Source organism: Eulemur rufifrons, chromosome 8 (assembly GCF_041146395.1).
Source record: "Eulemur rufifrons isolate Redbay chromosome 8, OSU_ERuf_1, whole genome shotgun sequence".
Classification (NCBI taxonomy): Eukaryota; Metazoa; Chordata; class Mammalia; order Primates; family Lemuridae; genus Eulemur; species Eulemur rufifrons.
Genome location: NC_090990.1, coordinates 39380732 through 39452289, shown reverse-complemented (window position 1 = coordinate 39452289; position 71558 = coordinate 39380732). Strand labels below are relative to the sequence as shown.

Below are 71558 nucleotides of genomic sequence, written 5' to 3'. Positions count from 1 at the left end.
TATGACACTGTAAGCATCACCAATACCAACAACAAAACAAATTGGATTCCACTAAAATTAAAAATGTTTGCATGCTAAAGCATACTACCCAGAAAGTGAAAAGACAACTCACAGAATAGGAAACAATATTTGCAAATCATATATCTGATAAAGGAATTGTATCCAGAATATATTAAGAACTTTTACAACTCAATAATAAAAAGACAAATAACCATATTTTAAAATGGGCTAAAAAATGTGAATCGACATTTCTCGAAAGAAGATTTACAAATGGCCAATCAACACATGAAAAGATGTTTATCATCATTAGGGATCAGGGAAAGGGAAATTAAAATCATAATGGGATACTGCTTCATTACCACTGGGATGGCTATCGTCAAAAAGTCAGATAATAAAAAGTGTTGGTGGAGATATGGAGAAATCAGAACTCTCACACACTGCTTGTGAGGATGTTGATGGTGTTGCTGCTGTGGAAAATAGTTTGGCAACTCCTTAAAAAGGTAAATATAGTTACCATGTGACCTAGACATTTTACTCCTGGGTGAAATAAAAAACACAACATAAATTAAAACATCTGTTCACACAAAATCTGTTTAAAGCAGCATTACTCATGGACGAATGGATAAACAAAGTATGGTATATCCACACAATGGAATATTATTCAGCAATAAAAAGAAATGAAATACTGACACATGCTACAGCATGGATGAACCTCGAAAACATTACGCTAGGTGAAAAAAGCCAGTCACCAAAGACCACATATCGTAAGATTCCATTTATGTGAACTGTCAGAATAGACAGATCTATGGAGACAGAAAGTAGATGACCTGTCGCCCAGGAATGGCAGCTTGAGGGAAATGGGGAGTAACTGCTAATGGATACAGGGCTTCTTTTGGGGGTGATGAAAATGTTCTAAAATTAATTGTGATGAGGTTGCACAACTCTGTGAATATACTAAAAACAATCAAATTATATACTTTAAGTGGGTGAATTGTATGGTATGTAAATTATGTCTCAATAAAGCCATTAAAAAAGAAAAGAGCCTGTGTGCTGCACTTGCTGCTTATGAACATCTTCAGGACGACAGAATCCGTGCAGTCTATTCAGTGCCTGTCTTGGCAGCAGCACCAAACGACTAATCTATTATCTTCCCCACTGGCACTGCAGTTCTCTTCGGTACGCAACCCTGTCCCTTGCTCGGTCTGTTGTCGCACCTCAGAGACAGGACACTAACAGGTTAGGCACTAATTATAGAAAAATCTCTCTCCTCAAATGAAAAAAGGAATGGCCGGGAAGAGCATGCATCCCAGGCACAGGCTGAAGCAAATCTTTCTGTGAACCAAAATCATGAAAGGAAAGGGTTTCTCTAGAGAAACCACAAAGCGACACCGTGGAAAGATGCTCTCAGAGACACAGAGGCTGATAGGAGGTGAGTTGGGGGCGTCTGTCACTGCCCTGGGAGTTTTACAAGCAAGCTTTCCCCCAGTGTCTGTTGCTCCTTCTCCCAGGGAACAGCCCGTGCAAAAGCGTGGCAGTGAAAGAGAGAGCGTGCGTGAGCAGCACACAGAGGGCCGCTCAGTCCAGCGGAGCGGGTAGGGGTGGGGAGTGAGGGCGGCCGGAGAGGTCAGAGGGCCAGGACTGCCCAGGCCTCTGAGTCTAGCAGAGAGTTCGGATGGGTTCACAGAGTGCCCTTGGGCAGGTCACCCCCATCTCTGAGCCAGTGCCACGTCTGTAACTTCCCTCCTAGGGTGGCAGTAAGAATCCCATGAGATGATACATTGTAACATGCTTACCAGGGCTCTTGGAATAGAGCAAGAGCTGGATAAATATTAGCTGTTATGATAATGATGATGTTTCTTTGGCTTCCCCAGATTGTCTGACAGGAGCAAAGTATAACTGAAATAGCAGAAAGAGGCTAGATATAAGCATTTATCTCATCTCCTTCTGGAACCTCATCAAGGTGATGGTAAAGAAATAAAAAGGGCTGGGCGCGATGACACATGCCTGTATTCCCAGCTTCCCAGCTGGTCAAGAGGTGAGAGGATCACTTGAGCCCAGGAGTTTGAGACCAGCCTGGGCAACATAGTGAGACTCTGTCTCAAAAAATAATAATAATAATTTAAAGGAGCCGTCAGAACAGGAGAAGAGCCAGTGGAAGATGGGAGCTGACGGGAGTGGAGACTGAGCTGGTGGGGCAGCAGCTCAGGCCTGCTGAGGGGGCACTGCCAGAAGCGGGCAAGGTCTCCCCCAGAGCCCAGACACACCCAGGACCGGGAGGCACCAGGTATTGAGGAAGGTGGGGGCCAGCGGTACAGTAAAAAGAGGGAGCAGCCAACAGTCAGTGTAGCAGCCCTTAGACTCCCCGGTGCCCCCAAACAACCAAGCAGCCAGTCCTCCCTCCGCCTCTGACATTCCACTCCCAGAAGACCAGCAGGCAGGGGTTATTCTCCAAGGAAACAGAACTGGAGGGGATCTTGACCCAGAAACACCAAGCAGCTGGAGCCCCCATAGGACAGGAGCTTGGAAATTCTTTTCCGCAGAAATTGGCCTCTAGAAATGGGCGTTTTGAGTCTGCCCCCAAAAGTTGACTTGCTCCCAGATCACCCCAGCAGAGCCCACAGTCAACAAGCCTCACACCCACCAATCAAGCACACAGAGCCTCCAACTGGCTTCTTAGTGCCTCATTCTGCACATGATCAGCTGCCAAGGATCACCAGGAACAAACAGAAAAAAAAAAAAAAAAAAAACCCAAAACCCTGGGGGAAACAGAGACCAGGCAGGCAGCAGAGCAAAACCGAAACAAACAAATAGGCAAAAAATGTAACTGAAATTAAATCTTTGCTGGAAAGCTTGAAAGGTAACATCAAGGAAATTTCTCAGAGAGAGACCAAAACAAACAAACAAACAAACAAACAAAAACAACACCCTCCCCCAAAACCAAACATTAAAATGAAAAAATAGGAAAAAAAAAAATGAGAAGGTTTGACTATCAATCCAGGAAGTCAATATCTGACTGATAAAAGTTCCAGGAGGAGAGAAACAAGACAAGCAAGGAAAGGAAGTTATCAAGAAGCAACATAAGAAAAATTTCCACCACAGAATGACGTGAGCCTCCAGCTAGACAGGGCTCACTAGTGCCTGGGCGACAGATGGAAAAGGACCCACACGAAGCCACGCCATTCGAAGACTTCTGAAGACCAGCGGGGAGAAGAAAGCCCCATACAAAGATACAGAACAGAATATCATCGAATTTCTCAGCGCAACACTGGGAGATAGAAACTTATAAAGCAAAAGACTTAAAAATTCTGAATGAAAACAATTTTTGACCTAGAATTCTATGCCCAACTGAATTATTAATCAAAAGTGAGTATAGAATAAAGATATTTTCAGACATGTTAGAACTACCAAAAAAGTGTTTTCTATTCTTTTTCCCCCAAAACATTATCAGAAGACAAGCTCCCCTAAATTGAGAGACTAAACCAAGAGCTCTCATGAACAAGGAGTGCAGTGCAGGACAGTGGCCAGGAGAAGTCCCACGGGACAGCTGTGCTGCAGGACCGGCGGAGCCGGGGGCAGGCCCAGGCAAGTGGCCGGGCCCTCGGAGGCACTGGACGCGTGGACAGTGCTATCTATAGACAGGTGTTGGACGTGGCTGTCAGGAGGGTTTGGGAAGAATTACCAACAGGAACACAGACAACTAGACAAATGAGAACACAGGCAGTTATTAATTCCAGAAAACAGTAAAAGCATGAGAAAAAGAAACTAATCAGATGACAGTACTTGGATTAGTAAATATTTACATAGTCATGACAACATAAATCCAGAATATCAGTTTAGTGAAAACTTATGTGCACTAACTACTGGGAGCTGGGGAAGACGGAGGTGGTGGGAGCGTCCGAGGAGAGGCAGCTTATCACTGCCCTGCCCAGGAAGCCGAGGGAGGGAAACATCTCAGGGTGAGGAGCAAGGAAGGCCGTGTAGCACGTCAGGCTGAAGCATGGACGTGAAGACAGAAGACACGGCGTAAGGATTCAAATGTAGCTGCCTCCGGAAAGCGGACCTGGGCTTGGCGATAGTTGAGATGGGCATAATTTGAGGACTATTGGTTTTCTTTCTTGGCCCATAGTACTATTATATGATTTTTTTGAAACAATGTTTTTGTTTTACTTTGGAGAAAATAAAAATTAATGATTAATAGATATAATGAATCCCTCTAGGCAGTGAAGACACTGAGGCTCAGCAAGTCTAAGGGATGTGCCCAAGACCCTAGCAAGGCCAAGTCAGGACCAGAGCCAGGCCCCCAAGCCTCCGCTGCCAGGGCACCCTTGGTGCCAGCGACTATAAGAGATAGTCACGGGAAACATGAAAACTGAGTCTCAAGAGGCAAGTCTGCTTGACCCTCCAACGCTGGAAGAACAGTTTTTTTAAAAGTTCAACTCATTTACATTATAGCTGGTGAAGGCAGTTGATTTCAGAAAAACGTACAACCATAATTTATATTTATTTGATCCAAAAGCTTTACTTTCAAAGAGAGGGAGAAATATGGGACCAGGGGAAATTCTTTTCAATGACCGTGAATTCCCAGGCCACAAAGCAGGGGAGACAATTTCCATAATATTCGACCTTACTCCGTACACGTTTCCAGGCAGCCTTTGATGCTGCAGTGTAGAAAGCAGGCCAGAGCCTCTTGCTCTAGAGCAAATCAGCTGCTCCCCACTGTCCCCCACCCACCCCACTCCACTGCCCCCTTGCCAACCTGCCTTCCAGAGGGGGCAGCTCAACACCAGGGTGCCTGGGCTCCTGCCAGCATCCAGTTCACAGAGTCCACCAGCCATGGGAGTTCTCATGTTGGTGGGAGACTTTCAAGTCAAGGGACAATTGCAGAGCAGTGTGAGAGGCGCCCGGGCTCCCCCAGCCCCAGTGTAAAGTTCAAAGGCCGTAGCGAGGCCTCCTCCCCTGGCACCACCTCTCCCCTCAGGGCCCTGCTCTTGTCCGTTCTGCCTCTTGTTTCCAGGCCTTTCTCCATGCTGCTCCCTCTGCCTGGAACACCCTTCCCTTGAGCCCTGGAGGTCACTGCCGTGATCACATTGCCCTTTGCATTTTGCTGTAGGTGAGCGTCTCCCCTCTAGCCAGTGAGTTTCTCAGAGGCTAGAAGCCCCCTGGGCACAGCAAGGGCCCCCCATGGATTGGGAGTGGGTCGATGTTTGTTGAATGAAGGAAGAAAGGGATGAACCTGTGACTTCGGGGCTTGGAGGTGGGAAATCCAGCCTTGTGCCCTGGACAAGCGGCCTTTACCCTCAGAGTGGTTTCTCATAGGGTTGTCTCGCCACCCCCTCGTTCAGAGCCACTTGGAGTGACTGCCACAAGTGCAGATTCCTGGCCTGCTCCAAGGCCATCTAACACTGGAAACTGCTGCACTGAGGCTGCATTTGGGCTCAACGCCCTTCCTCTGAGGTGACAGCCTTCTACTGGGCTGGTTTGTATCTTTGCAGCCCCTAACCCTGGTCCCATGAGGTTTCTGCCTGGGTACTCACAGCAAGTGGGGAAGAAACAGAGTCCACCCTAGCCACAGGGCCCAGAGCATAGCCTCCCCTGATGTGGGGATTTTCAGACAGGTGAGCTTGAAAGCATTCAGTTCCCTGTGCCTCAGTTTCCTCACCAGCATAGGCATGGCTTCTACCCTGACCTCCTGGATGGTTGTGAAGGTTGGGCCAGGGTACAGACGTCCTCAGCAAACTCCAAAATCCCACAGAGAAGAGGCCTCCTGCCTCCTCTCAAGGACAGGAGAGGCCCTACTCCTACTCCATGACAAACCTCAAAATTTTCACTGTGGCTAATGCCCCCTTTGAAACACAGTAACTGGAGAGTCTGCTCAGAGCAGCTGGTTGGGTTGGGTCCTGGCGCCCCCTGGTGGCCATTCCCTTGGCTGTCCCCACTGGACACTGCCAGGTAGGATACCTGAAGTGCTGGTGGCAGAGGCTCGTGGGGGCCAGACAGGTTGCAGGGGGCCGTCATGGGTGGTGGAAGGAGTCAGAGGCCTGGACCCCCACTTGGAGGCACTCTGCAACCTGGAACAAGCTCCTGACCCCAAACAAACCAAATCGTCAGGGAAGATGAGAGCTGAAGGAACCTCAGAGACCACTACTCTCTCCCCACTCATGACACAGGGGAGCCAAGGGAGGCCCAGAGACTCCAGGCAGGTGTGACAGATGCCCAAGGAGTGGACACAGGGGGTCTGGGAAGGGTGCATCACCATGGACTAGCTGGTCCTGCAGAGGGGGCTTCCAGAGCCTGCTCTCCCGGACTCTCACCCACACCTGACTTCTGCCCCCAGCCCAGGCCCCAGGGTCCTCGGTCAGCCCCCAACCCCGACTGTCTCCATTGCTCTCCCTCACTACGGTCCACCCTGCCCACTACCACCTGCCCCAGGCCCCCAAAACTGAAATGGTCACCGGGCAGGTGGAGGGCAAGTGCACGCCCCAGCGTCAGTGCTGCCTCAACCTGGAGCCCCTCTCCCGCTCGACACCCCTCCACCCTCCACCCATTCAACTCTCACAGCCGAGGACTCCCGTGGGCCAGGCCCAGTCCAGGCGCTGGCGACAGAGCCTGCTCTACCGGAGCTCACAACCACCACAAGCCTTCCCCGCCCCCTCTCTCCTCCTTCCCAGACCCTCAGCCATGGGCCTCACCCCTACCCTCTAAGATCCACCGTCTGATGGCCCACAAACCCCACACCTCCCCCGCCCCATCTCCCCCCTCCTCCACCCACAGCCTCTCTCTTCTGCTCTTTTCTCATCAAACTTACAGAAGTTCTCAGCTCATCTAAACACACACCCTACGTCTATGGACCCCTTTCCTCCCTTGCTGCCGACTCCCTATTTCTGTCAAAACTTAATTTTTAAAAGATGAGTTTATACTCACTGGTTGTCTCTTCCTTCCTGCCTCACAATCACTCCAACAGCCCTCTTGTTCTTAAATCCAGTCCATGCTTTTTAGCCCCGCTCTGCCCATTCAGTCCACTGGCCATCTACGACCCTGGAACCCAGGCCTTCCCACCTCTCCTGGTTTCTTCTCGCCCCACAGCTGCCTCCTACCCAGGCTCCTGTCCCTGTCCCCAGACAGTCCCACCTGTTGGGACTCCCTCTGAGCTCAGTCTGGGAATCTGCCCACACCCTGCCTGGCAGCTTCTCATAGATGGTTCCTCAAACTCAGCACCCCAAAACCTCTTTCCCCCACATTCCCATCTCAGCCCATCAACCACTTGGACCAGAGACCTGGGCATTGTCTTGGTTCTTAGCTGAAACTCCCCCAAGAAGGGGCCTGGACATGCTCTGAACGGCCCCTGGGTTACCAGAGCCCACTCAGCAGACAGCACATTTCATCCCCTTCTAAGCTGGCTCCTTAGGCTGGAGTTTGCTGAGTCTCCCAGGGGCTGGGGCGAGTGGGATGAAGTGGAACTCCGCCCTCCTGATTAACAGATGGGAGGTCAACCTGCCCAGCCCAAGCCCCAGTGTGACTGCTCTGTACACCAAGCCCACCCAACACCATGCCCTGGGCCTCTCGGACTCCAGGCCTTTGCATATGCTGTTCCTTCTGCCTGGAACACCCCTCTTCCCAATCCTAACACCTTCTGGTTGTTCAATACCATGTCTGGGTGTCATTTCCTTGGGGAAACCTTCCCTGATGCCCCAAGCTGATTTGGGTCAGCCCCTAAGGGTATCCCATGAACCCATGTAACCTGGCCCCTGGCCATCTCAACCCTCTCATATTAGTTCCTCAAATACGAAAGCCTCTTTCCCTCCTCACAGCCTTTACAAGTGTCACTTTTTCTGCCTGGACTCATTTTCTGTCCACCCTGTGCCCGGTTCAATTTCTATCCAGAAAACCTTCCCTTCCTCTTCAAGCTGGCCTCCTGGGTTGCCCGGGTCCCAGGCTTACTCTGCCCCAGCCCTGCCCCTTTGGGTGTTAGTCTGCACGTGTCTATCTCCTGTAAGGATGACAGCCAGTCCTTCCTAGCACTTGCTTGGCCAGGCCCTGCTCCAAGCACTTTGCATATATTCATTCTGCATTGCATGTAAAATCCCATTGTTATCCCAGTTTTGCAGACCGGGAAGTGAGGTCCTGTGTCCTCCATCCAAGGCCACAGCCAAGCACACGGTTTGTGCCGGGCAGGGCTTCCCTGACCCAGAGCTCTGCGAGAATAGATGCCTCCAAATCTGGTTTAAATGGAAAGCAGCCTGGGAGCCGCTCCCCTCCCCGCCAGCCCTGGATGAAGGCTGTGCATCCCTTTCATGCTGTTTATTCTTTTGAACAAATTGTGAGTTTTACAAGACAGTCAAGGCCAGTGGTGGCAAACACATGTTCCTGCGGCAAGAGTCATTGGACCCGCTGGGCGGAGGGGTACAAGCGCGGCCGAGTGGCCACCCAGGCCCCCTCCTGACCCTGCTCTTCTGTGTGCCGAGGGCCTCCCTGCTGCCCCGTGGACCACTGTGGCTTCTCCACAGCTTCAAGTCCCCTTCAAGTCCCTGGCCCCCACCCCCAGAGGAATGACCTGTCCTCGACTCTGCAGAGGCTGTAGCCTCACAGCAGCCTAGCGGGGGCACTGCTGTTATGTCTGCTCAGCAGAAAAGGAAACCGAGGCTTAGAGAGGGGAGGTAACGTGCCCAGATTCACAGTCGGGCAGTGGGGAAGCTGGAATTAGAACCGGTCTCCTGGCTCCAAAGCTGGTGCTTCCTGACACCATCCGAGCCTTCTAGGCCAGGAAGGCAGAAAGGTCTTTGTCCCTTGTGCCTGGCATGTGGTCCTCCATTTACACCCTCCTGAAAAAGCATGGAGCCCTTAGAGGCGGGACGTTGCGTTCCAGGCCTGGCTCTGCACGTTAGGAAGTCACTCACCTCTCCAGGCCTTGGTTTCCCCTTCTGAAGAACAAGGGGGATGGGCCCTGTGCTCTGTGGTCCCTCTTGCTTGCCAGGAAAGAGCACAGCTTACTGTGTGGCCCCAGGCACCCTCACAATGCCTCTGAATGGCGACTCTGTTCATGTTAAGATTCTTCACATCCTCTTTTCTGCCCGTTTTACAGGCAACCCTCAGAAGTGGCCAAAACAACTATCGTTGTGTTGGTCTATTAATAACATGCACTCCCAAAACAGAACTTTGCTTTTCAAAATAAAGTAACAAGTGCCCCATAAAATGTGAAACCATATAAAGACTCAAATATGAGGCAACCCCCTCTTTTCTGAAGGACGAATGTGGGGAGAACTACTTGCCTTATATCCAGGCACGTACAGGCCCTCCTCAGAGGCCTGGAGCAGCACTCTGGTTGCAGGAGGCCTCCTTTGGGGTGCAGATCTTGACACACTCTGAGGGACAGGGTGTGTTTGGGCCTCCTTGGCATGGCATTCGAGGCTTTCCGGCATCTACTCTCAAATCGCTTCTCTGACTCATCTCACCCCACCCCCTCACCCCTGGCTCAAGTCACCCCCAGTACAGCCCCTCACTGAGCCCCCAGGAAGGCTCTGGGTTCATGGGGACACTTTCCTGGGAGGGGAGGGCTGCAGAGCCATGTAACGTTGGGCTCAGCAGGTTGGTAGCCTGTTTCTCAAAGGCTTCCATCAGGAAACACAGCCACGATTCCATTAAATCAGAAACTGTGGCCACCCATTGGCCTTGGCCACTCTGAGCTCCTCGTGCTACTGAACTGATAGGCAAAGAGTTGCCACAGTGGCCTGGGTGAGTGCCCCTGATTGCCAAGCAACAGTTGGGCTCTGCTGCACTGTGCAGAAGAGGGAACTTTCCCGGACCCAGAGCATCCCCTGAGGTCAGGGAGAGGTGCTCCCAGATCCTCTAACAACAGTCAGTAGGAAACTGCAGCAAACAGCCAAGGAGGGAGGACCAAGGACTCAGGCCTGGTAGGCACGAAGAATTGGGTCACCTACCAGGCACAGAACTGCCAGCAGGCCAGGTGCTCAGAGAGGATAAGAGGAGCATGGAATGGGTGCTAGAAAAGGAAGTGATGATTATTGACCTCTTCTTCTCAATCAGCCACAGGCGTGGTGACTACAGCTACTACCTGCAGCCTATGTTTACAGATTGGTTCTTTCCCCATCTCTTGCCATCTAGCTAGTGTTCTAGTTTAGGTTCTGGGCAAGAGCATAACTGAACTGACATCACTCCACGATGATTCAACAGCTGATGGGCTTTTGGAGACGGGAGTTTCTTTCTCTGAGAGAAGGGCAAGAATAGATGTTGCGTAGCAAAGGGGTGGACTGTGACAGTTACTGTCTGTTTGCCCCTTCCCAGCCTGTTCTTTGTTCTTCTCCACCCTGTTCCTGGCTGCAGGAGGCTGAGCCAGGGCATGTGAACAGCCTCATCCAGGGCCAGTGGGGGTGGTCCCTGGCCCTCTGGTGTCCGTAGATTTGGCCCCCAAAGGGCAGACCCTCCTCCACACGCTCCAACTTGCTCTGGACTCTGGGAACACGATTTTGCCCCTTCAGCCCCAGGGGTGGTAATGGATTCCTGCTGCTGCTAGTCTCTGAGTGCCTCAGTATCTCTTGTTGGTTCCCTTAACCCTGCCCACAACTCTGAGAGTAGGCACTTCATTAAAATCTCTTGACCCTTCCAAGCTGGCTTCTGTTTCCTACCAGAACCCCCACTGCCAAGACACCTTTCAGACATGCACTTCAAGAGGCTGAGCCAATAAAGCAGACACAGTCCAGAGCCCAGGCTAGTCCTACTGCATACATGGCATGCAAAGACACAGACCTGGATCAGCAACCCCAGGGGAAGAGCGTCAATAAGAAAGAGAGTCCAGGACTCACCTTGAAGCACCAACAGCCAGAAGGCAGGCAGAGAAGAAGGAAGAGCAGCAATGGATGAAGGAGGAGGATCCAAGAGGCAGGAATCAGGCAAGAGTGCTGTCCTGGATATGTAGAGAAATATGTGCAAAATGTATTAGAAGGTCGAGGGAGCAGAAGACAGAAAATTGACCATTGCATTTGGCCACGAGGTCATCGCTGGTGATCTCAATGGATGAGTCAGATGTGATCCTTACCTGCGGAAAGCCCATAGAAGAGGCAAAGTGCAGGGACATCTTGGTGGGAGAAGTGCAAGGAATGCCTGATAGCAAAGGAGAGCAAGACTGGACTTCTGGGGAGGCTCCGAACAGGCTCCAGGGAGTGATGATGGGGCCGGACGGGCAAGGAAGGCCCAAGCAGAGGGTGCTGCAGGAGCCAGGCCTGAAGGCATTCTGGGGAATTCTAGAGCAACAGGGACAAAGTGGCATAGAAGACCCTGGAATAGTCAGCTGGACTAAGGGGTGTAAGAGGCCTTGCTGGCCAGCCAGGGGAGCTGAGACTTTGTCTCAGAGCAGTGGGGAGCCAGGGAAGGGATTTATGTCCAGGAGTGCTCAGATCTGGGTGTTAGGATGCTCATGTGGGGATGTGTGAGGAAAATATCCAGCTCATCCTAAGAGCCCAGCACTCAGCCTGACACATTATGGGCACCCAATAAATGCTACTGACTCTGCGGATGGAACATGGGCTGTTTCTGATGTTGCAAATGGCTGACATCACTCCATGACTGATGTGAATATGCTATGATAGTAACAAATTCACTCCAAATTGAAAAATAAAAAAGTCCAAGAGCCAGATGTAGAGAAACACTGACTTAATCAAAGACTGACAATTGAAACAACCAGGTATGTTTCACACATCAGAACGAGGTGTTATGATGTTTTGTTTCCCCCAGAGAAGGGAGGCTGGGGGACAATTGTTTCAGCAAATGGTTGACAATGTTGAGAGACAACGCAGTGTTGGCTGGGTAACTGGATTATAGCTGGAAATTAATCGTCCATGAATGTGGAAAAACAGCCAAGTCCACACAGAGTGTTCCATGGACCACATCTACTACCAAGAAGAAGAAAGAAAGAAAGAAATGGATTTTCTGATTCCAATTTAAAAAAAGAAAAAAGATGAAGAAAAGACACCACCCAGCAGCTAATTACTCACAGGCCGATGCCTGCACTAGCTCAAATGCAAAAGCTGACATGATAAAATGTTAGCATCTTTCGATCTGCTGTTAATAAAATGTCGCACAAAGGCACAGAGGAGTTTTACATCTGCTCACAGGATGCTGTACAGCTTAGAGAACCCTCCCCAGGCCACCTACCCAACTGCTCACTTGGCAGGGCTGGCATGGGATCCCTGGTCCTGGGCTTGCGGGGAGAAGCTGCATGGTGTGGAGGGTGAACAGTTCCAGAACAGATAAGAGGTGATGCCAGAGCCTGACTGCACAGACACCCTCTGCAGACCGGCCAAGGGTCTCAATGCAAAGCGGTCAGTGTGGTGGGCCTGCTTGAGAAGAAAAGCTCAGCAGGAGAAACCTTTAAGAAATTAAGTTAGCAGTAATAGCCAAAGATTGGAGACAACCTAAATGTTTCTTAGTAGGATTAAATAAAGTGCATCGATTAAATGAACTACCACACAGCTGCTAACAAGAATGAAGAAGCTGTGAGGATCTTCAAGCCCTAATACAGAAGTTCATATCTGGGATCCTAGAGAGAATTAAGAGCTCTGTGAACTTGGATGGGGAAAAAAAAATTCACATCTTAATTTTCATTAGCCTCTAACCATAATTCAAGGTTTCCTTCAATTATGAATGTAGGCCCCAAACCCCAGTAGTATTAGCTGTGACTTGGTCACTGAGAGAAATTGCAGATACTCTCGTATCACTTTACAATTGTTGCAGGTATCTCAAAAGATCAATGATATCACTACTTTGAAACTATTAGTAGTGATTAGACCCATGGCTAGACCTTGTTATTCAATGTATTAATCAAGAAATACATGTATTACTAAACCCCAGACGTATTTCTTTATTTTGACAAGTGTATTAAACCTAATTGGTTTCCTCTGTAACCTCATGGGTTTTATTTTATCCACTTAAAGCACTACTCTGAGAAGGGGTCATAGGCTTCATCAAACTAACAAAAGGGTCCATGCCACAAAAAAAGGCTCAGAAACCCTGAGTTGGTGTCAATGAACAGAGTAACATGCAGAACAGTGTGGATCATGTGCTACCATTTGTGTGTGTGTTTAAAACACAGATCAATGGAAACAAAATAGAGAACCCAGAAATAGGCCCACATAAATATGCTCAATTGATTTTTGACAAAGGTGAAAAAACAATTCAGTGGAGGAATATACAAAAATATGCTGTGTATAAAAATTAATTCAAATGTAAAATGTAAAACTGAATCCGAATAAATTGGGTGGATTGTATCAAGATCAATAGTCTGGTTGTGATGTTGTGGTATAGTTTTGCATAGTTTACCCTTGGGGGAAACTGGATATATGGTACAAAGGATTTCTCTGTATTATTTCTTATAACTGCATATGAATCTATGAGTATCTCAAAATTAAAGTTAAATTTTTAAAAAAGTTTATATACATATAAATCACCTCTGGAAGGAGACACTAAAAAGAGGAATGTCTCCAAGGGAAAGAAATTAGGATAAGTAATAGAGGTGGGAAAAAATACCTGCTTTTGGCTTACACTTTTAAATTATTTACCATTTTAATGCTTTGCTTATATTCACAATTAATTATTTATTTTCAAACAACAACAACTAAGCCTGGAGAAGGATGAAGAAATGGGCATGAAATGAAATTATCTTAGTAAAAATCAAAACCGTTTCCTAGGTTACACTTGAATTAAAAGCACTAATACTTAAACATTTCCCATCTACCTTGTGAAAGGATCAAGACTTAAATTTTAAAATACTGTTAATGCTCATGTTTAAAAAAAAATCAACTTCATGCTTCTTTGTTCATCATTTTCAAAATGAAATTAAAGAGTTTGGAAATTTTTAGAAAGTGATTTCATTCCTTATGTAAGCCCTAGGCTAGTTGTTCTGTGTATTCACCCTGTCCAGACCCACTGGAGCAAGTCCAGGGTGCAGGGGGACCACTTCCCCAAGACTTGCAATTCCCCCTCTCTGAGAGCAGGAAAGCATACTGTGCTTAGGAACTCAGCTCTGGACTCAGGTGGAACTTGAATTTAACCCCAACTCTGCCACTTACGAACAGTGTGACTGAGGACAAAGACCTAACCTCTGTCAGATGGTTAGGCTGACCTAACCTCTGTCAGCCATCTGTCAGATGAGGTCCCATGGTGCTGGCCTGAGGGTTCGCCATGAGGACTCAGTGAGAATATGTGGAGAGCTCTCAACACAGTGCCTGGCACGTGAGTGCACCACGATGTACAGAGGCACAGCGGGGGACCTTGGTGATTCTTAGCCTCTAACAGGGTCTCAAAGAAGACACTGCCTTCAATCATCCAATGGCACAGGTACCATATACACTGTGCACCAAGAGGTAGCATCAGAGGGGTGATGTCACATAAACACTCGTCTGAACCAATGTTACTAGGGGACGAAGGAAGGCTTGGAGAGGTTATATGGTGAACCCAAGAGCACATAACTAGGAAGAAGCAAGGAGAAAGAGCAGGGTCCTAAGACCCTTGAACTTGGCTCATTCTAGGGTCTCTGAGCAGCTCCCCAGTAAGATGGGCGTAAGCCCAGGCCCACCAAGATGGCAGCGCCCAGTAGTAGAAGGACCTGCAAGAATCCCCACGGCTGTAGGGAGAGGATCTCAACCCCTGCCCTAGGCCCCAAGGGCACATTTTGTCTCCAAGAGGGTGCTGGGCACCCCTGCCCCACTCTCCAGAAAAACTGGGAACATCAGGGCTTCTCTCCAGCATGGTCTGAGGGACCCAAATCCAGAGACGCAGCCTTATAAGATACCCCTTCCCACCTTGCTCTATTCCAGACACAATAGCAAGTATTCAGCAAATCTCAGCTCACACAATGGGGCTCAGGGTGAACCCATGCCACAGTGGGAGCTCAGACAACAGATGTTGACCACCTTCTTGCCCAGTGGGAGATTATACCTGAGACCCCGAGGGCTCTTCCCAATGACTTACCATGCCAACTTTAGCATTCTCTCAGGGGGTCTTGCATGCTACCGTTAGTGGAATGGCCAGTGGTTTGAGGAGGCAGTGTCCTTATGCTGCTCTCCCTAAGCTGTGCCAGAACTTGCCCAGAAACTAGCATGCGTTCATGTGCCCCATGTTCAAAAAAAATCTCAGGATGGTAACTCAGGGCAAAATGGATATTAAAAACCCTATAACTGGCGCCCAGGGGTGTATGCTGCCCTCTCCACACCCTTGTCCACACTTCTGCCTGGGGCTCTGCCACTTACAGTGTGGCTTTGGGCAAATCACTCTCCCTCTCTGTGCCTAGCTTCCCTTTATAAAATGGGGTTGATAATGCACCCCTTGCATGAGTTGTGGTGAGGATTAAATGAGGGAAGGCGTGCAGGGCTTGGCACACAGTACAGTTTCAGTGAAGGTTGACTCTGGTCCTCTGACCCCCTGTGTAACGTCCCAGCAGATAGAGTGAAAGTGTAAGGCAAAAGATGCCACAGCGGGTGGCCAAAGGCAGGGCAACTCAGCCCTTCACGGGGAAGTCCACAGGATACCCTGGAATTCATCCATTCATTCCGCAGCATGCACTGGATGACAACTGGGCTAACCAATGCCAAGCCCCACACTAGGAGCTGGGGGCAGAGACACACCAGGCCTTGTCACTGCATCCGGGAAGCTCAGACCTATGGGACACCTGCTCCGTGGGATCGCCTGCGCGACAGAGGGCAGCAGAGGGCCGGACAGGCCCCGCAGAGCCTTATGCAGGCTGAGGCCGAGACGCAGGTGAAGCTGGAAGGAGCCTAGGCATAGGACTCCCCATGCACAGAAGTCCCAAGGAAAGACAGTAGGGGAATACGCTGAGGGACACAGGGCTGGGGGTGGGGGTGATGTCCGAAGACAAAGTTAGGAGGGCATCTATTTCACAGAGAGGGCTGCGCAAAGACAAGCCCACCTCGTAATTTTGATTTCCCAGGAAAATTCCAAATCTCGAGAGGGCGCTTCAAGCCTGGCACTGCAGAGAGCTCTCGTTCCCCCAGGCCCGCGGGAACAGACCCGGCAACACGCCCGCGCGCTCCCCCGTGCACGCTGGTCGCTAGGCAACAGGCCCCGCCCCCGCAGCCATCCCGCTTCCGCCAGCCCCGCCCGCAGCTACTGCTGGCGCGCCCTCTACCGGCGGTGGCCGCCCCCTGCACCCAACGTCAAGGAATGCCGGCCGGTTGCCTTCCAGAACATTCTCTGGTTTATAGCCAAACCTCTGCCATTTGGGATGCAATGCTGCCAGGCCGCTGGTCTCTCCGCTTTCCATTCTTTCCTGCCTGGACCTGGCTGACCCCACACCCTCCAGGACCTGAGCAGGGCCAGCCACTGAGGGAGAGGCTGGAGAGGTAGGTAGGCAGGTCCGGTTGAACATGTTGGTCCTTACTCTAAGAGCAGTAGGGAGCCACGGAAGGCTGGTGAGCAAGGACATCAACATGAGCAGATCTGGTTTTTCAATGCTTATGCGGTTGCTGCTGGAGGACAGCCTGCAGAAGTAGGGCATTCGGGGAGTGTGGACTAGACTGACTGGAGAGACTGCAGGGAACACGTCCACCACCCACCAGGGTAAGTAAGCAGGGTAAGAGCCCACAGGAACAGGGAAGGACAGGCTGGGGGCTCTCACAATTGGGGTTCATACCAGGGGGAAGTAAGGAAGGCAGGCCTCTGACCCTGAAAACCAGTAGGCCAGGGGCAGCACTGGGGCAGGCTCCTGCCCTACAGTTGGTCTTTCCACCCCAGCGGGTGCCTCCAAGGCCCCAGGAACGATGCTGACCAACCTCCGGTGCTTCGTCAAATCACAGGACTATAGGACTGAGAAATCCTCCCTGTCCTGGAGTCCTGGGGGCACAGACTCCCACAACAGGACATTATTCTCCTCAGAAGGCCACAGTGTCCCCATCTCAAACCCCACAGCTTTACTAGATAGCCAGCTTCCTTGCATTGGTCTGGAATAGTGTGGTCACAAAGACTGTCTCATTCTTCTCTGTGTGCTGAACAGAAACAGGAAAACAGCTTTATTTGATTAATGCAGCTTGGTTGAAAAATCTTTGAAAATGTGGAGTCTAGGATAAAAGTGTGATGAAAAAGTAGTGTTGCCGATCCAGCCCTGCCTGGCCATACTGGCAGGTCAGGGTCTGGTTAGGGAAGGGTAAGGCTAAGAGGAACCAGAAGGTAGGCCTTCTCCCACCTTCCCAGGGTCCTGCAGCACTGTGGCCTCGGGTGCCAGACCAGCATTGGAGTGACTGACAGTTTCGGCCTCTAAGCCAGGTGAGTCCAAATCACTGCATCATCAGATCCAGGCTGAAGCCAATGCTGACCTGCAGGCTGCAGGCCTCAGCATGCTTGGGTTGCCCTGCTGAAAGCAACTTTGTGTCTGTAAAGCAGTAACTAAAAAATTCCCATGGCAGTGCCTGCTCCAGTGCCTTCCGACAGGGCAGGCCCAGGCCCTGGACACCCTGCCATCACATTGATGTAAGAGAACAGTTAGGGTATCACTTCTCAATGATGCCCTGCTACCTCTCCTAGGAACTAGGAGGATGCTTGGACACTCCCGCCCATAGGTAAGTCAAGAAGTAGGTCAGCTTGTTCTCCTGGGTACCAGCCCCTTACCCTGGAATCCTTGACTCCACATCCCCTCCCCTCTTGCTGCATCTGTACTGGGAGTACCCATTTCTCTTCACCTAACTCATTCTTGCCCTTTAAGATGCAGTTGAGACCCTGACTCCTGCAGGAGGCTTTCTCTGACTACCCCCACAGCCTGTCTACCTCTCTCTGTTCTAGTACCAATCCTGTGGTACTCTTTTCTGTCTCTTCTACTAGACTCATGCTTCTCATGGGCAAAGCTGGGGATTGTTAGGTTCTGAATACAGTTGAGACACAGGATGTGTTTTAAAGAAACAAATGAAACCAAGGAAAGAGGCCCAGACCCTAAAACAGCAAAATGGGATCAAGTTGTTTTTTTTTTTTTTAAAAACATGCAGAGACCCTCTGCAGAGACCATGCAAAGAGCTAGAGAAGGGAAACTAAAATAAATCTTTACATTTTATGTGTCTGCCTGAGATTTCCTTAAAAGGTCTCTACTGCTTAACATACTAATAATAATAAAGAAAATAAAGAAGTCTATTAAAGGCCAGGCATGGTGGCTCACGCCTGTAATCCTAGCACTCTGGGAGGCCGAGGTGGGTGGATTGCTCAAGGCAGGAGTTCGAGACCAGCCTGAGCAAGAGCGAGACCCCATCTCTACTAAAAATAGAAAGAAATTATCTGGCCAACTAAAAATATATATAGAAAAAATTAGCTGGGCATGGTGGCACATGCCTGTAGTCCTAGCTACTTGGGAGGCTGAGGCAGGAGGATTGCTTGAGCTCAGGAGTTTGAGGTTGCTGTGAGCTAGGCTGACGCCATGGCACTCACTCTAGCCCGGGGAACAGAGCAAGACTCTGTCTCAAAAAAAAAAAAAAAAGTCTATTAAATAGCCTGGCCCAGTCCTCTCACTTGATAAGAAAGGTAAAGGAAGGGGGAAGGTAGAATAGGGAGGGCCTTGCCTAAGCAAGTGCACAGTCAAGGCCAGCAACGGGCCACAAACCCAGACCCCCTGATACCCCTACCCAGGCTCCTGCCCAACACTGCCTTCAGTTAGAATTAAAGAGAAAATAAACCTTGCACATGCATTTCTACTGCTCATTTTATTTCAACAGTCAACCGTCCCCAGAGAAGAAACTGCTGATGTCACAGGTGATTCAGAAGCTCCATTCTATTCCCTGGAAACGGCATCAGTGCTTAGGAATAGCCTACTTTTTAAAGTTGGCAGTCGCTATAAAAACATCAAATAGTCAAACTTTAAAAGATTTTTTTAAACAGAAATGATGCCCATAATGGCTTAAACGTTATGGAGGTATATGCAGCCCCAGCGGTCAGGATGCTTGCTGGTAAAACACTCTGGAGAAGGGGCGAGGGGCAGTGGCCAGGAAGATGGTGGGAGACAGAGCAGCAAAGCAGGACACTGCAGAACCTGCTGTCAATGCCCCTGGTCTTGGCTGCTCACTCCAGCCACTTGGATGGGCTGGAAGCTTGATGTCTGTGGTGCCCCCAGCCCCCGGGGACCAGGCAAAGGCAGCAGAAGGTTGAAATAGATGGTGCCTCCTGTCCTGGAGTGGGGCCTGAGGAAATCAAAGACCACCTCTGGGGCTCAGTCCGATAAACGGCAGCGCAACCCAGGGACAGTTAAATTCATTCCTAAATGGGAGCTTCCTCCAGACCCCACTCCTCAGAGCCCTGGCCCTCCCCCATAATATCTTCCTCCACACTCCTCTAACCACACAGGACCGAGAGAGCCTTAGAAGTCACCCTCCTTCCTCCTATCTTGAACTGGGAATCTGCTGCCATCCATACCTATCAACATCCTTCCCCCTACACATCATGCATACAGACAAGAAAATCATTGTTGTCACCGCCCCCCTGACATCCCACTCTGCTGGCCTGGAGGGGGCGGGCCTGGGGCCTAGTCGGACTGCTCCTGAGATGATGGCAGCCTGGGCTCACCCAGCACCTCCGCATCCTGGTCATCTGTGAAGGACAAAGAAGGCAGCTGGATTTAGAAAGAGAGAAAGCTATCTGTTTGCAGATGCAGATTTTCTATAAGGCTGTCTCATCATTCCCAGTCCCTATGGAGAATGAATTTAATTTGCTAGGTATCAGGAGACTGGAATCCTAGCCCTGGCCACATGATACAGACTCAAGTTCCAGCTCCAGCTCTGCTCCTCACAAGCTGGGTGGCATTAACCGAGATACTCACAGCTCTGAACCTCAGCTTCTGCTTCTATAAACCAAGAAAATACCTGCCTTGCATCGGCAGCAGGGAGAGTGAATGAAGCAGTCAGTGATGGCCTACCTTCACTAATGCCTTCATTGCTTCAGGTTCTTTTTAATCATCAGAATAACCTCTGAGGTAGGGACCATTATTAGTCCACTTTTACACATGCTGCAGCTGAGGCACCAGGGAGTGATTAGCTTGCCCAGGTTACACAGCTGCTAAGTGCTAGAGCCAGGACTCACATACAGACCACCCAAGCACCAAGCCAGCGGCTTCAAGCCACACTGTACCACCTCTCCAGCTACTGAGCCTAGGCATCACACACACAGCAAGTGCAAAAGGCCTCGGTTTCCTCTTGAGTAAAATGAGAATGACATCACCTGACTCACCTAGTGCCTAAGATAGTTCTGACAGTCATTTTAAAGACCTGGTTGACTTTGCCAGCCCTTTCCAAATCACAGGAGCCTCAGGGGAAGATTGAAAGGAAAAAATGTCCTAGAGCCTTTAAAGCTGCAAGGGCCCTCAAAAGAAAACTCAAAGAGTTTTTTTTTTTTTGAGACAGAGTCTCACTCTGTTGCCCAGGCTAGAGTGCCGTGGCATCAGCCTAGCTCACAGCAACCTCAAACTCCTGAGCTCAAGCAATCCTCCTGCCTCAGCCTCCCAAGTAGCTGGGACTACAGGCATGTGCCACCATGCCCAGCTAATTTTTTCTATATATATTTTTAGTTGTCCATATAATTTCTTTCTATTTTTAGTAGAGACGGGGTCTCGCTCTTGCTCGGGCTGGTCTCGAACGCCTGAGCTCAAACAATCCACCTGTCTCGGCCTCCCAGAGTGCTAGGATTACAGGTGTGAGTCACCGCGCCCGGCCCCAAAGCGTTTTCACATCCAGAACTTCATTAGACCATCACAGTAACCCTGTAAGTGGGCCATTTTACAGTTGAAAAGACTGAGGCCGGAATGCCCAAGCTCACCCAGTGAGCAGAGCTTGTAAAGGACAAAGTCTCTATCTCCTAGTCTGGTTTTCTCTGAGTGGCCTGGGGCAGAGGAACCTCACCAGCCCCAAACTGGGTCTGGGCTACTACTCCAGGCTCAGCATCTGCTGCTTCCCTAAGCAGAGAGGCCCCACCCTAGCCAAAGAGGCCTGGCACCTCTGGTCTTTCACACAAACCATATGCATGCCATCCTCCAAACCTTTGCCCACGGTGCTGATAAGGTGAGAGAATAAGCATTAGATTGGAGTCAGACAGAGAACTCTGCTCAACTGCCAGCTCTGCTGTTGACATCTACAGGAACCTCTTGGGGCCTCAGTTTCCTCACCTGGAATCCCATTCCCACCTCCCTTAGTGCTTGCTTATGGGGACTGAGGGGCATAAAAAAGAACTTATCCCAGGGCCCAGCACATTTTAAATTCTATGTCCCTTCTCTCCAAACTCACTTCAGATTAGGTCCCCCTTCCTCCAGAAAGTCTTTCTGGCTCTCCTGGGGGCTGGAAGACTGGTACTCACTTACCAGTGTTCTCCTTGTCTGTATCAGACAGGATGGTCAATGAGAAAGATGATGGAGGTGGTGGAGGCGGAGGCGGTGGCGGCGGGAGTATATGGAGTGCAGAGAGGAAGCCTGGTGGAAGAAACTGGGGCTGCAGCGGAGGTGGCGGCGGTGGGGGTGGGGGTGGGGGTGGGAGTGGGGGCGGCGGGTAGTGGCTTGGCTGGAAGTCTCCCACTGGTTCCGATACCTGCAGTGCACATAAGGCAGAAAGGTAGAGAGGGGAGAGAGTTAGCCAGATGAGCTGATCAAATATGGCTCTCATTCCCTTGAATGGGGGACTCCTCATGGGGTAGATTCATTTCTGTGGCCCCAAACACCTGGGCAGTTGGAATGGAGCCTTCAGCAAACACCTTCCAAATGGTTGAAGCCAAGAAGGAATACAGGCACTCTCCGATAAACCTGGGGAACAGCTGAACAGCAACACTGAGCCCTTGTGTATATGCCGGCATTATGCTTAGATCCTTACAACCCTAGAGGGTGGGCACTATTACTATCCTCGCTGTAATGATGAAAACAGGTTCAGTGAGATGAAGCTACAGACCCAGGGCACCAGAGCTGCTATGTGACAAAGGTAGAACTGGATCCCAAGTCTGTGTGACTCCACCGGCCACTCAGCTGACCCCTGCTCGGCACTGCTCTGTGCTGGGGAAGGGTCTGAATGTATCCCAACCCCATACAGTCCCTTTGTCTGGCACATGTAGTGACAAACTCAAGGGTCAGGGGGCCTTTGGGAGAAGAAGTCAGCAATCTGGGTGTAGAGCAGCTGTTACTGTGGCAAGGGAAGCTGGAGGACTTCAGGCAAGTGGCCTCACTGACCAACCCTTCCGTGTTTCCGTTCCTTCTTAAGTAGATCAATGCTAACCCCGCACCACAACAGCACAAGGCCCAATGAGAGGCTCTCAAAGGGGGATGACTACACAGCTCGGAGCTTAATTGGGAAAGACAGGAATGTTACAAGAAATATTAATGAATTTCGGATGTAATTCCTATTATTTATTTCTCCATCTAGATACTTCAGAGCAGCACTTCCCAAGCTACTCCTTGGTGTCCTATAAGATACTTCTAAGTGTTCTTTTTTTTTTTTTTTTTTAAGACTAGTCAAGTGCAGTAGTGAGAAGGGGGAAAAGTAGTAGAACAAGGAGTTCAATCTGTAACTGACTGTGAACAATCAAGTGATAACTCACTACCTTCAGACGAACCCTAAGTGTTCTTAAAAGTGCTCTTTGTCAAGTGAGTTTGAGAAACTCCACATTGGAGGGTCACATATGAGCATATTAAAGGCTCTGGGTAGTCTGCAAAAATCTCCTTTGATTAATCTAGCATTTCCTAACTTTATTTGACCATAAGAAAGGGAAGAAAGCCCACTTTTAAATACCTGCTATGTGCTAGACCCTGTGCTAGGCATTTTAAGATACGTATCACACCTTATTTATCACTTATCAGCAGCCTTGTGAAATAGGTTCTCCCACCCCATTTTATAGACTAAGCACTTGAGTGAGGGCTTCAGAGGTCAGCTAACTGCCCCAGGTCACATGGCTAGGAAACAATGGAAGTAGGATTGGACCTTAGGTCTGTCCAAATCCAAGGCTGTGCTCTTCTGGGAAGAGAAGAGCAGAGGAAGCAGAGCAGCAGAAGGTGGGGCAGGGACAATAAGAGGAAGAGGTTTCTGGGGAACATCTCCAGGCCTAGGCAGGGGGCAGCAGGACAAGGATGAAAGTAATTCATAGGCTCCTGGGTTTGAAACAGCCTCACAAATAAATGCCTGATCCTCTCTCTCCAGACATGCGGGGGTAGAAGGGGGGATTATTAGTGCTTTAATTCCAAGCTGCTCAGCCAAGTCTCTCCCTGGATCACAGCTCCTGCCTGGGGCCTGTGGTGGCAGCTCAGGCCCACATAAACCAACTGAGATCACACTCTTAATAAAGGCCGTCTGGCAGGCCTGTCAATCAGAGACCTGCCATGGACGCCAGGCTCTAGGCTTCTGTGTGAGCAGACGGAGTGTGCTCCACTTGGCCAGAGCCTCTCTCTTTGTGTGGAGGCTAGAGATGCCTTGCTCTCCCTGGGCTGCCACAGGGTGGCCAAAGGCAGCACCCACAGATGTCAGGCAGGGCAGTGGTGATGGTGCATATCAGGACCTGTGTGTGTTCTGCCTCTGTGTGAGACACACATGGGCAACAGGAAATGCTTGGGTTGGAGTCAGGTGACCGAGATCCAACCAGCTGTGTAATCTGAATCTCAGTCCCTCATTCTCCAGTTCAGAGGCCTTGGACAAAATCTTTTCTGAGTCTTTTTGCTCGACTCTACAATGGGGTAATATCATATACCTTGAAGGCACCCTGAAAATTATCAAGGCCAGTGGCTTTTAAACTTTATTCCCTTGAGTCAATGGAAATCGATTTATAAGTACAACTTATGGTATCTAAAACAGACAGAAAAGATGCTGATGCTCCTGAGGCTGAGTAGGACCCAGTAGCCTATGTGCCCAACCTGCCCAGGCACAGGTGGAACTCCAACGGATGGATCCACACTGTGGTGAATGACTTTCATTATGTAAATAACAAGCTTTCATCTTTCTTCCTAATCCCATTCCATATTAAATGAAGTCTACTCTCTTCTCACCCCTCTCCACCCTCTACCTAAGGGAAATATCTCTATAGAAACCCATGGTTAGGCTTTTAGCTCTGAGGGAGGAAGTAAAGGTAATGGTGGTCCCTATTTCCATGAACCTGCTCTGCATCTGAGCCAACCTTCCCTACAGGTCCATCCTACAGGGCCAAAGTCAGGACTGGTCACCCAGCCTCTCACTGTCCTGCAGTCCTGCTGGCCCTCAGAAGTTGCCAAAAGGGAGAAGGCTTGTAACTATCCTGGTCTGGAAGGAGCTGGTAACCAAGCCACAAAACATAGCCATTCCTCCCTCATGCTCTACACAAGAGGGTGACCTGACTTTTTCCACACTTGGCACTCCAGGCTTAAAGAGAACACCAGTTAGTAACTGACCATTAATCTTACAAAAGAGTTAAATTTCATTATTTCAACAAATATTTCCTAAGGTAACAGGTGTTCAGGGGAAGGTTTCTATATTTTTCATGACTCGGCTCAAATGCCACCACCACCTCCTGAAAGCCCTCTACAATCTCAAGTGGGCTATACCTATGGGCAGGGAACCAACATCTGGTCCTGGCTCTTCCCTGAACTCTGTGGCCCTAGGATAGTCACACTCTGGTGCCCAGCAAAATAAAGGGCTCTTCAGCATCCCATGAGTAAAGGCTAGTGTTTAGCCCCAGGCTGCCAGAGCCTTTTAGTCCACAACCCCAAAGAGCACATGCCACAGTCCAGGCCGAACGGTGCAGACTTGTCTACACGTGTGCACTCCCAGCGACACACACGTTCAGGGGCTGGCACAGAGTGGGCACACCATTTGTGACAACTGGCTTCCTGGGACTGAGGATCCATTAAGACAGCAAGGGCAGCTGGGATAAGGAGGAACCTGGGAAGGACTAAGGGATGGAACTCACCAAGCCTCCTCCATGGTAGGGGCTGCAGGACACATGCCGGAAGCCCAGCTGCAGGGGGATCCCCGGGGCTGGGGGTGCATCCTGGTAGCCCAGTGGGAACGGGCGGTAGGGATGCATCGGGTACAGCTTGGGAGGGTCTCTCTCCAGGTACTCAGACCCCATCACACAATCCGAGTTGATGTTCAGTGGGGGCCCTGAAGAAGACAAGCAATGGTGGAAGTGTTAGAGCTGGGAAAAAGAGCGTCGCACAGAACTGTCAAGGGTGGCAGCATAGCAAGCACATATCCATTTACGAAGAACTCCCCCGGCCATTACGCGTTGACCTCACTGCTTTTTAATCCTTCAGCCATGTCCCACTGCTCTCAGAAAAAGTTCTCAGCACAGCCACAGCCTCCTCCTGTCCTCTGACCCAACCACCTCTGGCTTAGGGTCCAGCCCGGGCCTCTGCAGATGCTGTCTGCGGCGCTCGGAGGGCTTTCTCTCCTCTCCCCACTTGGCCTCCCGGTCCTCAGTGCTCAGCTACACCACGCCCGTCAGGCCGCAGCTAGACCATCGACGAGGGCTCCGGACACTGATGTAGGCGGTTCTTTGATCAGCCTCGTCCCGCCCACAAGGACAGGGTCCCCACGGTTCGTCCCAGTGTCTGGCACGTTGTATTGAGTAAGTGCTCAGCGACTGTTCACTTGTCCAGAGAGGGAGCAGAGAAAGGCACGCTGCGTTCTTGGAAAGCGAGCTTCCTCCCAGGGCTGCTGTTTCAGGTCTGTCCTCCCCCTCACACTCCCGGTTCCCTGGGGACCTAGATTTTCCCAGGAAGTCCAGAAGGCAGAAATGACCTCCAGAGACCCGCAGGCCCAGCCACTAAGCACACGGAAGGGAGAGCCCACCACCACGAGGGGCTGGCCCAGGGTCAGAAGGTGAGCGGCCCCCAGCCCCCCGACTCGGGCCTGTGCCCTTTCTACCACACCGCCACAGGGAAAACACCCAGAAAACGCCTCCGCACCCCAAAAAGCCATTTTTAACACCATTAACTGCCATGTGAGTTGTATTTAACTCACGCTAGTTTTGAGACCGGGGCCCCTGAAGCTTGAGTATAACTCACACGTCTCTTCACCTTGGGAGCCGCGTGAACTATTTCAAGTTGCGTATGAGTCACAAGCAGAAAACAATAAAAAATAACAAAGTTTTCGTTACATTAGAAAGGAACCTTTTGTTTTCGAAGTTTTTATCCTATTTTCGTAATAAAATTGTGGCCCCAAGGAAAATTTTTTTTCTAGTGTGGCAGTCAGCGCGTTAGTGACTTAAAATTGTACCCTAATACTGAAAGCAGCAAGACAAAGTACAATGTAATTTACGCAAAAGGTGAGGGGAGAAAAAGCAGCTGACCAACCGTTCTCTCGTGGGGAGCAGAGCAGCTGTCCGAGGCTCCTCACAGAAACGGCGAGACGGGGTGCGCAAGCCCCCTGGGCCAGCGTACCGCTGAGGGGAGGGGCCTCCAGACTGTGGCCAGGGAAGGGGAAATGCGCAGGCGCAGTCATGGTTGAGCCAACCCACCGGCAAGGAAATTCTGGAGGCGGAGCCTCCAGCCCAAGAAAAGGGCGGGAAAGAGGTGCGCAAGCGCAGTAAGACTGGTCTCCCTAGGGCCTCCTCGTGGAGGCGCCATCGCTAAGCCGACTGGGGGCCATTTTTTTCTTGCAAGCTGGAAAAGCAAAAACTGCGGCTAAATGTTGAAAGCCCTCTGTATCACCCATTCCTTTCTTTCTACCTTTCTTCCTTTTTGCAAAAAGTCACCCAAACCAAAGGTTTGTCAAGGCAGTTTCCATTACCTCTGGAAAACATTTCCCACCCAACCCTCTACCCCGGAAGCCCATGCGGGAAGGCTGGGCTGCCAGGGGGAGGGCTGCAGCCCAAAGCCTGGGAATCTTACCGAAGTCGGCGAACGGCGGGCTGGGCATAGGGCGCAGCGGCCTGCGCAGCTCCAGGCGGCCGTAGCCTCCGCTGCCTGCGGCCTCCGCCCCGAGCTGGGGCCCCACAGGGTAGGGCATCGCCAGAGCAGCTCGCTCGCTCGGCCCCGCGTGGCCACGACCCCCCAGAACTGGCTGGAAGGCGCTCGGGCCAGGGCTCGGGCCCCGCGGAGGCCTCTCGGCGTCTCCTGAAGCGGCCAGCGGAGGCAGCGGGCGGAGGCTTGCTCCTAGGCCAGCGGCCGCAGCCACAGAGGCCACCTCCAGCACCTGCGCGCCCAGGGCCACCTCCTCCTCCTCCTCCTCGGAGGCCTGCCTCTTGAGCATCTTCTGCGCAGCCATGATCTTCTGGCGCTCCGTGATCAGGTAGCACTTCTCACAGATGCACTGCTTCCAGCGGCACTTGCCCGCATGGCCCTTGACCGGCACCAGGAAGCCATGGTTCCGGCACCTCGAGCACTTGGGGGTGCGCAGCATCTTGTCGGCCAGCTTGGCAGAGTCTGCCTTCCTAACACAACCGCCACCTCTGGGAACTGCAGAGCGAGTGGAGCAGGGATGAGCGGTGTCCCACAAGTCCCTGGTGCTGGCGACTTGGATACACTTGTAACAAAGCAGCTCCCAGTGCGTCCCAGGAACTGCAGCAAGACTTTTGCATTTTCCCTCCCTTTTTTTGGGTGCAAAATTTGGAGTTTCTGTGCCTTGGGTAATTAAGTGCAAAGAATTAAATTGAATAAATTCTTCATGGGATGACATTGCATGTGTGTCATCTGGGTTATTTGAAGTATTAGGCATTTAATTTTCCAAACTCTCTATTCCCGCCACCCAGTAAGTAATGTATTTTGTAAATTCAAAAAAGGCGGAGTGATAGTCAACGGCCCACAGATTTAAAGCGCCAGAGGAATGTAGCTCTCAGTAAGCCAATTCCAGTAGAAAGGCACTGTAAGATACAAACCGTGTTTCTCCTCCCCAAAGCTGCTGCTTCTGCTGAATTTCATTTCTCTCTCCTGCGGAGAAGCAGCCAGTCACAGTGATGCTTCTAGAATATTCTCAAAAGCTCAGTGCAGCGTGCTGATTGCTCAAGGGTGTGCCTATACAGGAATTCCCGTTTCTTAAGAGTCTTGTTGGTATAGCAATGCATTTCTGGCAGATAATATATTGCTGTTGATGCCTTCCAAAGTAAAGCATATTTAAAATGTTTTAAAGTAAAATAGACTTAGGATATTCTAGCACTAGCTTGAATCATTGCTTAACTTTGCCATGAATTTAGTTATCCCTGCAAAGCAACCTAAATCTTGGGACAGCACAAAGTTCATAGTTTACCCAAGGTCATTAAATTAATTCAAATTCTTTCTTGATAGAAATTTGTGACACCTTGAGGTCTTTTTTTTTTTTTTTTTTTTTTTGAGGTCCAAAAAACACCAAAAAAATGAGCCAGTAACACCTAAGCTGAAAAGCTTATAATTGTAGGATTTCATTTTTAAGGAGGTAGTGATGATTAATACCTGGCTAGAACATGTGCATTTTTCATTGCCCTTTCTTTGAAATTATCTTTCTGGTGGTAAAATGGTAGAAGGGCCTGGTGTCCATCCTGATTTTCCTGAGTCTCTGATGCATCTGTGCTTTGCATTTTCACTGGCTGCCTCAGAATAGGAAGTGGTTGCCATCCTGAGGCTCATTAGACACTGGAAGACTTGTAGTCTTTTTCTGCTTAAAAAAATATATATTTCTCAACTTAATAAGAGGGCAAAAGTATACATTTCCTGTATTATTTGGTTCTTCAGAAATTTCACTGGTAGCTTTGCATCCATTTAAAGAGGTCTAGGTTTGTCTCTGCTTTGTTCTAACAACCTCTATGTTAAGTTTTTATTTTAAAAATATGGTTGCTTAAGGCCAGGCGCGGTGGCTCACGCCTGTAATCCTAGCACTTGGGAGGCCGAGGCAGGTGGATTGTTTGAGCTCAGGAGTTCGAGACCAGCCTGAGCAAGAGCGAGACTCCGTCTCTACTAAAAATAGAAAGAAATTACCTGGACAACTAAAAATATATAGAAAAAATGAGCCGGGCATGGTGGCGCATGCCTGTAGTCCCAGCTACTCAGGAGGCTGAGGCAGAAGGATTGCTTGAGCCCAGGAGTTTGAGGTTGCTGTGAGCTAGGCTGATGCCACAGCACTCTAGCCAGGGTGACAGAGCGAGACTCTGTCTCAAAAAAAAAAAAAAAAAAAAAATACTGCTGTCAAAAAATCTGGGGCATATAATGCATTGTTTCATGATACTCCAAACTATATGGTCATTTTCTGCATTATCAAATTTAAATTTGAACATCAGGTGACATTGGATAATAAGGCCTAAAAAAGAAAACTACTCATTTATATTTCATGCTTGACCACCCAAGCTCTCTTCATTTTCTCATTAATGATTTAAAGGAACATCCTATTCAAAGCAAGCTATTCGAGTTAACATATTTAGCCTTGTTAACTACAAAATGTTTCCACATTCACTTGATAACTTTGGGGCAAAATACACCCAAGGTGATGTGAATTTGCATAGTGCTTTGAGAACACCAATAAACAACCATGTATCTTTTTAATCAGTAGTCACATTATAAGATGTAAAAACCCCAAGGTTTATATAGTAAACAAATCTAAGAAGAAAAAGACTAGTTTATTTCTCCATTTCCCCCAAAGTCTTAATTTGTGTAGGTAAATTTCAACAGAGCTTTATTTCACTCTTGGAAATTCAGGCAAATTGATAGTTTTGTTTTATTTAGGTTGATGGCTGATTACTTCTCAGGCTGCTGCTGTTTGAAAAACATATACATTCCTTTAAATTGTTGTTTAAAAAGATGGTGACATGATATAAAAGTAGAAAACAGGAGGTCAAAAAAGGATGGGAGCAGTAAGTACACTGTGGTTGGCTTTCTTCTCCACACCTAAACTTGAGGACATTTATGTTTAAGAAAATCTGCATCATCAAAGGCAATAGTTTATAAATACCAAGTTATAGTTGCTGGGGAATCACCAGTTGGACTAATAAAACACAAAGGGGCTACTTGGTGGTCACACCTAATTCCCAACTTCAGAGATAGCCCTTTTCTCTCAGGGTCTCAAGTTTCCTAATGCCTCTTCTATTTGGTTGATATGATTGCTGTTGGTACTGTTTAATTCATATTCATTTTATGCAGTGCACAGGGGTATCATTTATAATCATTAAATATTGCATGCACTAGAATGTTTCCTTATTTGTAGCACACAAGAGTAAGGAAGGCTTTTTTGCCTATAGCTTCTTTCCCCCAATAGTTATAACCCAGATATCTGCTATCTTCCCCTCTTCAGGCTCTCTCTAATGAGCAATGAAAATTTGATTGAAGATTTCATAGAGAAGGTAGAGAGGAAGATTTACATGACACATCCTATAGCAGGCACTTTAAAATCCTGCTTTAGCATTTCTGTTCTCTTAAGATCTGTCTCTGCTGTGCCACAACCGCTGGAGATAAACTGGTCTGTTCTCTGCCCTTCCCACCCCAAAACCCAGCCTCTCCAGTTTCTCTCTCCTTTCCTGGTTTTTGTTAGTCTCTGCAAGGGCTGTGGTTATCTTATTTTCCTGTATGTCTAGCACAAAATTGACATTCAGTAAGTACTTATTGAATGTATGAATGAATCCTGCCTCCCTCTCCTGCTAATGTCAAAGCTATCTCCTCCCTAATCGGCTTCAGCAACTTTCCCCAAACATCATACAAGTGCTCAGCAAAACAGAAAGCCCATAGTGATCAGGGCCACTCTTCGGACTAGCAGAATTGGGGGATCAACTTTGGTTCCCTGAACTCACCCCTGACCCCAATGGTTTAATAATAGTAATAATAACAATAATAGCTAGCACTTACTAAGTGTTTATATGTGCCAGGAACTCTTAAGTCCTTTACATGTATTGATATATATAATTCTCACAACAACCCTCCAAGGTAAGTACTGTTACTATCACCCCCATTTTATACATGAAGAACTGAGGCCAAAGAAGTTAATAACTCCTGAAGGTTTCACAGCCATTAAGTGGTAGAGCCATGATTCAAAACCAGGAAATATATCCTTAGAGTCTATGTTCTTAACCATATATTTGCTAACCCAAATATTTCTTCTAAACCAAACAGTGCTCTCCCCGAGAAAGCTTTGGTGATGGATAGAAATGTTTATCTTAGTATATACCTCATTACAGGGGGGGACAAAAGGGGGTGAACATGGGAGTAAGCTAGGGAATGCCTAGGATGCCTGGTTAGCTGCTTTCCTTTACCTATGGCCAATATTTACTGAGTGCCATCTATGTGCTAAGCATAAGGCACATGGAAGTAAATAAAAAGACAGGATCCTTGCTTTTAAGCATATATTCTAGCTAGCAACCCAGAGAGTAAACAAACAATTCCAGTGTGATGAAAGTCAGGGAGAGACCCAGGATGTTATGGGATCCTAACCTGGCTTGAGAAACCAAGGAAGACTTCTTTTTTTTTTTTTTTTATTTAATTTTACAGAATCAAAGAGTCTAACAGTATATCTTGTTAGATACAGTATGTCCTCATAATGTATACATTATTTCTTGTACAATGATATGAAATAATATGGGAAATATTCATGATAAATTATTAAGTGAACAGTGCAAGTTAAAAACAATAGTTTCATATTTTTTTCCCCACCCCCCCTTTCCCGAGTCAGCACCTTCAAGTGTTACCACTCCCCAAACGGTGCGCAATGCACTCATTGTGTAGGCATACCCCCATCCCCTCCCCCACCCCCACCTCAGTCTGATGTCCAATTGGTGTCGTTTCCAGATTTGTATTTAGGTGATGATCAAGGAAACCAATTTTCTGGTGAGTACATGTGATGCTTGTTTTTCCATTCTTGGGATACTTCACTTAATATAATGGGTTCCAACTCTCTCCAGGAGAACCATAGAGATGTTGTATCTTCATCATTCCTTATAGCTGAGTAGTATTCCATGGTATACATATACCACAGTTTACTAATCCAATCATGTATTGATGGGCATTTGGGTTGTTTCCACATCTTTGCTATTGTGAATTGTGCTGCTATAAACATTTGGGTACACGTGCCTTTGTTACAGAATGACCTTTTTTCCTTTGGGTATATGCCCAGTAATGGGATTGCTGGGTCAAATGGCAGGTCTACTTGAATCTGTTTAAGATACCTCCATAATGCTTTCCACAGGGGTTGCACTAGTTTGCAGTCCCACCAGCAGTGTATTAGTGTTCCTGTCTCTCCACACCCACGCCAACATGTGTTGTTTTGGGTTTTTTTGATAAAGGCCATTCTCACTGGGGTTAAGTGATATCTCATTGTGGTTTTGATTTGCATTTCCCTGATGATTAGAGATGTTGAACACTTTTTCATATGTTTGTTAGCCATTTTTATATCTTCTTTTGAAAAATTTCTATTCATGTCCTTTGCCCACTTTTTGATAGGGTTGCTTGATTTTTTCTTGCTCATTTTCCTGAGTTCTAAATAGATTCTTGTTATCAGTCCTTTATCTGATGTGTAGTATGCAAAAATTTTTTCCCATCAAGGAAGACTTCTTGAGGGACTGATTGCTAAACTGATGCCCAAAGGGTGAATAGCCAGGTACAGAAGCGGGAGAGGTGTGTCCCATATGCTAATTACTTATTGCAGTGTGGGTTTGGTACAGCGAGTTTGGGAGACTGGTGAGAGACTGGAGAGGTAACAGCTAGGTTGTGGAAGGAGTCCTTGGGGGAAATTGTGTGAGTCACTATCTAAGACCAAGAAGAGGAAATGACATGGCAGAGCCAGGCCAAACTATAATCTTGGTTATTCTTTCAGAAATCAGAACAATAAGTAATTAAGACTAGCATAGGTATTGCAAGATTGAAATGGAGTACAGGCCGGGCGCCGTGGCTCACGCCTGTAATCCTAGCACTCTGGGAGGCCGAGGCGGGTGGATTGCTCAAGCTCAGGAGTTCGAGACCAGCCTGAGCAAGAGCGAGACCCCGTCTCTACTAAAAATAGAAAGAAATTATCTGGACAACTAAAATAGAGATAGAAAAAAAAATTAGCCTGGCATGGTGGCACATGCCTGTAGTCCCAGCTACCCAGGAGGCTGAGGCAGTAGGATCGCTTAAGCCCAGGAGTTTGAGGTTGCTGTGAGCTAGGCTGACGCCACAGCACTCACTCTAGCCCAGGCAACAGAGACTCTGTCTCAAAAAATAAATAAATAAATAAATAAATAAATAAAAAGAAATGGAGTACAATGGGGTTTTCTTTGGGGTGGTTGTTCCAGGTGGGGCACACATTGGCGGCTAGGCATGGACCCAAACCAGCACTGTGCTGGGCAGGGGTGTTCCTCCTAAGCCTGGAACGCTGTTGACAGATTCATCTGACTTCTCCTAGGAGTCTTAAAGAAGTGAGGTACAAAGCAGCGATGGAAGACAAAGGAGGGAGAGAAAAGAAGAGCAAGATGCAATCAAACAGACTGAAAGCTGTTACAGAGGTTGTACAGGTAAAGACTGGAATGAACAAGTCTGTGGAGCAGATGAAAAGTACACCATCTGGGCAGAGAGGGCATGCTGAAAGTGCTACTGTTAGCTGAGTTAAACCCAACAGCACTAACTTTTGTTTTGTTTTTACTTGCTAATTTGATGAAAGAAATTATTTTTACACACAGAAACTTTCATAGTATGTATATGTAGCTGATTGCATATATTTTTGATGGTACTATTAAATTTCCATAAATTTAAAGATATTTTTGTTCTGCAAAGATAAGAGACTCATAACCCTGTAAAATACATTGCTAATAGGGAATAATATAATCTTTAGTATCTCTGTCTTTTAGTACAATGTAAATTAAGTTGAACACAACAGGCATGAGTTGAATGCCTACTAAATACAGGGCACTGTTCCCTAGTAAAATCAGAGTCAAAAAGAGCAAAGGAAGAAAGAAAATTAAATTTAATCTTCCTTTTCTGTGTATGGTCCTTGTCTAGTTTCTTAGAACAGTCAATTCCATTTATCAAAAAACAAAAAACCCGGAAATTATGGTTATGAATTATGCTTCTATGAGAATGACAAGCTGATGTCAAGAATTTAACCTTTAGGCTGGGCACGGTGGCTCACGCCTATAATCCTAGCACTCTGAAAGGCTGAGGCGGGAGGATTGGTTGAGCTCAGGAGTTCAAGACCAGCAGGAGCAAGAGCAAGAGCAAGACCCCACCCTCTACTAAAAATAGAGAAATTAGCCTGGTGTCGTGGTGGGCCCCTGTAGTCCCAGCTACTTGGGAGGCTGCGGCAGGAGGATCGCTTGAGCCCAGGAGTTGGAAGTTTCAGTGAGCTACCATGATGCCACTGCATTCTGCTCAGGGTGACAGAGTGAGACTCTGTCTCAACAACAACAATAAAAAAGAATTTAACTTTCAAGGGACCCTTTTTAAAAATTTTATGTCAGAATCAGTACAAATTCAGTCCATTTTATAACTGAAAACAGATGGTAAGAAATACTACCCTAAAGACATGCAGACTGGGTGAGAACCTGATCATTAGTGATTAGTTACGTTACCTTGGCCAAGTCACTTAACTTCTTTGAGCCTCAGTTGCAGTAGTAATATTTGTATAATGTGTTGCAAGTCTCAAAGTATGCCACATTGATCTCATTTAGGGATATTAATATTTAATGAATGCTTACAGTTTTGCAGGCGTGGCCTCATTTAAACCACAGAACACCATCTATAAGGGAGGTACTTTCATTGTACCCATTTAACAAATGATAGCACCGAAGCTTAGCGTTGAGCAATGTCTTAACCAAGGAATATAGTAAATGACAGAAGACATATGAATAACCTCCAAGTCTGAACTACGCTATATTGCCATCATTTGGTAATTTCATTTACTTTAACTATAAGGTGGGATCGCTGACTCTTACAGGGTTAATGATATAATGCATTTAGAATACCCAGCATGCTGAATGATACCCGGCCCATGGTTAGCATGCATTACATGGTATCAAGAAGGAAGGTGGGGCAAAGGGAAGAGAGATGAGAAGGAAGTAGTATCTCCTACTTAACTGGGACCACCTCCAATCACAATATTTGATTCAGCTACACAGTGGCATCAGGGTCTCTAAGCATAGATTAAACTCAAGCTTTCTAGTACGGTAGTTATTACCCTGTGTGGCTATAGAAGTGTGGCCACAATTAAGATGTGCTGAAAATACAAACTACACATCAGATTTCAAAGATATAGTATAAAAAATAATCCAAAATATCTCACCAATTTTATATAGATTACATATTGAAATAGTATTTTGTATATATTCAGTTAAATATTTTTAATGTGGCTTTTTACTTTTTTAATGTGGCTACTAGAAAATTTTATATTACATATATATTCTCGTGTTATATTTCTGTTGGGCAGAACTACATGAGAGATTTGTCTGCTCAGTTCTCCTCTACTTCCAAAGACTAGGAAGCAGCAGCTCAGATTGAGGTGTTACATCATCTTCATGTGGAGTGTACCACATTCATACATCCCTTCACGTTGGTGAGATGTTAACCTTCACTAACATGAATCTCTACTCTTTGCCATGTAGGGCCTTTCTAATGGGATCAAAACAGTCTCATGCTTTAGAATTGAAAATATCTATCTATTAGAATACTGTCAATTAGAAAAGTCTAATTAAACTCTAGTTTGCATTTTAAATCTTCAAATGTATTAATGTTATTTTTATAGGAATATTTTCATTTATCTTGTTAGGTATAAATCACCAGTACAATACGTGTAAACTACAAAAGAAAGAAAGGCGTAATTATTTACTAAGGTTACAGCATATCTGTGATATATAATCCATCAGATCTGCGTAAGAGCTCGACCAGAGGGCACAGGTCAATTATGTACATGCTGCTTGATAAATGGAGTCCCTCTGACAATTAATATTATTAAGAACTCTGGAAATTTAATTTTAAAAATATTTGATTAATGCCTTTCTTCTTCCCCTGAACCTACCCCAGGTAAATAATTACTACCACTAGGAGCATGAATGTTGCTTAGCACAAATAATTCCTTAAACAAAAAAACAGCATGAAGATTTGCTATGAACCGTTTTTTCCTAAGTAGAGAGATTATTACCCCCCACAACATTTTCTTTAAACATGGTTAAACTTACTTAGTTTAATCAGTCTGAGGATTGTTGCTTTTTCCTCTTTAATTTGCCAGATAAATCAGAAATATTTATTTTAAGAGACAGTTTAGGGAACTCTGTAATTCCCAATCTGTCAGAGTTTTACAAATAAATCTCAGTTGAATGTCTATCATTGTTCCAATCTGGTCAAGAAAAAAGAATAAAAAAGTATACAATTCATCAGAATAATTAGGTGATTGGGGTTGAATAATTCTAAGAATAAACATTTGATCCCCTGGCACCTCATAAACCTCCTGGAGTGAGGAGGATTATAAATTAATGTACAAGATGTAAAATGGTCCAGATACCCTTAACATCATTGTGAGCATGTGGGACACATTTAGATAAGTTAAAACCAAGTGTGGGTTTAGAGTTTGGCCATCTTTCATCAGTGGCTTACTAAAGCTTTATTCCTTTGGTGTGAGGATGGGGGTGGTCCCGGGAGGTGAGTTGAAACAATGGAAGAATGGCAACAGTGCCCCCTGCTGCCTGCTGATGGGGATTTTTAGAGACATGGTGCCCCAGGGGATCATGAAACTCCTCTCAAATATAAGGAAGTCAGGAAAGAAAAGAACTAACATTTATTGCAAGCATGGTGCTATCATTTAATAACATGAAGTTATTATAAATTCAGGAAAGAATATGATGTATTTCATAAATAAAGAAACTGAGGTTAAGAAAATTGGATAAACTCTACAAAAAGTCATAGCCAGAAGTGGATTTGCACCCAGGTAAGCCTAGCTGCAAAGCCTGTGCTTCTTATACTGCAGCACACTGTCAATGGCTAGAGGCCATGGGCATAGCTCAGAGTCTTAAAAGTTTGGTGGCCAACTGTCTTGATTTGCGTGGGACTGAGAGGGTTTCAGGAACACTGGACTTTTAGTGCTGAAACCTTCCAGTTTAGTTCAGGGCAAACCACAATGAGTTGGTCACCATAGCTGGAATTCAATTGAATAAAGCACTAGGCTGAAAGCGTTTATTTGGAAAAGGAGGAAGGCTGCCTGGTTCTCTGTACTATTTCTTGCTGGGCCACAGGTGAACAATCTCTGTCCTAGTTATTTTATGCCTTGGCACATCCTGGGGCATTGTCAAAGAAGTTCACATCTCTTCCAGTTATGATTTCTTCAATTCCTGTCCCAAATCATCAAAGTCTGTAGGCATTTAGTTAACTGATTCATCCACTCGAGCAGAAAGGAAAGAGCAGAGACAGGCATCACAGAAACATGAGTTCTGTGAGGATCAAGGAAGGCCAGGAAAAGGGGCTGAGTGGCAGAATGGACATTCATGGACTGCTTACAGGGCACTGAGCTAGGTCCTTTATGCACATTATCTACACGTGTGCTATTAGCTCTCCTGATTGTAACCCTAAAAGATAATTATAATTAATCCAAATTACAGATTCAAAAAAGAAAAATAAGCTCAAGAAGAGGCTAAATAACTTGTCTAAGGTCACACAGCTAGAAAAAAGGTGGAGGCTGGATGCAGTGGCTTCTGAGCCTGTCTCTACTGAAAATAGAAAAAAAATAGTCGGTGTGGTAGCGCTATAATCCCAGCTATATGGGGGGCTGAGGCAGGAGGATCACTTGAGCCTAGGAGGTAAGGCACTCTACTCTAGCCCAGGCAACAGAGCAAGACTTTGTCTCGAAAAGAAGAAAAGGTGGAACTTAAAATTTGTTTCTGCTCAAAGCTCTGTGACTTTTCTCACTATATTATAGTATCTGATTGTGATATTGTGATACAATAAGAAATATATATCTGGTCTTCACAACATAAAGTCCCTAAAGCCCTTGTAATTTCCTTAGTAATAAGGGTGATAGGAACATTTTTTATTAGGATATTTGGCCTTAGTCTCCAGTTGCTGACAGGAGCTTCTAAGACCCTTGGAATCTCTCAAGTGATAATAGTGTCTTTTTGTATGCTAATGAGATGACTGGTGGCTGGGGTCCCCCAAATAATCTCAGGATGGGGGGCCAGTCACCAGGAAGACCAAGGCATCATTATAGGGTTGGAACTTTCAGCTCCCACCCCCACCTCCAGGGAGGAGGTAGGGTCTGGAGATTGAGTTAGTCACCAGTGGCCAATGACTTAATCAATCATGCCTAAGTAATGACTCTCAGAGGGCATAGAATCTCCATACCCCTTCCCCTCTTACCTTGTCCTATGCATCTCTTCCATTTGGCTGTTCCTAAGTGTACCTTTTATAATAAACCAGTAAATGTAAGTAAAGTGCTTTCCTGAGTTCTGTGAGCTATTCTAGCAAATTATTGAACTTGAGGAAGGGATTGTGGGAACCTCCAATTTATAGGCAGATCAGAAATGTGGGAGCCCTAGACTTGTGATTGGTGTTTGAATGGGGGCAATCTCGTGGGACTGAGCCCTTAACCTGTGGGGTCTGATGCTAACTCCCAAGTAGTTAGTTTGAAAATTGGATTGAATCACTGGATACTCAGATGGTGTCTGGGGAGTTGCAGAATTGGTTGGTGGTATGGAAAAAACCCACACATTCGATGTCAGAGGTGTTGTGAGTACAAACAGCTTTGTAGTGACACATAGTAGTATTTAATAAATATTGAATTCCCTTTCCCATTAAGTTCCTAACATTAAATTTATTAATTTCAATGTCCTCCATATGCTTTAAAACAAAACAATGTACCAAAAACAGTATCCTCCAAACTCGTGGGGTGAATATGGAGATTCACTATAGGGGTGAAGTCACCTGATTAAGTCTGTATGTTAAAGCTGAGAAAATAATTCAGAATAGTTCATTCTCACTGATAAGTCAATATCCCAAAATGAAGACCTCAGGAGCAAAAGTTTTTCTCTGACCTTCTCCAGCCCTCCTGTCTCTCAGTCCCATTCTCTCTCAAGGCTAGCCATAGAAACTAGAACCCCTCTTCTCCAAGGTGGGTCATGGAAACCAGACCCCTTTTCACCAAAGCCAGCCATAAAACCTAAAAATGTTACTCTTCTTTCCCTCTGTCTTTCTGTGTAAAAATTGGCCATAAAGAAATTATCTGACCTACTTGTTTGTGGGTCATCAGATCCCCATTCCAGAGAGGGTCCTGCCCCATACCCTAAAGACAATTAAGAAGCAGATATAGGGAGCTCTCTAGGACAGAGAATTATAAAGACAAAAGGTCTTTCTATCCTCCCCCCTTTCCCCCTAAAGACAGGATATAAATTCTTTACAACCTTCAGTAGAGACAGTGCCAGAGGAATCTGAGCAGACTATACTTCTTAGTTTCCCCATAAATTTACCTTCCCACATTTTCCCGCCTCTAGGAACCTGGGACAGGTTTTTCTTTGTCTTGTCACTTCTCTAAAATGTATTGTTCTTTGTTAGATATCTTATATCAGCCAAATTCCCAAGCCACTGCTTGTAGTTCCTTTTCTCCTGCATGACGTGAACTGCACATGTTAATAAACTTGCTTGTTTTTCTCTTGTTAATCTGTCTTTTGTTGCAGGAGTCTTTCCCAACTACAAACTTACGAAGGCGCAAGGAATATTATTTTTTTATCCCCTTCAATGCACACCCAGTTCAGGATACAAGTAGTGAATTGTTGATCAGAAAACCTTGAAAAAACCTGACTTCCCATCATCCACATACTGTCGTATGTGATTTTCAAATCTTAGTGAAGTTTAGTGAAGAATGCACCTATTAAAATCACAGATTCCTACCCTCAGAGATTCTCATTCAGAGGGTCTGGAGTGTGAGCTGAGATTTTTAATAAAGCACTCCAGGTGATTCTGATGCAGGTGTGGATCACACTTCTGAGAAATATTGGCCGGCCCTACAGGATAAAAGTCAAAGTCCTGAACAAGACATTAAGGTCTTCTCTAATCTGACCCAATTTTATTTTTCCAGACTCAACACTTAATTTCCACCCTGTTGAATTACTCATCTCTCCTCAATAGGTCATGCACTTAGTTTTCCCTTAACCTGAAATTATCTTTCCATTCTTCTTTACACGGCAGACCCTACTTGTGCGTCAAGACCCAGCTACACTGTCACCTCCTCTGGGAAGTCCTCTGAACCTCATCAGGCAAAATTAATTGCCCCCTCATGGTTCATCCAGAACTTCATTCAGATTCTATAACAATATTTATCACAATACTGACTTTTAAAAAATCTTCAGAAGTAAGCAAGAGTATGTCTGGTTCTTTGTTAAACCCCTAACTCAGCACAGGGCCGAGCACACAGCAGGTGAATGAATGAATGAATCATCGTATACTATTGATTTACACCTGGAGTCACTTTAGTTCTTATCTTCCAGGCCAATAAGTGCAAGCTTCCTAGAAGAGAAAGTTTCTGACTCACTTTCATATTCTCCAAAATCATGCCAGGGACTCAGTAGTCAATGAAAAAGTACCTAATGAGTGAAAATAATCAGCACCTACCCCCCAGTTTAGCGAGTACTTCCATGCTTCCCAAGCCATCACGACAACTGTTGGAGGAGACGGGAATGGAGTGTGAGTGCTGGGGAAGATGCCATCCCCTTCCGCCAGTTGAGAATGTTATGTCAGGCTGGAAGCCACAGACACGGGCCTCCAACGCCAGGTTCCTGGCTCTCTCGGCCCATTCCCGAATAGAACACTGTTGCCATGGAGATGACCATTCCCCTAACCGGGCACAGTTGGGTGAGAACTCCAGCAAGGCCTCTCAGGAAGGCAACAGTGCATGGAGACTCTTCGCCCCCTCACCCACCTCCTCATCTATTTATTCGCCTATTCCTGTGTTTACTCATGTTTGTATTTGCTGATTTACTTTTTTAGGATTTTTGTAGAGGACTAGGCAGCTACCCTGGACAAAACTCACTTGGGTACCGAAAACCCCGTGCACCGGCCAAGGTAAGACAGGGACACTGAACACCCGCGGAGGCGGGGCGAGGGTCCGGGGTCCCTGCGTTACCAGAAGCCGATTGGCTTGAGGGTCCCTGAGGGGCGGGGCGGGGGCGGCCCGCCGAAACTCTCGGCGTCCGGCGCGGGCTGCGCAGGCGCGAGCGAGCGCGCCAAAAGCCCTCAGCGGGACCGTTGGTTTGGCGGGCGTGCGGGCGAGGTTGGCGACGCCTGGCGCCTACCCCGCGGCCCCTGAGAGTACGCCGGGACTGGAAGAGGCCTTCCTGCGAGCGGTGTGTGCGGGACCGAGCGTGGCCATGTTCGACGCCCACGGTTACCGAGTCCTGCGGGCGAGAACCGCAAGCCGAGGCCGGGGTGGGCCCTGGGCGGCGGCGGCCGTGGAGGAGTACAGCTGCGAGTATGGCTCGACCAAATACCTGCTGCTGTGCGGCCTGGGCGGGATGTTGAGCTGCGGCCTGACGCACACGGCCATCGTGCCCCTGGACCTGGTCAAGTGCCGCATGCAGGTGGACCCCGGCAAGTACAGGGGCATCCTCAGCGGCTTCGGCGTGACGGTGCGCGAGGACGGGCTGCGCGGCCTGGCCCGCGGCTGGGCCCCAACCTTCTTCGGCTACTCCCTGCAGGGCCTCTTCAAGTTCGGCCTCTACGAGGTCTTCAAGATCCAATACGGGCAGCTGCTGGGCCAGGAGAAGGCCTACGTGTGGAGAACCGGCCTGTACCTGGCCGCCTCGGCCAGCGCCGAGTTCTTCGCCGACGTGGCCCTGGCGCCCATGGAGGCCGTCAAAGTCCGCGTGCAGACGCAGCCCGGCTACGCCAGCACCCTCCGGACCGCCGCACCCAGGATGTACAGCGAGGAGGGCCTGTGGGCCTTCTACAAAGGCGTGGCGCCGCTGTGGATGAGGCAGATCCCCTACACCATGATGAAGTTCGCATGCTTCGAGCGCACGGTGGAAGTGCTCTACAAGTACGCCATGCCCAAGCCGCAGAGCCAGTGCACCAAGGCCGAGCAGCTGGGCGTCACCTTCGTGGCCGGCTATATCGCTGGCGTCTTCTGCGCCATCGTGTCCCATCCTGCCGATTCTGTGGTGTCGGTGTTGAACAAGGAGAAGGGCAGCACGGCCCTGGGGGTCCTCCGAAAACTGGGGTTTACGGGCGTGTGGAAGGGCCTCTTCGCTCGCATCATCATGATCGGCACTCTGACGGCCCTGCAGTGGTTCATCTACGACTCGGTCAAGGTGTACTTCAAGCTGCCTCGCCCTCCCGTGGCTCAAGCGCCAGAATCCCTGAAGAAGCAGAAGTAGGCGTGGATTTCTGAATGACTGCAGCCACAATGAGTCTGGATTTATTTCATCAAGGGAGGAATCGCGTGCGAACAATGCTAGTGTGTAAAATGTTAACGTGTTTGGGACAGGTGACTTCCCGTGCAGTCTGAGTTCTTTGTAAACTGATTCCTTTTTTGGCAATCCAGGAGGATTGCAAACGTTTCACTAGAGGGTTTGAACCTGTTATCTTTGGGGAGTTGGCGTGGTTGCTTTAACTCAATAGCTTTTCAACAATTATAAGGAAAGAATTCTTAGCAGGAAGTAATATTAGGTAGTTTAGCGTCTCTAGATTGTATCTCCTTTGATTTGCCATTTCTGTGGCGATTATCCAAGCATGGCTATTGAATAGCCTACAAATGAGGTTTTAAGGTCAGCACAACTATAGAAATTGTGCACCTGTTGAGTAGATGGGTTTGTTGCATATTTCCTGTTCATGTCTATTACAGGCAAAAATTATTAAAAGTTAAATTGTGACATTGTCAGATAGATTAGAATGTATTTCAAAGAGACATGAGAAAATCTGCATTTTATAATTTTGCTTTGTCCCTTCTCTTTCTGATTAGAACATAGCTCTCTCTAGGAAGTGCTACAATTGGATCGGTGTGGAAAGCCAAAATGAGACGAAGGGCAGCTCTGGGAATAAATATGTAAAGGAAAACCTGTTCCCCAAAGATTTCTTTTGTATGACTCAGCTCTCAATAGCCAGACATGCAAAGAAAGACCATACCACCCTGACGTTAAAAAACAAAACAAAACACCCCAAAACCGTGCAAATTGCAACAATTTTTTGTTGAATATTTGAGAATGGTTTGGGTGACTTTGGAAGGAAAATCTCACTTTAAAGGGAATAAATACTTAATTTGGTAGGTGTTTCAGTGATCTTTACAATGGTTGAGGTTCATAAAATTTTTAGAAGTTATAAGGCACATTTTCCATTCTCTATAGCTTTTATATCTCAGATGGGGGGAAATAGTAAACTGTTTAGTGGCTAACAAGTTAAAAAACGTCTAGGTTTAAGTATGTCTGAATTGTCTTGAATGGATATAAAGAGTTTGTAGGAAAAAGTCAGAACTTGTGAATGAGATGGAAAGAAATTTATATTTAGTGCTTCTGTTTTGCTTATTATTGGGAAGGATCATTATTTGTTGTTAAGACAATTCAGCTTTCCTTAGGAAGTTAGTGTCTAAGTTTGTTGAAAAGTTCTCAGTGAAGGAGAATGGTAAATTTAATACAAGTTAATTGTGCAGATTTATTTTTGCAAAATTTTAAAACCAGTATATTTCTGTCTATTCTCTAATACAGTATGGGAAGTTTCTTTGGTCAACAATTTATTAAGTAAATTACTTTCTGTCAGTAATATAACTTAGCAAATTGCTGCAAAACTATGGATTTCAAGGTAGTAAGAAACCACTTGTTCTGGCCTGTGGTATTTCATCATTGTTCTGTTGATAACACTAGATAATTTTTGTAATATACCCGTGTATGTTTAGAGAAGTATAATTTAAGGAAAACCATATGGCATAATTCTGCCTGTCATGAATCTTGTCAAGATGGATTTACCTAGTTTAGGTCAACAGTTTTCATATTCAGTTCTATTCACCCTCTTTTTTTTTTTTTTTTTTTTTTTTTTTTGTGGCTTACAAATGTCTGTTTGAATAAATTAGAGCCTGGATAGCTGACAATAAAGAATAAAAGGTAATTTAAGTAAAGATAACATGAGTTCAGAATCATTAACAGTTTTTTCCTAGCTAATAGTCCTTTGGAATGATTTAAGTTTGTATTCAGCATTTTACCCTGCCTATGTGGGACACCAGAATATGCCGCCCCAAAATATGAAGGATTGTTGAGCTGCAGATCAGAAGAAGCAAATGCATGTAAGCTCTCTGCCCTCCATTTGCCTAAAAACAGGACGTAAATTTACAAAGACAAAAGACACCCTGCAAAGGTGAACCACTGAAGAAAACTTCAGATCCTCACTGGACTGGAGATGGTACTAGAGGAATTTATATTAACAAGCTTTAGTACCTAGCCTTCATCTGCCATTTGCCTTTCCCCAAGTTGCTTCCCCTAAAGACTCAAAGTCCTTTTCCTAAATTTTCTGTTAAGTATTCACTATTCTTTGTTGAAGATGCTATATAAGCTAGATTTCAAAGCTGCCTCTTTGAGAACCACTCATTCGGTGGGTATCTTCCACGTATGTGTGAAATATACATGTTAATAAACTTCTGTTTTTCTCTTGTTAGTCTGTCTCTTATAATAGGGGTTCGTTACAACTAAGAACCCATAGGGGCTATTCCTTCCCCTGCACCTGTAATTAGCACTCTGTGAAATTATGCATATCTATTAGAATTATCAAAGCCATAGTATACATCTGGTATTGTTAGGTATCTTTGTATTTCATTTTCACATATAATTGCAACAATTCTTGAAGTAGTCCATTTTATACATAAAACAGACTTAGAGTCTAGGTAACTTGCTTAAAGTCATATAGCTAGTAAATGATATAGTCTGAATCAAAGTCCACATTTTTTTCATTCCAGCTTAACACCTTGATATAACCAATAACTATCCTTTTCTTAAATTGTTTTTTATAGTACCTCAAAATTATGTCTAAAAATTTTTCTATTTGTGTATACTATAAAACGATCCTAGTTTTGTACCAACGGGAAGTTTGTAATGTGTCTCAATTGTGCAAAATTTATGGCACTGGCGTAGTTGTTTAGAAATAATCAAACTGCAAAATACATTATATTTAAGTCATTTTCCACATCGGTCAGTGCCTCAGTCCTAACTTGAAGGGATTGATCGTAAACGCAGGCTTTTAATTTTTTTGTGTATGTGTGTGGTATTGCAGTTTAGCAAATAAAGCAAAAGGCTTTATTCTATCACATTTTCCTTTTTTCCTCCTTGAATCTTTAGTTCCTGCAGCTGAGGAAGCTGGCTTAGGCTATTTATCTTTGCCCCCAGGTGATTAAAGTATTATAGTTTTCTCAAGTATATGAAATTAATTTCATGATAGAGAGCTGTAATCTCTCCCATTGATCTGTCCTTTGAGAACTGAATAAAGGAAGTAGGTAAAATCTTGAAAAACAAAGACCATATTTATATGCTAATACCACATGATAAACGTGGGAAAGAACCAAGGTGTTACTGTTACTAGTATTTTTCCTTGCTGCACCAGTGGTCTTTAGAAAGAATCTCTTTTGAGCCTTTCAAAGGCAAGAATAATCACTGAAGTCAGAGATCTCATTTTGATAGGCAGCCATCTGATTATAGTGTGCTTGGTTTTTGTGGTCTTAAAGATCATTTATTTTTTTTAATCATGAGCAAGGAACTGTTAGAAAGGAAATTTAAATTTTAATGTCATTTAGAAGACTTTGCCTTGTTTTCCTGAATTCTATTTGGGTGAATGTGTGAATAGGGACTGTATTAACAATGTGATTATAGCCAGGTTTTTGTGTGTGTGTGTTTTAGTTAGCATATTTTGAGAACTTCGATGATAGAGTATCCACAATTTTAGCAGCATTTTGGTAATTCTGCCCATGTCCCAGTCTATAATGCTACCCATCAACGTCCACCATGTGCCAAGCATTGTGTTAAGCAGAAGGGTTTTGTGATGAGCATAATCCATGGACCCTGCCCTTGTGGGGCCTACAGTCTAGTAGGAAAAATAAGTTACAATTGTGCAGAGTGCTACAAAGAATTATAGGGTGTTGTAAGATTGTAGATCTAAGTGATGTTTAAAATGAGAACTAGAGGATAAGTTGGAATTAGACTGGCAAGGAGAAGATGCATGGCAGTGCGCAGAGCACGTGCACCTGCCCTGAGGAAGGAGAAAGCCTGATAGTTTTGAGGAACTGGAAGAAGTTCACTTTGGCTGGAGACATTCAGTTGCTGAGAGGGTTATGTAAAATGAAGTAGGAAAGATAAGCATGAGGAGGGGTCATCCCAGGCTTTGTAGTTCATATTAATGATCTGCACTTCTTACAGTATTCTTAAAGCCACTGGAAAATCTCTGAAGGGCTTTGAGCATGGAATGATGTTTGAGTTGCTGGTAGAGAGAAATGGAGTAGAGGGGGAAGAGGTGATTTAAAATATTGCTGTAATCTGGGTGAAAGAGAATGGTAGCCTGGACTAGGGTGATGACAGCAGGGATGTTAAACTATCCTGAGAAGTCAAAATGTGGAAACAGCCCACATGTCTGTCAATCAATGAGTGGACGAACACATGGTGGCATATACATACAATGAAATATTATTATTCAACCATAAAAAGGAATGAAGTACTGATACATGCTACAACTTGGATGAACCTCAAAACATCTTTATATGATACATCTAAAACAGACAAGTCCACAGAGACAGGAAGCAGATGAGTGGGGGGCGGGGAGGAATGGGAAGTGTCTTAATCTGTTTCGTGAGGTTATAACACAATACCAAAGACTGGGTAATTTATAATCAATAGAAGTTTATTTGGCTCACAGTTCTGGAGGCTGGGAAGTCCAAGAGTATGGTGCTAGTATCTTGCAAGGGCCTTCATGCTGTATCATTCCATGGTAGAAGGCAGAAGGGCAAGAAAGGGAGAGAGCAATAGAACAAGAGAGATCCAAATTAGCTTGAGAAAGAAAAATTTTTTTTAAGAGACAAGGTCTTGCTCTGTTGCCCAGGCTGGTCTCAAACTCCTGGGCTCAAGCCATCCTTCTACCTCAGCCTCCCAAGTAGCTGGGATTACAGGCACGAGCCACCATGCCAGGCCCAAATTCACTTTTGTAACAAATCCTCTCTTGAGATAATAAACCCACTACTGAAATAATGACATTAATCTTCTGCCCTCGTGACCTAATCACCTCTTTAAAGGTCCCAACTCTCAACACTGGTGCATTGGAGATTCAATTTCCAACACACAAACTTTGGGGGACACATTCAAACCATAGCAGGACTTGATTATTTAATGGATATGGGTTATTTTTCCAGGGTGATAAAATAGTTTTGAGAGTAGAGAGAGGTGGTGGTTGAACAACACTAAATACCGCTTAATTGTACACTTCAAAATGGTTAATTGTTATATGAATTTCACCTCCATAAAAACAGTTATGGGACGCTTTATTCATAGTAGCCTGAAAGTAGAAACAACCCAAATGTCCATCAACTAATGAATGGATAAAAAATGTCGTATATCCATACAATGGAATATTTTCACCATAAAAAGGGATGAAGTACTATTTTGCATAAAAATAAATAAAATGCATGCTATGACATGGATGAACCTTGAAATCATTATGCTAGGTGAAAGAAGCCAGACACAAAAGGCCATATATTGTGTGATTTGATTTACATGAAATGTCCAGATTAGGCAAATCTGTAGAAACAGAAAATACCTTGGAGCCCGGGGCTAGAGTGGTGGGTGGAGGTGGGAGGGAGGAATGGGGAGTGACTGCTAATGGGTACAGGGTTTCATTTGGGGGTGATGAAAGTGTTCCTGAATTAGTGGTGATGGTGCTCAATTTTGTGAATATACTAAAAACCACTGAATTGTGTACTTTAAAAGAGTGAATTTCATGGTATATGAATTATATCTCAAGGTATTATCAAATATGAGACTATAAAGTGTACCTCAAATATCTATTTCTTTCTAAAGGTACAGCCCTTACCTCTATCTTCCTAAATCCAGTTAAGACCACAGCTGCAAAAGTAAACAGCTGGCTGTGACACAGTCACATTAAATTCCATACAAGCAAGTAGAAAAAAAATCAACCATATTGTAAAGAGTAGAAATTGCCTCTAAGGAACGAATGCTATCTTAGTCTGTAATGAAGCAGAGATCATTGATTTTGGAAAATCACTTCACAATGTGAAATTTGAGCTACAACCAAATTTGCCCTTTATTGTAAAGGAGGAAGGAGGGTGTGTGTACATAGCACACAAGAAAATCTCAGCTAACCAAAATGTTCAGGAATTGGTGGTTATATTTAACTAACTGCAAGGTCGATAGTAATGCCCTTTTGCTTTCAATTCTTTTTTTTTTTTTTTTTGAGACAGAGTCTCGCTTTGTTGCCCGGGCTAGAGTGAGTGCCGTGGCGTCAGCCTAGCTCACAGCAACGTCAAACTCCTGGGCTCAAGCAATCCTACTGCCTCAGCCTCCCAAGTAGCTGGGACTACAGGCATGTGCCACCATGCCCAGCTAATTTTTTCTATATATTTTTAGTTGTCCAGATAATTTCTTTCTATTTTTAGTAGAGACGAGGGTCTCGCTCTTGCTCAGACTGGTCTCGAACTCCTGACCTTGAGCAATCCACCCGCCTCGGCCTCCCAGAGTGCTAGGATTACAGGCGTGAGCCACCACGCCTGGCCTTTGCTTTCAAATCTTGATGAATTTTTTTCTCTATGTCTATTTTTTCTTTATCGGAGATATGCTGAACATGATGACTAATTCTAAGATTTGTAAAGCCCCATGGCCATATATGAAACCAATGCTTGTTGTATAGCACCAAAGCCATAGAAGGTGGAAGGTCTTCGGATGGATATACACTGACCCTAGACATAAGTGAATATGGAAGTCTGTGTGTGTGTGTGTGTGTGTGTGTGTGTGTTTAATCCCCAGGGTTAATTTGTTGTGTGTGTGTGAGATTTATTTATACAAAATTTATTTATTTTTTATTTCAGCATATTACGGGGGTACAAATGTTTAGGTGACATATATTGCCTTTGCCCCGCCCAAGTCAGAGCTTCAAGCGTGTCCATCCCCCAGATGGTGCACACCACACCCATTAGGTGTGAATATACCCATCCCCATCCCCAGAGTTAATTTGTAATCTTGACATTTGTCTCTTTACTAAAACAGAGTGATGAAAAAGATCTGGATCACTTTAAGATTATTATCTACTATATTACTTCTATAATAATAGGGGTATTACCTCTATTATGCTAGGTACTTTCACATGTTATCTTAATTTGTTCTTACTTTGTGCTGTAGTGGGTTGTATTTCAAAACTTGGTGATTTCATGTGTAAACTATATGTAGTCCTATGATTTATCACAGCGATCCAAAATGGTAAGCTATATCTAAGGAAATTATATTCCTAAATCATATTCTTATATATCAGTGTGCTTATCTTTCCTGCCATAAAGAAATAAAATGTGTTTTTAGAAAATACTACATTTAGTATTCTGGAAAGAGATTCTGTGGGTTGAAAGTACTCTGCCCCTTTGCAAGGCTGGTAATTCACATACACATAATTGTTAGGCTTTAGACAAGAATCGGAGCTGCTGACAGGGTGATTGTCCGTTTGTGAGGGGGTGGATGGAAACCTGGCCAAGAACCACAGTCCTTTCATCTCCAACTGCGTTTGTGTTGGGCTGGAGTTACATTTTACTCCCAGATATTAGAATTTGTCACTGTAATCAATGTCTTACACCTCAATGTCTCCCTACCCCTCCTTTACCAAGAGTATAAAGCTTTTTTGTCATGCTAAATCAGTACCATTCATCTTATCTGTCTTGTGTTTTGATATTTTTTGTTCTTTTAAATTATTACCTATATTTGATCAATGCTGTTACTATTATTTGTAGCAGCCATTTACTGCCATTTTCTGTGTCAGGTATTGTGCTAAGTACTTTACATATAATGTATCATGTATTATAACCATCTTGTGATGTTGGTATTGGTTTAAGTTAGGATTTTTTTGATTTTTGTTTTGTTTTGTTTTTTGGCTGTGAGCAACACAAAACCCAATACACAACAGATTAAACCATAAAGACATTTATTCTTAACAAGAATCTGGAGGTACGTGGGCCAGGGTGGGTTCAATAGATTAGTGTTGTCCCCAAGGACCCAAACTCTTTCAGTCCTTCTGCTCTGCCATCTTTACTGTGTCAGTAATGTTTCCCCTCATGTTCATAACATGGCTGCCACAGCACCAACATCATGTTCCAACAACAGCATCCAGCATGAGAAGCAAGGAGGCAAAAGCAAATGGGCTTTCTCTTCATGTATCTTCTTATCAGAGAGGAAAATCTTTCTCAGAAGCTTCTGGCGAATTTCCCTTTCAGCCTCACTGGATAGAATTAAGTCACATGCCTTCCTGTAGACCCTATAGGCCAATCACTGGCACACAGGAATGAGTACTTAGGTCAAGGCAGCTCATCTGCTGGGATCAGGAACATTGTGACCTAAACAAAATTTAGATCCGTTGTGGTGGTTAATAAGGAAGGGAAGGGAAATGGCTATTAGGTAGGCAACCAGGACCTGCCTTGTATTATCTTCCCTATTTTACAGATGAGGAAGCTGAGGCTCAGAGAGATTAAGTAAGGAGGTTCAAACCGTAGTGACAAACCCAGGATTCAAAGCAGATCTGTCTGCCACCAAAGCAGTTTGCTGTCGCATTACTTGTTTTAGCCTGGAACTTGCTATGAGGCAGAGTTACTATACATCACATCAAAAGGAATTTATTACCGAAAGTGTCAGAAAAACAGCTTTCTAACAGTGAGTAATACATAATTAGGTCTCAAAGCCAGGAGTCTTTGGACAATGATGGATTCATGGATAATAGGAAACTAGGTGAGACACAACACAAAGATAAAAAAAAAATCTTAAAGTAAATGTGTATAATCCTTTTTTGTGGGCGTCTGCAGTCTTTTAATTCTGCACTTTTTCCCCCTTGACTTTCCAGAAATGGCCAATTTCTTTCAAATGCTGTACACTGGAAAAATCCAGAGGATTCATCAGATGAACAAATTTCAAAGAGCCACTACCAATTTTTTTTCTTAAGAAAAACATCAAGCATCTGACTTGCTGCTGATAAATTCTCTGTAAGTAGCATTATAATTAAGCACACACAAAACCATTCTGTGTTTCCAAGAATACAGCTGGGCTGGCGCTGAATTGGTGATAGCACATGGGCACCAAGCAGGAGGGTTCCGTTGCATCTCAACTACCATGTAGGGTCTTTGTGCAGTGACCAATCATCTCTCTCCTCAGCACCCTTGGAATCACAGGCCATTGCCCATTCACCCCGTGTCTGTCACTGAGCTAGTTTATTGGGCACCTTCGCTGGGCCTTGAGACTGGGGTTGTCCTGCTTCCAGGTTCTGGTCAGAAAAAATACCAGGAAACCAAAGCAGTTCCCCTCTCCCAGCATGACTTCCCCTTACCCGCAGACTGGTAGAGTTGGAAAAAAGACATCGGTGTGCAGCAAAACTGGGGAAAGAGAGAGGCAGTTGGGGGCGGGGGTGGCAGGAAAGGGCTGATCAGTCAGACCAGGTTTCCAAACCTGGCTTCACCACTCCTGGCTTGCATGGCTTTAGCAAATTACCTCACCTTGCTTGCCTCGGTTTCCCCATATGTAAAATCAGGAACCACAGCACCTACCTTGAAGACTGATTATGAGAATAAGCAATAAATTATGTAAAACACATGGTATATAATAAAAGCTCAATGTATTATAGCACTTAGAATTATTATTACCAGCCTCTTAGTAAAAAGTTGACAGGCGGTTTGTGAGGAAAGATTTAGCCTGTGTTCTTGTTGTGGTAGTGGTTGTTCTTGGATATATACAGGATGTAATTGCTTTAATTTTTGATGCATCATAAAGTATATAACCCTTTGTGGGAAATTCAGCGCGTAGGAAAGTGAAAAGCAAGTACCCCGGGGGTATTGTGTGTATAGAAGCCAACAGTGACAACCCTATCTCCCCCTGGCTTCTATGCAAACAGTTTCTTTTACAAATGTGTTTTTGGTATGCAAATCAGTCTATGCAGATTTCTGTGTGCAAAATACAGCATAGAAAAATGGACTTCTTGCCAAGGAAGACAGGAGATGTTGGCTGCCGTCAAATGAAATAGAAGCAAATTTTAGATTTCTTTTCCTATTGCTCTTTCTAACAATGTATGGGGTGAGCATATTTTTGGCACATTAAACTGAACTATTTTGGCTTTAGATTGTGTGTTCTTGTGATAAAAGTGTGCTCATTGAAGCCTGTAACTACTTTTTGAAGCCATAATAATGTTAAGTGGTATTTAATTTAACATTTCACAACAGCGTGCCACCTCAAGTTAGTAAAAATGCTTGTGGTAAAATCACAGATGGCTTCGCATCTAAGGTTATGCTGCTAGTCTCTGTGCACTTCCTACTTTTCTGTAAAGACTGTGCTTATTAAGAGATTTAATTTTATATTTTGGGAAATGTTTTCTCCCTAATTAATGTATGTCTTAGTGAAAGGAATACATTTAATATTAAAATCATCCTTTTCTTTTGGTGAGCGTGGGAAGCTAGCGCTGAATTCACAAGGCAATATTTTACCGCCAGACAGAATAATGATAATACGTCTCTTCCTCAGTGTTCCTTACCATTTCCAACACCTTTTCCCATCAGTCCCTCTTGTGGGCTAATGGAAAGTGAAGTAAAAACTGTGACTGAGGTCACTTGCCACAGAACACCTCTCCACTCCCATGCCCTGGATCACACGTCCTCTTCCTCCTCTTCTTTCCTTGCCCTTCCACCCAAACATTTTTTGCGTGGCTTAGGTGTTTCAAACTTGCTGAATGAGATACTCATTAATTTTACAAAAGCAAAGTTTAACTTGAGGGCATTTTTCAAAACAAAGTATTAATACACTGTCTGAGAGAAAATAAGTGTAGCTTACTCTTATTGGATATCACCAATAAGATGTCAGGAACTAAACAAAGGTTCTGGAGTCCCAAGATGTGGCAAAAGAGGGAAGAGAACAATGTCTTCACTCCCTCACGCATCTGTTTACTCATTCGTGCATGCATGGGTTCATTCACTGGACACCCTGCCTACCGTGAGTCAAGCGTTGCCCTAGGCACAGGAACACGAAGATGAAAAAGTCCCAACCGTTAAGGAGTTCAGCATCTACCAGGAGAGGCAGATATGTAAACAAACTTCCCTGGCATTGGTGTCCCAGCAGAAGTATGTACCAGGTATAAAGGTGTCCAAAGGTGGGATCACAAGATCTTCAAGGATGAACAGGTGTTCTCCAGATAGGTGGTGGTAGGTGGGGGGAGAGCTTCGGAGACAGAGGGAACAGTAAGTACAAGGGCCACAGAGGCCTGAACAAGCAAAGAAGGGGGGATTATTTGGGCTAAGACATTTCTTTGGGCTAAGAACAGACAGGAAGAGAGGAAAGTTTGGGAAATATTCTAAACATTTCACGCATCTGTTTCCCCATTTTTATTTCTACTCCACTATCCATGGTAGGTCACCTTATGGCTTGTCCAAATTATTGCCACAGCCTATAACTCACCTTCTTGCCTCAGCCTCTTTCCCCACTGACAGAGAAGAATACTTCAGAGCCCCTGCAGTGTGCATCCCCCACCCACCTGGGAACCACCGTGGACAAAATGCAGTGCGTCGCCCCTGGAGCGTGTGAGGCCTGTTAGGACATGATCCCCCCTGGCCATAGGCATTGATCATTTCCCGCTCGCTGCCCACACCTTGCACTGCCCCCCAGGTCCCAGACCCCAAGCCTGGCCGTGCCTGCCTCCACCTGCCCTCCTTTGGCCACGGCAGCCCCGCTGACCAGCCTGTCTGTCCCTCGCTTGATCTCTGCTTCCGTCCTTCGGGACCTAGCTCAGGCCCCTTTATCTGGCTGGGATGGGCTTCACCCTCCTGTCTGCCAACATTGCGTCAGGGACGAAACACAGGTTCTGGAGTCCCAAGATATGGGTTCCAATCCTAGCTCAGGCTTTGGACAAGTTGCCAAGGCTCAGTTTCCCCAACTGTGAAAGATGACTGCTCACCTTGCACAGTTTTAACAGGACTAACAGAGCATGTTTATTAAGCGCCTGATACACAGTCTTCAGACGTTGGCGTTATTATAATAATTTAGCCTGTTTGTGAAATTCATGGAATGGTAACTACCTTTCTAACTTGGCATGAGAGTAATATAAATTCATGGGCATGAAACTCTTGTAAACCAAAAAGCCCTGTGGATAAAGCTAATTATTATTTGTATCTCTGTGAACATATTCATTCATGTTTCTCTTCATTCATCCATTCACTTGTTTAACATTTACTAAACTCCCAGTATTTGAAACATCCTAAGCTCAGCACGGAGGATATAAAGACGAATTTGAAATGCCCCTAAGCTGCTCACAGCCTCACAGGGGAAGCAGACAGGGATGCAGTCAGGTCTAAAACTGGGGTGGGGGGGTTGGCTGTGACCGAGCTGGGTGCTGTGGAATGTGGGGGGAGCCAGGGCTTAGGGCTGAGCTCCAGAAGAGCAGCCTGTCTTCAGGTCTGGAAGGATGGGAGGAGGCAGGGAAGGGCACGGAGGCACTGCATGGGGTCAGTCAGAGCCGGGGGCGTGAGGCTGCCTTAGGGAGTCTGGAGCCAAGCTGTGGGTTAGGGGCTGTGGGTAGGGGGAAGACAGTGGGCATGGGAGATTATGGTGGGACCAGAGGTCGCAAAGGTAGCCTGGGCCTGAGGGGAAGGTTCTGAGCAGCTGTGTGCTCAGGAGCTGCAAGCCGGTGGAGAGCAGAGGTGTTCTGAGTCATCGTTTTATCCCCGCAGTCCTCACACGGGGACAGGACAGCCCCATGAATCCGAGGAAGCCAGTGATGGACAGCCCTGCAGATTAGCGAGGACAGCTGCCCCCACCGCCACCTGCACTGTGCCTCGCGGTAGCCCTCACCCCACCCTCCCCTACTAAGGGGTGGAGGTGGCCTGTTTTGCCAGGGAGATGCACCATCCCTAATGTAATGATTCAAGTCAGCAGGATGTTACAGAAATTTCACTTTTAGTAACTTTCACTGAAATGCATATAGTTACAAACTGGACAGTCCGCCTGCCCAGACGCTTTTGAAGTGTGCAGGAAGTGATTCACTGTGAAGGTTGCCCTGCGAAAACCATCTAAAGTCTGTGGACAAGGCTGGCAACCACGTAGGTGCTAAAAGAAACATTAACTTGTTGAACAGAAATCGGGCTATAGGGTACGTGACCATAGCTTGTCAGAGGTTGAGGAGTAATGACCTTTTTTCTTCTTGAATGTGGAGAATAGGCCCTTGGAACAGAAATGAGCTCCATCCAAAAACCCGAATCCAATCAGGCCTGGTACTATGTTACTACCACCCCCGGAAGTGAGTTTTGAAAATAAACACTTGAAAGTCTGCCCAGATTGTTGTAATCTTATTAATCTAACAAAGAGGCTCAGTAACTGCCTCAACCAGGAGATCAGTGTTTACCATGTAATTTGCAACGAGTTGATAAATACAACCTTGCCCTACTCGAAGGAAAATCTCATGCTCCCTGCAAGGAAAGCAGTTGGCAGAAAACGATAATAGAGGATTAGAGACCAAAAATACAGTGGTACAGGATCCAGGTCATCTCCTCCACCCCCTGGCCTCCCAGCCCCCTACATCTCCAAGGTCAGAGGTAAATGTGTTTTTTTCCTGGCCTTGCCCTCCCAAGGATCTGCCGGATGCTCCTGTCCGTTCTGGGCAGTCATCAGAGAGCTCAGGATGGGGGATTTCTGCCCAGGGTCTTGCCCCAGCACTCTGAGGTCGTTCTTGATTCTCTGGTGGATTTTAGGCCTGTCCTCTGAGCTGACCCCCACTCACTAGTCTGAGGGGGTGCAGAGCAGAGTGCCCCCTCCCCTGGGGTCTCCTGTGGGCAGTGGTTTTGACAGCAGCATTGAGCCTGGCTCTACTTGGAGTTGTTGGTTGCATACCACAGGAATTTACTGGAAGAGCAGTGGGCAGGAGCCAGGGAGGTGAGGCAGGGAGGTGATGCCAAGTTAGCACAGGGACAGTCTGGCTGCCCCGCCACACTGGCACAGCCACCCTTCCCCGCACGGCCACCAGCCCTGCAAATCGTCTCTTAGAGTGGTCCCGGCACCTTGCCTCACTCCCTCAGGACTAAATCCCAGGCTGGCCCGGGCCCACTTTCTGCCAGGGAGCCACACAAGAGGGGGAGGCTTGGACGTGGGGTAAGAGACGAAAAATACCCACTTCACTCCTCTGAATACCAGTCTCTAACATTTACTAAGTGCTGTGCCAAACACTTTAAATGAATTCACTCATCGCGCCCTCACACAAGCCTGTAAGAACAGGCTCCATTCTGCAGAGGAAACACCGAGGCACAGAGAAACTGAGAAACAAGCCCAATGCCACACAGCTAGGAAGCGACAGAACTTCGAGTCAAGCTTACTCGGGGGTGTGAGCAGAAGCCAGTCTGCTGCCTGTAGAGGCTCTGGAAGATACGTGAGAACCTGACCTGAGTGGAGCCTCGTATTTTTGCTGGCTCATCGTGTTTCCGCTGCCAACCTCCTGGGCTTCTTGCGTGCCCTGCTTTGGTTTGGTTCCAGGCACACAGACTCTCTCCCCCGCCTCGCCCATCGGGGCTCCTGCCAGCTGCCCTTCACTGCCCCAGCCCTCACCCCACCTCTCTGTGCAGGGCCCCTCTCTTATTTAACCCTGGTCCTCTACAGTATGGGGCCCACATCGGAAATGGACAGGATGCCAAGTGCCATGATTAATTCTATGTGATAAATTCTTCCACTGTATTTTAAAAACTGTTTGTCCTTATCAGGGTCTGTTTCAGGATTTGAATCATTGAGTAAAAAAGCATGCTAACTTTTATAAATCTAATGCTTCTAATTAAAAAAAAAGGCTGGGCACTATGGCTTACGCCTATAATCCCAGCACTTTGGGAGGCCGAGGCTAGAGTATCACTTGAGGCCAGCCTGGAGTGAGACTCCATCTCTAAAAAAATTTTTTTTAAAAATTAGCCAGGAGTGGTGGCATGCACCTATAAGGTCCTAGCTACTCAGGGGGCTGAGGCAGGAGGATTGGTTGAGCCTAGGAATTCAAGGTTACATTGAGCTATGATGGTGCCCTTGCACTCTAGCGTGGGTGGCAAATAACAACAACAACAACAAAATGTGTCTTACCAATCAATGATTGTAACAGGTACAGCACTAGAATTTGACACAAAGGGATTTTTTACTTATTTTAAAAGATTGGCATGCTTGGAACCTGGCATGAGGTGGGCATTTGATCAATGTTTGCTGCACTAAGGAGTGAGAACCAGAGGCCTGTCGCGCTGGCACCTGCAGTGTTTACTGAAAGACTGATATTCTGTCTGTGAGCATGTCACAAACAAAGCCTCCTCTTCCGTTTCTTTTTAGTCCTTTCATTTCTTTCTTTCCCCTCTTCTTACCACCTTTTAGATTCCTGATTACCCCCACTTGCACTGTTGGCAAAGGCGGTTTTTGCTTTAGAATCACTTTTAGTGAAACTCCCCCACCCCCACAAGAACACACAGCACGCGAGAATTCTGCGTGTGCCACGCCATGACTGCAATCTAAACACGACTATTCAGGGCCTAAATCCACCAGGCGGGAACGTGTTTGTCAGTTTGTCGTCTTCTGCGTCGCCCATATCCCACTGTGATTTCTCAGCAAGACATGATAATTATCCACAATTACAGTGGGCGTAACAGCCAGATGAAGTCTGAACATTAAACCCACCCTTCTAAGAACAAAAAAAGGCAGTGCACAGCGCTCCGGATCCTTTGCAGTCCCGAGTGTGGCTAGAGCTCTTTAAAGGCCACTCTGAGTAAAGTTTTTAAATGACAATTGGCTGATACTTTAAAAATCTGCTTTGAATGAAAAGTAATTTAGGATTTAAGATTCCAGGAGTGATGTGAGCAGGAAGGGAAAGGCCTCCAGACACCTCTCCCCAAATCAGAGTGACTGAATTCATTTCCACCAGCTTGACCCTTTCCTGGAGGCGGCCAACCGCAGTGCATGCTCTTACCCTCAGACAGCAATTCAGTCTCCTGCCACAAAAATGAATCAGCCTCACGTGCAGACCCTCATCCTACTCCCCCCGCAGCAAAAGCCCCTGCCAGGCTGGGTTAGAAAGCAGTGACGCCGACACGGATGGAAGTCCATGCGCTGTAGCGCTGGCGGCCGGCGGGGTCCCACGGCCAACGCCACGTCTCCTCTTAGACACATCACGCTCACGTCCCCTCCAGCATGCATCTGTCATATCCTGTTGTCAGCAGCAGAGTGGGCAGACAGATGTGTACATGGCCGGAGGCAGAGCTGCTGTCACAGCACGGGGCATCTGCCTGGGACGTGTCTCTGCGCAACGGTGGCCTTCTATCCGCGGCTGGTTGTTTAGAGGGCTCACCTCTCCCAAGGGCCTAAGCCCCATCAAAGCAGTTTCCTGAAAACTTCTCTGAGGTTGCTTCTCATGCCGTAAGTTCCTTGAGGAAACGTGCTCCATGCCCCGGCCCCAAGACACCTAGCCTAGCACCTGGTACATCAGGGCTACCTTCAGCACGTGGTGCATCCGTTGAAACCTCAGAGGCCCAACAGCAGCGATGTTCTTCTGCCTGCACAGGACCCATGAGAGTCTCCTGAGGTCCCCGGGTCTCCTTGTTCAGCAAACACAGATCCAGGGTCAGATGGTCATGGGTCCAGATTCTAGCACAGCCATGCAGGTAAGTTCCCCAGCCTCTCCCAGCCTGTCTCCTCACAGGTAAAGTGGGCATGACAGTACTCACCTTTAAAGGTTGCTGGGTGGCACAGAAGTGGCACATGGACAGCCCCTGGTATGGCACCTGACACACTCCAGGTGTCCTACATACTGGGCTCTGTTTATTGTCAAAATCTTCCAAAAGGCCACCCATGTGGCATTTAAGAGATTGCTGGGATTGGAAACAGAGACGAGCCATTAGAGCAGCGGTCCCCAACGTTTTTGGCACCAGGGACTGGTTTCATGGAAGACAATTTTTCCACAGACCAGTACCAGGCCGTGGCCCAGGGGTTGGGGACTGCAGCATTAGAGAGAGACCTTCCCTGGCCTTCCCTGAGCACACAGAGATCTCTCCTTTCGCTGAGCTTTCCAACAGGATTTGAACTCCCAGCCAGGCCCTGGCATTGTGGCCTGTGCTCCCTCGTGAGGCTACTTAGCTTGCCGTGCGGGAGAGCTTGCACCCTACCCTCCAGACTGCTTATCTTAAAACCCCTCTCCTTCATGTGTGCTCCTTTTGTAGCCGGCATTAATGGCTTCAAAGAGGCAGAAGGGACCGTAGTGATTACCTGGTGGGGTAACCGAGGCCCTGCCGAGCTGTGAATGAATCCCTGGACTCCTGGTCCAGTGCTCTTTCTGTTCTGCTGTACTGCTGCCTGGGGCCTGCGTGTCTTCCAGTGTGGGCGCCCCAGGGAAACTCTGCTCTGATGCGCTGCCCCTGGCCCCCAGCAGCACGGCAGCCTTGCTCAGGAAGGAAGGTGGGCAAGCCGGGGACATCACCTTGCAAGCCCACTGTCCCACAGCCTCCCGCACAGAGGAAACCTGGGCAATACCCGTGCTTGAAGCAGCTGTTTTAGGGTCTGGCCCCTGTTGACCAGGGAGCCCCCTGGAAGGTTGGGCACAAGTCATCTTGGCTCTAGCAGTTACTATATGGAGACTTAAAGGGCGTGATCCTCATCCGAGACTTTTTCAGATTCTGCCAAGTTTATAGTCTGTGAGCCCATCCTGGCCCCAACCTTTCCTCACCAGGCCTGGACTCCACCCCCACGCTGTGCCCCAGCCCTGCCCTTCCCCCACCTGGCAAACCCAACGCAGGGACAGCCCAAGGGCGCCCCTCCTCCACACCTACCCAGGCTGCTGCCCATCCTCAGTGCTACTGGGCTGTTCAGAACCGTCATCTCCCCGGTCCATCCAGCCTCCCTTCACCCCGCACCCCCCTCCCAAATCCCTGCCCCCTCCCTCAGCACTTCAGGAAGACTAGAGAGGCCATGTGCCGCTCCCCACCAAGCCTCTCCAGCTTACCTGCACCCTTCCCCCAGGCGTGCCCTCTCCCATCCTCATCCTCTGTAGCTTTCCCCGGGGGATCTCAGCCTGTTCTCTCCTCTGTGTCCCTTCTAAGCTACTGGCACCACCAAACACCCTCCCATCCAGGCTTGACCCTTGACCCCCTCTCCCTCCCAATGGGCTACCCATTTCCTCTTCTCTCTGTTCCCATGGTCATCACTGCCTTGGTCAGGCCACAGTCACCTGTGGTCTGAGTTCCAACACCAGCCTCCACGGGCAACAGCTTGAGCTCCTCCCCCTGTCCCTCCTATACACAGAATTGCTCATCTGTCCGAGGTCAGACGTCCTCCCCACCCAGCACCCTCCAGACTGCCTGCACCTCCTGGGGAGGGTCTGCCCTGACCTTGGCAATACATCATGGACCTCTGTGATCTGGTCCCTGAGCCCACTCTAGCCTAGGTCCTCCTCCCTTCTGGCTTCCCTGGGCCCCCTCCTGCTTCTCTGCCTGGAGCCTTCCCACCCTCCCAGCTCCGCTTCAGCTCCGACTCCTCCCCTTCCTTCCAGACCTGCCCCTGCATCACCACCTCCTGGGGCTATTGCCAACCTCTCTAGTAAGGTTGTAGCCCTTGATTGTCCCTCTGCCCAGCCTGGGTCACAGATGCTGTTGTCATCTGTTTGCACATCTGTCTCCCACATAGCCAAAGTGTTCCTCCGAGGCAGGGCCCACACCCCATTACCTCCAGCCTCCAGGTCCCCCGAACCTGGCACATGGTGGGTGGTCAGTGGTAACTTGTGATGGAACTCAGGCTGGCATGTGCATATCCAATGTCCATACTTCTGGCTTGGCCACTAGAGGAAGGACTCATGTGGCTTATGTGGAAGGACTGTATCTCCACCTTCATCTTCTACCCTCCGTTGGCAGGAGCATGGACTGCAGGGTCGGACAGTCCCAGGTTCAAATCCTGACTTGACCACTTACTAATTGTGGATTTCAGAGCAGGACACTTAACCTCCCTGAGCCTCAGTTTTCCCATGTGTAAAATGGGGATGAGAATGCCTACCTCATAAGGTTCTGATAAAAATCAAATGAGGTCATGCAGCTGGACCTGGTAGAGGACCTGCACATAGTAGACACTTAAAAGTGGGAGCTGGTATCCCAGTGGGCTTTGTAGTAACATATATTTACTAGGATAGGACAGAATCCAGTAAGACCCAGCGTTCCATTGGCTACAGAAACAAACCAGAGGCAACCGAATGAGCACTGGGGTAGAAACAAAAAGACCCCAGCCCCACCTGAGTCACCAAAGCAATGTCCTCATTGGTTTAAAAGGAGGGGGAGGGTTTGGTTAAAGTGGTAACTACGTTCACTCCCAGCTCATGGATCCTCTGATTCTAAGATTCTTTGTAGAATTTCATTAACTACCATATGTAGCCTGAGACGCTACCGAGGTCATTAAGGAGAAATGCCACGGAAAATCTAATTCTATTGAAGGCAAAAGACCAGTATTGGAAGGCCAGGTGGGGTGGCAAGTCCTTACCTGCAAATATTTCCATCCACATGAGAAGGTGACTTTCCTTCTGAAGGGTTCAGAGACAATAATGCTTAACAGGCATTTCGTGAGTTCCAACAATGCTTGGCATTCCAGCAATCACTGCGATGGCTGGCAAGAGCTTATGTCTGCAAAATGCAGCCTTCTAGATGAAATTTACAGGGAAATGGAGCCTTTAGATATTACAGTGTTTTCAAATATCATTATTATGGCTCTATAAATATCCCACGCCCACAGTGTTTCAGGTGCCACATGGGAAATATTGGATTCATTTGGAGATTTTCTTAAAAGACACATAACAGTACCATATGCCAGTCATCTTGGATAATATTTATGTACATGCTGCAGAAGCAAAGATTAGCTGTGTCAACATGTATAGAAAAATCCCATAAAACAGAGTCTGGGGTGTGTATTATCTGCACTTATGATCAAAAGCATTTGCCTACTTTCTTCACTTCTTTCAGAGCTATTTCACCTATAACCTACAGAAAGATTAGAGGAGCAAGGAATTAAACCAGCAATAATCGGGGGGAAATTATCAGAGATCCCTGGGGTCTCCTACTAGGGGTAGTTCAGAGCCTCTGCAGCTGAAAAAAGCAGTTCCAAAGCTGTTAACAGCAATTAACCCTTCCATTTACTTTTTTTGTTGTTGCCTGGGCTAGAACAGTGGCATCTTCATAGCTCACTGCAACCTCAAAGTCCTGGGTCCCAGGGATCCTCTCACCTCAGCCTCCCCAGTACCTGGGACTACAGCTACACACCAACACACCTGGCTAATTTAAAAAAAAGTTGGGGATGGGGTGGGGTCTCGATACATTGCCCAGGCTGGTCTCAAACTCCTGGCCTCCAGCAATCCTCCTGCCTCAGCTTCCCAAAGTGCCAGGATTCTAGGCGTGAGCCACCACACCTGGCCCCATTTACTTTTAACTAATGAGATTTAAACACAGTTCCTTCCTTTTCAATTGTCCTTGCCAGTACACCAAAGGGGACATTGCTTGGAGGTAAAATATGTTTTTGCATGGGAGACATGCAAGAGGGAAAAACTATTTCTGCCAATATGATCCCAAGTGCAAATTAGTACATAAGCACTATGCAGGTAACCATTCAGATATGAGTGCTGTGGACTGAATTGTGTCTTCCCAACTGACATGTTGAAACCCTAGCCCCCAATGTCACGGTATTTGGAGATGGGGCCTTTGCAAGGTAATTGGGATTAGATGAGGTCGTGAGGGTGGGGCATTCATGGTGGGATTAGTGCCCTTATAAGAAGAGACACCAGAGAGCTTGCTTTCTCTCTCTCTAGTGAGGACACAGTGAGAAGGGGCCGTCTGCAACCCAGAAGACAGCCCTCCGCAGAACCTGACCATGCTGGCACCCTGATCTCAGACTTCCAGCCTCCTGAATTGTAAGAAAAGAAATATCTGTTGTTTAAACCACCCAGTCTATGATACTGTGTTATGACACCCTAACCTGACTAATACAATGGGGTTCTTACACCCTGAGCTTTTATTTTAGATGGTGACAAGATTAAAATTGGGGATTATATTAAGCAAAGAGACACATTCAAGTGGCTGATTCTTGGTAGAGTTGGTAGTTAAGAACTGAAAGGACACATGACTATCTGTCAGGGAATTAATCCTGAGCTAAAAATATGAAATTGTCCAATTATTTGGAGGACAGAGCAGTTCTAAACAGACTAATGCCAGCAAATGGTTTGAAATCCAGTAGCAATATTGTGGAGCCCAGGCGAGTGGCGTGGGGAGAGAGGGAACAACTCAGTTTATTGAGAACTGCATTTCTCTTTACTGCGCAGTTTTATTTTTAATTGCAAAGTGTCTGGTTGAGCAGTTATTACTGAAATTTATTTTTGTAATAAAAGCTCTTTGTTAAATCACAGTTTTATTAACAGTGACATGAACCAGATTTTGCAATAATAAGATGCTAAAGCACTTTTAAAATCTGAAAGAACTCTGCAGCCCACCCCAAATGTTAACATGAATGTTAGGCAGACGAAAGACTGACCCAGCGGGATAGTGTGAGAACCCAGCAGGCACTCCTGAGCGTGCTTCAGGAGCCTGCGTTCTGACTTTAATCTGCCTCCCATGCAGTCGTGTGTCCTGGGGCAGGTCCCTTCTCCTCTCTGGGCTTTAGTTTCTCCATCTGTTAAAAACAAAGCAAAGCAAAACCAAAAAACGCAAGAAGGCTGCATCTTTCTGTGTGACACGCTCCTGAGGAGTATAGCTCCACTCAATAGCCAGTGGTTCTAACTGATGAAAACAAGGGGTTGGGGGCAGAATTAAGCATGAAAACCTGGGTATGGAAAGCCCAGCCTGTCACCATTACCACCCTGCCCTTCCTAGAGCCCAGCTCCAGCTCTAACACCGTGTGGCAGCCAGGCACGTCCAAGACCATGCACGGGAAGGTTCAGGCACAGGAGGGGCCCTGGCCAAGGTTTCCATGGGGGAGCCTGCTCAGCAGTGGCCTGGGGGAGCCAGACGTTCAGAGGTGCCCCCCGCACTGCTTCACTGGGGTACTGGGTGAAGACTCCCGCTCGTGGGAGGGCTGGGCAGGTGCCAGGTGGGCCACAGCCCGGTGTGCTGACTGCCCACCCTACCCTGAGCCAGCTCCTGGCAGCCAGTGAGGCCGGCCTGAAGGCAGGGACATCTCCACCTGCGCTCCCACCCAGCAGGGCGGCCGAACGTTGGGGCTTGAGGGGCGTTTGCTAGTTTGCTGGGCTGCCATGACACAGTCCCACAGACTGGGAGGCTTTAAACACAGGAATGGTTTCTCACAGTTCTGGAGGTCAGAAGTCTGAAATGAAGGTGCTGGCAGGGCCATACCCTCCGAAGACTCTAGGAGAGATTCTTTCCTTGCTTCTTCTAACTTCTGCTGGTTGCTGGCAATCCTCGGTGTTCCTTGGCTCGTGACACATCACTCTAGTCTCTGCCCCTGTCTCAGATGGCGTTCTCCCTGAGGCTGGGCCCCTGTACCTGCACCCCCAGCGTGTCTGTCCGAGCTTCCCTCCTGCTGTAAGTCCCAGCCTATTCCAGTGTGGCCTCACTAAACTTGATTGCGTCTGCAAAGGCCCTATTTCCCAGTAAGGTCACATTCACAGATACTGGGGGCTGCGGCCTCAACATATCTTGGGGGGGGGGGAACACAATTCAGCCCACAGCAGACCCGTTCTCCTCACGCCCCTGCCCTCCTGCCCTCGGAGTTGCTCAGGTGGCTGTGTGGTTCTGCTGGAGGTTTCGGAAAGCGGCCGTCTGGCTTTCCGTTTGGTGCCGTTTTGAAGAACTAACATGCTTCCCTTCCCCCCTCCCCTTTCTCTCCCTCTCTTTGTCTCTCTTCTGTCTCCCCTTCCCCTCCCTGCCCTCCCAGCTTCTGTCTCTCTGCTCTGCCTCTTTCTTCCCTCCTTCTTCCCCCCTTGCCCCAATCCTGGGCCCTTTCCTGTCTCTCACTCCTCGCTTAGGGTCCCCCCAGAGGACACCATTGTGTCTTAGATGTGATGACCAGGAAGAATGTTTCTCAGCTGTTCCAGAAATCCCGAGTCTCGTCTTTGCTGTCGCGACCGCACCATCGCAGCTCGTCATGGACTGAGTCTGCTCTTCTCAAGCATTTTATGATAGTATTTGGCTTTTCACTCTTTTGAATTCTAACTCTCTGAAATTAGTAAAGCTAAAAAAAAAAAAAAAAAAGACTGTGATCGTTTCCCTCCTCTGCAGAGGCCCAGACTGAGAGGGCTCAGTGTGGTCAGTGTGAGTCCGTCCACTCTGTGCCCGGTGGTCACTCTGCTAACAGGGGTCTTGCCAAGTTTTTCCTAAGCTGCTCTTTGCTATCTGGTTGGTCTATTCTGGGCCCAATTTTTGTTTATCACCCTCATTAAGGAATATAGATGCATAAGTCCTAAACAGACTATCTGCAAACAATATCTAGCAGTGTATTTAAAGAATAATAGGCCATAACCGAGTAGGGCTTATTACAAGAATTCAAGGACGATTCCAAGAAATGAACCATTGATACACACAATGCCACGGCTGAATCTCAAAATAATTATTCTGCGTGAAAGAAGCCAGACGAAACAAGAATACACATAAGACTCTAGAAGGTGCAAACTAATCTATAGTGACAGAAGGCAGATCAGTGGTCGCCCAGAGGAGGGTGTGCCAGGAGGAGGACATTTCACAGGGTACGAGGGAGCGTTGGGCCATGATAGATATGTTCACTCTTTTGATGGCGGTGGTGGATTCGCAGAGGGTTTGCACGTGTCAAAACACCAAATTACATGCTAAAAAGATCCAAGAAGCTGCACATTAAGAGATTTACCAATGTGATCGAGTGTGTACGATTTGGTACAAAGGTCAAGACATAAAAGGGAAAGCCACCTGGCAGGTGGGAGGCCCAGCGACTCCTGCACCTGCATTCCCGCGCAGATGTTTTCAGTGGCCGAGGCTTCTGGAGCCAAGGTTCTCCCAAGTCCTGCCCTGACTGCCCACACTTCCCAGGGCTGTAACTGGCCACTTCCGTTCTAGCTTTGGGGCTGTTTTCTGTGAAATGAGGACAGTAACACCCACAACTCAGGGCTGTTGTAGGGTGAGAGGTAACACCTGTGAGGTGCTCGGGACGAAGTAGATCCTCCACGGATGGTAACAGTGAGAAACGCGTATTCCTCACACCTCCTAGAACCTTCTGCATGCCAGGTGTTACCGAGCAGCTGGGGATCCTGAGAGAAAGGACACAGTTCCTGCAGGTGTGTCACTGCCTGCAGGGAAACCCGAGGCATCCGCTGGGCTCAGGGACTGTCCCACCTCAGTCCTCAGCACGCCAGTGTAACAGGGTCTTTTTTATTCATGAGTCCAGCCCAAGATCCATTCTCACCAGCTTTCCAGAAATTGTCCCGGGATCCCCAGGGGAGGGAGGCCTTACTCAAAAGCAAACAAATTTTAACTGTTTGAAAAGCACAGTGAATACATACTTTGAAAGCAGGGAGTAGCAATAAACATGGTATCATAAAAACCATATCTGAAAGGAAATTCCAACTAGCGTCTGAAAAGAAAGGAAGTCACAGTGTTGACCCAGAACAAAGGAGAACATGACCTGGAGGGAGTAAAACAGTCAGGACGCGTTTTGTTAGTTGAGTTTTTTTAACTTTCAGAATACACAACAAAGTTCTTTTGATTTTGGAGGGGCTGATTTCGTCCTCAAGGCCTGCCATTCCGGGGGGAGGCAGAGACCAGTGGTGGCTGCGAGGAGACCTCTCAGAGGCTGCCCGGGGCTGTGACAGGTACGGGTGGAGCTGCGCAGCGTTGCTCAGTAGCCCGGGTGCAGCGGCTGCACGTCGGGGCAGGCCCCACTTGGATCTGGCCAGGTTGCAGAAGGACAAACCCCTCATCACCATCACTGTCATCACTGTCACCATCGCCATCACGACCATTGTCATCACAGCAAGCTTATACTGAGTGCGTACCTTGTGACAGGCGATGTTTGAAACACTTTCCATCTTTCATGTACGTGTTTGATCCTGACAACAGCCCCACGAGGGTTGGTGTTACTATCATCCCTCTTTCACAGATGAGAAAACTGAGGCACAGAGAGGTTAAGTGCTTGCTCAAGGTCATACATGCGAGGTGAGATGCAGGCAAGGAGATTCAACAGAAGGGGTGTTCTTGTTCATGGAGCATTGACCTAAAAACGTGACTCTAAGGGTGTTGGTTCTCTAATCCCTACGAGGCTACAGGTCTGGAGACGCTCAGCCAGTGCATCTTGGGGGTGCATATCATGACCATTTTCATGATGCTCAGAAAGGCGAAGTGAGGGGCAGAGCTCATGACCCCCAACCAAGGGGGCGTAGAGGGACTCCCCGGTTCTTATGCCCATAGAACATCTGGGAGGGGGCCACATTTTACAGATGAGGAAACTGAGTCCAAAGGACCTAAACAACCTGGCCAGGGCCCTGCAGTTAGTCCAGAACTGGGACTGGAACTCAGGCCTTCAGGGAGCTAGCTTTGCCCACAACTCTTTAAGAAGAGTCAGAGTTCCCCCTTACTCAGGGCCCAGGAACTGAGGCCCTGAGAGATGAAGGCTCTTGTCCCAGGCAAGCTGTCCAGAGCCAGAGCTCGGTGTCTCCTCCCACCTTGTTCCTTTGTCCCATCCACATGGACCCGACTCCCCCAGGGCAAAGGCAAGACACTTGCAGCTGCCACCGGAGGAGCAGGAGTCCTCGCTGCCCGCTGGCTCAGCTGACACCCGGCTTCCTCTGCCTGGCTCAGAAGGGCAGGCATAATTCAGGAGCGTGAATGTGGCTTTTCAATAACCTGCAATACCTGCCCATTGAGAAAAAGAACATCCACACAGGGAAAATTATACGGTCGCACTGCTCGAAAGACTTTGGGTGGGGAAGGCTCCTGATCAGGTCTGGGAATGCAGCCAGGAAGAAGTCATTGCCACAGCCTGCTGGGAAGCAGAGACGCTGACCCTGCTAGAGAAGCCTTCGGTTAGAGAATGTCCTCACTGTCCCCCTTGGAAGGGGCTCCTGCCACCCCCTTTCTCCCAGAACCACATTATCCACACAGTTCTTTAGGACCTTAAAAAGCCAGGTGGCCCCCGGGGATGGGCAAACTAGCTGAGGTGTGCCCTTACGATGCACAGGAGGAAGCTACCCATGTGTGCAACGACACGGACAATCTCAAAAGCATCGTGCTAAGTGAAAGAAGCCAATCTCAGAATGCTACGTACTGCATGATTCCGTTTCTGTGATATTCTGAAAAAGGCAAACTACAGGGACAGACCAGTGTGGCCAGGGCCAGGCGCAGGGGAAGGAAGCAACTGCAAAGGGTCCTGAGGGAACTTTTTGGGGTGATAGAAATGTTCTATATTTTGTGGGGTGGTGGAAACACTTTGTCAAAACTTCTCAAACTGTGTTAAGGAGGTAAATTATATTGAATGTGAGTTAGACCTTAATACAGCCGATCAAAAACCACCAGGCGAAAAAGGAAGGAAGGGAGGCAGCCCCCGGCTCTGCCGCTGCTGGGTCCCAGTCCCTGCCTTAACGGACACGTGGGAAGCGTCCCTTCAGTGTCTTCTCGGGAGGCCACTGGCACTCTCGCTTCTGTGTGAATGAATGAATCCAGAGGTAGCTCCACCAGGACTGGCACCTCTGGCCACAGCCCCCGAAGATAACGAGGACAGCCGGGTTCCTGACCTCTGTCCAGCAGGCTGCCTGGCAGACACCCCCCTGCTGGGTTCCTGAGGACCGCCCACTCCCTTCACCCCCCCCCCCCCGAGCTCCGCCTGGGTGCCAAGCCCTGGGCAGGTGCTGGGCTCTTCCCTGGAGGGGCTCGCACTCCGGCGGGGGTGGCAGAGCTGCCTGTACACAATCATGACAGGGTGAGACAAAAGGAACCCCTGGACTGCAGAACCCTGAAGAGGGGCCAATCCTCATTGGAGGAGGTGACATTCCAGCTAAGCTGCAAGGGTGATGAGGAGTTGGCCAGTGAGAGGCAGGGGACGTCAGGAACCAAGGCAGGCATGGGGCAGCCTGGCATGGGGTGCGTGCAGCAATGTGTTCCTGCAGGAGAATGATGTATGTGATGACTGGTAAGGGCCCCCTCTTGGGTCTTGAAGGCTCGTGAATCCCCTTGACTTTGGACTCTCCCAAGGCAATGGTGGGTCCCCGGGGAGCAACAGTATCGGATTTTCAATTTAGAAAAATCCCCACGGCAGCCAGCGGGACCCAGGGGTTCCCAGCTTCTCGGTTTCACATGCCAGTGTTTGGGTTTTATTTTGCATTTTTAACATCTCTAGTTCATAGCGTTGCCACCTTTTTATGTTGTCCTTAAAAACAACCACTATTCTCTCTTACCATCATGTCCAAAAAAAAAAAATAAAAGTGGGGAGAGGGAGTAGATTTTAATACACAATATTGGAAAGGAACTAATCTCAGGATATGGAACAATTTTTAAAATTGAGTACATGTAGCTTTATGAAAAATTCACTAGGTAGCCCTCGAAGACCTGCAAAGACTTCAGAGGTCCACCCTACATGTTCAGACAGGCTGGGACCCTGGACCTTAGCTGAATCACCATCGTGGACGTGTTAGAAACATGGGAAACAACCAGAGAGCACCCTAAACCATCTGCAGGCAGAAGGAAGAAGCTGGCAGGGGCTGGAACAGCCATAGAAGGTTCTAGAACTGTGTTGTTCAATAAGGTAGCCACTACTTTATGGTTACTGATGTGGTTACTGATTACTTGAAATGTGGCTAGGCTGAATTGAGATGTGCTGTACATACACTGGATTTCAAAGTTGGGTATTAAAAAAAGATGTAGTTATCAATAATTTTGATATTGCTTAATGTTGGTATGGCAGTAGTTGGAAATATTGGGTTAAATAAAAATATCATTAATTTCACTGTTTCTTTTTACTTTTTAAAAATGTGGCTACTACAAGATGTAAAATCACTTATGTGCCTTGTGTCAGCTTCTCTTGTATTTCTGTTCTAGGAGCCAGAGTCTAAGCAGTGACAGAGCAGGGACCAGGAGAGGCTCTGGCCTGGCTGCCAGGAGCTGGGGGCACAGCAGGTGGGAGGGGAGGAGGGTGGATCACTGGGGAGGGGGGTGGGGGGGGAGCCTGGACCTGAAGCCTTTGGTTACAGGGAAGGATTGTAGGTCTTTAGCAGAGGAGCGAGTTGTGGAAAGCTGCGACCAAGAACAGTATTTCTCTGCAGCCGTGTGCAGGAGACCAGGCCCGGGCACAGTGGTGACCAGGAGGCTGTTGGTGTGGTCTGGACGGGAACCGTGAGGGTCTGGACAGGGAAGGATGGGAGGGATGAGCTGAGGGGGGTGGGCAGAGAAGAGCTGAGAAGCTGTAAGTGGCTGACAGTGCCACACAGGACTAGGCTGGACAGACGCACAGACCTCTGCCACCTCAGGTCCCTCAGAATCTACTCCTAAAGCCCAGAGTATGCCACAAAGAAAAATTCAGGGCACCTGGTGGGGTCGCTGCCCCTGGGTCCACTAGCTGTAGTGGACCTACAGCTAGTGGACACAAACACACACACACACATGCACACCCTCTCCCCGAGCTGCCAGGGCTGAGCTGGGGAGGAGAGCTCGTTTCGGCAACACCTGCCCCTCCCTGCTGCCACACTGTCCCTCCTCTCTGAGCCAGGGGACAAGTCCCAAGTAACGTACGGAAGCACCCTGTAAATGGCGCACATCTATGACGGTCTGTCTCGACAGCCCTGTGAGGCGGGCAAGCCTTCCAACCCATCTCCAGGTCGCAAACAGCATCTTGAGGAAGACAAGGGATTTGCCCAGAGTCCTGGCCCCTTTGTGGTGGGCCACGGCTGAAGAGGGAGAAAGGCAAGTGTCATTTACACAGTTCTGTGTACAGTGGTTGGGAGCCGCCAGAGGCTGCAGGGCCTGACCTCTCCAGGGGCCGACACCTCCTGAGGCCCAGGAGGAATACCTGGCGGGCCTGCAAGTCCCCGGGCCTAAAGAGCAGAGCAGGTCTGGGCCGCCTCTCCCAGCCTCTGTCCCCACAGCACGGGCCTGAGCCTGCGGGCGCTGTTTGCGGCGGTGGCCAGCAGGGGGCGCGCCAGGACAGACGATTTCTTTGGGCTCGCCCACAGGGATCACCCGGGAATTGCGTCCCCTACGCACTCAGAACTGGTGTCCCTGCGCTTCCCCTTCCTCCCAAAGCCGGGACGGCCAGATGTCTTCAGTAAATCGTGTTGAGACAAGCCCTTCTACACCTGACCCTCTTGACCAGGCACAGCGCTTCGGAGAGAGGTCTTTGAAAAGCTGCCCCCAGGAGAAGCTTTTTCCAAGATAACTGGTCCGTCCATTTACCAAGGCAGAGGGACAGATAATCTTGGGGTGGGGGCTGGGGAGATGCTGATTGCAAGAGGTTCCCAGGGGGCCCCTGTGAACATTCACAGGGCCATTTCTTGACTCACATTGAACACGTTCCTCCACTTAGACCCCACACTCTCAGGGGATCTGGGTGGCAGG

At 47.4% G+C, this 71558-nt stretch overlaps 1 protein-coding gene and 1 pseudogene across 1 annotated transcript; one reads left to right on the top strand and one right to left on the bottom strand.

Annotated features, from left to right (window-relative positions):
• Positions 1-19519: 19519 nt before the first annotated feature.
• DMRTB1 (DMRT like family B with proline rich C-terminal 1) lies at positions 19520-41192 on the bottom strand. The gene is made up of 7 exons (XM_069479177.1): positions 41136-41192; positions 40947-41023; positions 40436-40482; positions 26819-27385; positions 24895-25088; positions 21344-21566; positions 19520-19584 (listed from the first exon to the last, which is right to left on the bottom strand). Exons 1-7 carry the CDS (start codon positions 41190-41192, stop codon positions 19520-19522), a joined length of 1230 nt encoding a protein of 409 aa, XP_069335278.1.
• A 73-nt stretch (positions 41193-41265) lies between these two features.
• LOC138390283 (solute carrier family 25 member 3 pseudogene) lies at positions 41266-42195 on the top strand (annotated as a pseudogene).
• Positions 42196-71558: the final 29363 nt, after the last annotated feature.

What these genes read in the sequence shown, in the direction of transcription:
- DMRTB1 (XM_069479177.1), bottom strand. Translation starts at nt 41,192, where the DNA reads ATGGCCACGCTCGGTCCCGCACACACCGCTCGCAGGAAGGCCTCTTCC. An exon ending in AGTACTCGCTAAACTGGGGG is followed by an intron (nt 27,386 to 40,435) that starts GTAGGTGCTGAT and finishes CTCGCTCTGCAG; the next exon opens with TTCCCAGAGGTGGCGGTTGT. An exon ending in CCTACCATGGAGGAGGCTTG is followed by an intron (nt 21,567 to 24,894) that starts GTGAGTTCCATC and finishes TGTGCACTGCAG; the next exon opens with GTATCGGAACCAGTGGGAGA.